The 72,089-nt window shown below is 44.0% G+C and overlaps 2 protein-coding genes across 4 annotated transcripts; both read left to right on the top strand.

The window, feature by feature from the left end:
- Positions 1-19,129: 19,129 nt before the first annotated feature.
- Positions 19,130-24,331, top strand: LOC123124087 (uncharacterized). Of its 3 annotated transcripts, XR_006460957.1 has the most exons (6): positions 19,130-19,323; positions 22,840-23,094; positions 23,264-23,459; positions 23,559-23,685; positions 23,783-23,862; positions 24,056-24,331. XR_006460957.1 is itself a non-coding variant. In XM_044544789.1 (2 exons), the coding sequence occupies exon 2, from the start codon at positions 20,455-20,457 to the stop codon at positions 21,523-21,525; it is 1,071 nt and encodes a 356-aa protein (XP_044400724.1). In that variant the 5' UTR covers positions 19,130-19,323; positions 20,437-20,454; the 3' UTR covers positions 21,526-22,791. The 3 variants fall into 3 exon arrangements, 1 of the variants encoding a protein (XP_044400724.1); XR_006460956.1 differs by having other exon boundaries at positions 23,559-23,862; XM_044544789.1 differs by lacking the exons at positions 22,840-23,094; positions 23,264-23,459; positions 23,559-23,685; positions 23,783-23,862; positions 24,056-24,331 and adding an exon at positions 20,437-22,791.
- A 27,281-nt stretch (positions 24,332-51,612) lies between these two features.
- On the top strand, positions 51,613-64,165 carry LOC123119082 (uncharacterized). Its single transcript, XM_044538753.1, has 12 exons — positions 51,613-51,996; positions 52,069-52,227; positions 52,306-52,458; positions 52,547-52,710; positions 53,109-53,387; positions 53,480-53,610; positions 53,836-53,953; positions 54,059-54,151; positions 63,094-63,171; positions 63,275-63,362; positions 63,447-63,515; positions 63,779-64,165. The coding sequence occupies exons 1-11, from the start codon at positions 51,744-51,746 to the stop codon at positions 63,488-63,490; spliced, it is 1,560 nt and encodes a 519-aa protein (XP_044394688.1). The 5' UTR covers positions 51,613-51,743; the 3' UTR covers positions 63,491-63,515; positions 63,779-64,165.
- Positions 64,166-72,089: the final 7,924 nt, after the last annotated feature.

Here is a 72,089-nt window from a genome sequence, read left to right as displayed (position 1 = left end):
TTATTGCTAGCTTTCAGTTCATAACACTTAGACATTTTTCTCCAAAAGTCCGCATTAAAATAGGAATGACCATCTTTATCAACTTTTACGCTAATCGTCATTGTAAATCCATGCTGCGTTGTCAATATGACATCCTGGGAGTCATCAACAAAGTAAAGCCCAAGATTTCCTTCTACTCCTATTCTTGCAAAGCAAGGGATGTACTGCTTGAAATGAAAATTAAGATCGTAAATTAGATATATTGAAATAACAGAGCAAGATGCAAATATGGTAGTAACTGATAGAACAGATCAATATATAGATGAAAGCAAAGTACAAAAATATAAAATTAAAAATAGATAATATAACAAATATTTAATGCAAATATATAAATAATGTAGCAACAGACGGTATATGTTCACAAAATTAAGCCATGCCGGCCGTGCTAGGTTGAGATTGAACATACCGAGCGCTCCCTGAAGTCATCTGAAATGGTGAGATAGAACTTCGTTTCCGGCTGGCCGCGACCACACTTGCCCGATTTGTGCTCGCACTGTGGACACATGAATGAACACCCACGAATCAGCAAGAACAAAAATGATTCCACGGCGATTTCCGCCAGTTGATTAACAAAGACGGACGGACTGCGATAAGAGATGAGTGAATATTTCACTAAGTTGATTACCTTCTCCATGAGAAAAATCCCCGGCCCAATCCCGCAGAAAACCCCAGTCGACCAGAGTCCAGAATGTCGGTGCGAAAGCAGTGGAAAGCGATAGGGGCGAAATCCCGTGCCGTTTGGAGCGCGACCTCCGCCCGCCGACAATAGTCATCGAGCTTAGGGTGTCCGCCGCGATAGAAGTTGATGAGTTGCGTAGGAGTCCGCGGCGAGTGGGTGGGGACGAAGTGGGCGAGGACTTTCTTTTTCCTTTTGCATGTGTGAGTGAACACACACAGTTCGCAGAGGCGACAGAGATGAATCATGCGCGATAGTAAATCACCGAGATTGAATGGGAATCCAAATTTCCTTTGTCCTTTGTCCATGAGTTTTTTCTACAATGAACATAAACCCTGCTAATCACCGTGTTCAAATTTGGCACTTTTCCGAGTTCATTTACAATATTTAGGGGATTACGTGCATTTTCTAGGCATTAATGCACATAATTCAAATTCAAACAATCAGTGCTTGAAAAGGTGCACGAGAACGGTATGGAAAACCATGATCGTGCTATTTAGTAAATTCTCATGCCTTTTACAAGGAATGGGCAGATATTTCAAGGAAATGTGTTTACTGTGTACTATACAAAAATGAAATACATGCTTGGAAAACATGACGCCTGGCGTGGTGCCATGGTATGGCCTCACCATGCCCTGATAAAAATTTGAGAATGTTTGTCTTATGTCGTCATGCACGCAATTCATAAATCGAACCATCACCGAGGAAATTTCATGGTTTCGAGGGGGAAATCAGCAAGATTTAAGGGGCCATGAATCCAAATTTCCTTCCTAGCTTGTCATTCAATTTTTTATACAATCAACATACCCCCTCAAATGCAACGTGTTTAAATTTGGCATTTTTCCGGGCTCATTTACCATATTAGGGGATTATGTGCATTTTCTAGGCATTAATCCACATAATTCAAATTCGAACAATCGGTGCATGATAAGGTGCACAAGAACGGTCTGGAAAAATCATACTCGTGGTATTTAGTAAATTCTCAAGCCTTTTACAAGGAATGGGCAGAGATTTTAAGGGAGTGCGTGGCAATAGTCAACCACAAACGCGTCATTTACTGGGTTATCAACTATAGAAAAATGAAATATGTGCTTGAAAAACATGACGCCTGGCATGGTGCCATGGTATGGCCTCACCGTGCCCTAGTTAAAAGGTGAGAAAGTTTGATTTATGTTGTCATGCAAGCCCTTCATAAATCAAACCATCACCGAGGAAGTTCCATGCTTTCGAGAGGGAAATCACCAAGATTGAAGGGGAATCCAAATTTCCGTCCTAGTTTGTCATTCAGTTTTTTCCAACGATCAACATACCGCCTCAAATGCAACGTGTTGAAAATTGACATTTTTCCGGGCTCATTTACCATATTTAGGGGATTATTTGCATTTTCTAGGCATTAATGCACATAATTCAAATTCGAACAATCGATGCATGAAAAGGTGCACAAGAACGGTCTGGAAAACCATGCTCGTGCTATTTAGTACATTCTCATGCCTTTTACAAGGAACGGGCAGCTATTTCAAGGAAATGTGTGGCAATAGTCAACCATAAACGCGTCGTTTACTGTTAACAACTATACAAAAATGAAATACATGCTTGGAAAACATGACGCCTGGCTTGGTGCCATGGTATGGCCTCACCGTGCCTTGGTAGAAATTTGGGAATGCTTTCTTTATGTCGTCATGCACGCCCTTCATAAATCGAACCATCACCAAGGAAGTTTCATGGTTTCGAGGGGAAATCACCAAGATTGAAGGTGGGTCCAAATTTCCTTTGTCCTTTGTCCATGAGTTTTTTCTACGATGAATATACACCCTACAAATCACCGTGTTCAACGGCACTTTTCCGGGTTCATTTACCATATTTAGGAGATTATGTGCATTTTCTAGGCATTAATGCACATAATTCAAGTTCAAACAATCGGTGCATGAAAGGGTGCACAGGAACGGCCTGGAAACCATGCTCATGCAATTAGTAAATTCTCATGCCTTTTACAAGGAATGGACAGATATTTCGATGAAATGTGTGGAAATAGGCAACCACAAACGTTTGTTCATTGGGTTTTCAACTATAGAAAAATGAAATAAATGCTTGTAAAACATGACGCCTGGCATTGTGCCATGGTATGACCTCACCATGCCCTGGTAAAAATTTGAGAAGGTTTGGCTTATATCGTCATGCACGTCCTTCATAAATCGAACCATCACTGAGGAAGTTTCATGGTTTCGAGGGGGAAATCACCAAGATTGAAGGGGGTCCAAATTTCCTTTGTCCTTTGTCCATGAGTTTTTTTTACGATGAACATACACCCCGCAAATCACCGTGTTCAAATTTGGCACTTTTCTGGGTTCATTTACCATATTTAGGGGATGATGTCTACTACACAACCTTCTTCTTGTAGACATTGTTGGGCCTCCAACTGCAGAGGTTTGTAGGACAATAGCAAATTTCCCTCAAGTGGATGACCTAAGGTTTATCAATCCGTGGGAGGCGTAGGATGAAGATGGTCTCTCTCAAACAACCCTGCAACCAAATAACAAAGAGTGTCTTGTGTCCCCAACACACCCAAGACAATGGTAAATTGTATAGGTGCACTAGTTCGGCGAAGAGATGGTGATACAAGTGCAATATGGATGGTAGATATAGGTTTTTGTAATCTTAAAATATAAAAACAGCAAGGTAACTAATGATAAAAGTGAGCACAAACGGTATTGCAATGCTTCGAAACAAGGCCTAGGGTTCATACTTTCACTAGTGCAAGTTCTCTCAACAATAATAACATAATTGGATCATATAATAGTCCCTCAACACGCAATAAGAGTCAATCCAAAGTCACTAATAGCGGAGAACAAACGAAGAGATTATTGTAGGGTACGAAACCACCTCAAAGTTATCCTTTCTGATTGATCTATTCAAGAGTCCGTAGTAAAATAACACGAAGCTATTCTTTCCGTTCGATCTATCCTAGAGTTCGTACTAGAATAACACCTTAAGACACAAATCAACCAAAACCCTAATGTCACCTAGATACTCCAATGTCACCTCAAGTATCAGTGGGTATGATTATACGATATGCATCACACAATCTCAGATTCATCTATTCAACCAACACAAGGAACTTCAAAGAGTGCCCCAAAGTTTCTACCGGAGAGTCAAGACGAAAACGTGTGCCAACCCCTATGCATAAGTTCACAAGGTCACTAAACCCGCAAGTTGATCACCAAAACATACATCAAGTAGATCACGTGAATATCCCATTGTCACCACAGATAAGCACATGCAAGACATACATCAAGTGTTCTCAAATCCTTAAAGCCTCAATCCGATAAGATAACTTCAAAGGGAAAACTCAATCCATTACAAGAGAGTAGAGGGGGAGAAACATCATAAGATCCAACTATAATAGCAAAGCTCGCGGTACATCAAGATCGTGCCATGTCAAGAACAAGAGAGAGAGAGAGAGAGAGAGAGAGAGAGGGATCAAACACATAGCTACTGGTACATACCCTCAGCCCTGAGGCTGAACTACTCCCTCCTCGTCATGGAGAGCGCCGGGATGATGAAGATGGCCACCGGTGATGGATCCCCCCTCCGGCAGGGTGCCGAAACAGGGTCTCGGTTGGTTTTTGGTGGCTACAGAGGCTTGCGGTGGCAGAACTCCCGATCTAGGTTATTTTCTGGAGGTTTGCGGATTTATAGGAGAGGTTGGCGTCGAGAACAAGTCAGGGGCCCCACGGAGAGTCCACGAGGCACAGGGGCGCGCCCTAGGGGGGTGGGCACGCCCTCCACCCTCGTGGGGCCCACTGGCCTCCCTTCCGGTAACTCTTCGTTCCAGTATTTTTTATATTTTCCAGAAAAATTCTCCGTTGATTTTCATCGCATTCCGAGAACTTTTATTTATGCACAAAAACAACACCACGGTAGTTCTGCTGAAAACATCGTCAGTCCGGGTTAGTTCTAATCAAATCATATAAAACTATTGTAAACATGGCATGAATACTTCATAAATAATAGATACGTTGGAGACGTATCTGGGGATTATGTGCATTTCTAGGCATTAATGCACATAATTCAAGTTCAAACAATTGGTACATGAAAGAGTGCACAAAAATGGCCTGGAAAACCATGCTCGTACCATTTAGTAAATTATCATGCCTTTTACAAGGAATGGACAGATATTTCGATGAAATGTGTGGCAATAGTCAACCACAAACGTTTGTTTATTGGGTTTTCAACTATAGAAAAAATGAAATAAATGCTTGAAAAACATGACGCCTGGCATGGTGCCATGGTATGACCTCACCATGCATTGGTAAAAATTTGAGAAGGTTTGGCTTATGTCGTCATGCACGCCCTTCATAAATCGAACCATCACCGAGGAAGTTCCATGCTTTCGAGAGAGAAATCACCAAGATTGGAGGGGAATCCAAATTTTCTTCGTTCTTTGCCCTGGAGTTTTTTTCTACGATGAACATACACCCTGCAAATCACCGTGTTCAAATTTGGCATTTTTCCAGGCTCATTTGCCATATTTAGGGGATTATGTGCATTTTCTAGGCATTTAGCGCATATAAATCCAATCCAGCTACAGCTGCACGGATGCGATGTGAGGGACGTGGATTGCCATTCGATCGCGGCCCATCCTATGGTGCACACGCGCGATCTGCGTGACTGGGGTTCCGGCCAATCATAACGCAACACACAATAGGCTCAGCGCACACTGTTTCCGGAAGCGACGGAGATGAACCGTGTGCGATAATGAACGAGCAAAATTGTAAGGGAAGCCAAATTTCCTTTGTCGTTTGTCGTTGAGCTCTTAAAAACCACCGCACTGTACGGCTACCCAACCCCTCCGTCCCAGAGCTCTCTCCAAGTGTCGTTCATGGCACCTCGGTGCACCATAACTGGTAAGGAAGCGATGGCATCCCGCCGCGCCGCGTTCCTCGCTGCCCGCGACCGCACACATGGTAAGGAAGCGATGGCATCTTGCTGCGCCGAGTTCATCGCCGCCGCCGGCCACACAGTTACATGGGCGGACTTTGAGGCTACCATGGCCGAATGGGCGGTGGATCTAGAGGCGGCCAAAGCTGCACAGAAGGAGTGGAAAAGGCAGAAAGCAGTCAAGAAAAGAGAGTCCCGCCGCCGCAAGAAAGAAGAGGCCGCACGCCATGGTGAGGAGAGCTTGGCGGAGATTGAAGCACAGTGGGCTGCCGCCTACAAGGCTGGGAAGGAGAACGCCGGCGTCTGGCCATCATGCCCTGATGGTAGCATGTGAGAAGTAGTTTAAGTCTGTAGTATTAGAGCAAATTACTAGTAGTACTTTAAGTTTGTAGTATTAACGTACAATGTCGGTAAGAGCATCCTTTGAGGGCTTTGAGCGTTGATTAGCATGTGTGCCCGTGTCCATTTTTTTGCGTTAATCATTAGATCACAAAACACACGGTTTCTATGTCGTACCCGTGTGCGTTTTTTTGCATTAATGATCCAAAAGTCAGTTACCTGTGCGATGTTTCCTAATAAAGCAGGTGTACCATTGGCCAAAAAAATCAACTACACATGTACATTTTTTTGGAGACGGGATCTGCCAATTTTCTGTTTTCTTGCACACGAGTATTTTACGCGCTTCGTCTGCGTTGTGTGTTTCCCCCGGCCAAGTTTCAAGTTTCGCATCGAAATTTTCATTAGGCGCGCGATTTCAGAATTTATTCCTCCAACCATATCCCCACCCATCAAATTTCCTCAGTATCACCCCCCGCGCCTCCCCCTACCGGCAGCTCAAACCGCCGCCGCAACCACAGCTTCAACCACATCTACGTTCTGCTCTGATCCAGCCAGGTAACCCACCAATCTCTATCACGGCCCCGGCCTGATTGCTTAAATGGCGCCTGCGAAACATCCTCATGCCTCCAAATCCCCACCGCCCTACCTCCAGAGCATCGCCACGCAAGCCCAACCACATATCACGTGGAGGTCGAGGAGCTGATGGCGGTCCATGGTGCGATGGCCGCTATGCGTGTTGACCCAGAGGAACACCTCGCCTCCGCCGCCGCCAACATGGTGCATGCTCTGGCCCAGATGAAGTGCCCTAACGACTACCCCCCCAGGACTTAACATGTATGATCTGACCAGCTAAATCTTACCAATACCACTTGCAATGGCTATGTTTTGTACGGTTGATGTATTAAAAATGTTCGTGCCTTGTTTATTTCAGTACTGCACACTGTGTGATGTTCAAGTATTAACTGTCCAGCTCAATTTCACCAATACCAGCAACAAACTTACAATACATAACTCAGGATATCACTAAAGATGTTGCTCATTTGCTATTTTTGGTGGATGCTAACCCTGTCCATGTACTTACGCAGGGTCATAATGGCCGATGATGTTGTTTGCCGTCGAGGTTAGCTGCATCCCATGTCTTATAGTATTTCACATCATTTGTGCAATTGCAGTTTAACTTCTACCATTTACTGGTTGCCTGTAGGTACACATGTCAGTGGTACTGATCCACACTTCAACCCGGAGGAACAGCTCGCCTCCGCCGCTGCTGACTTTGGGCGAGCTCTGGCCAAGATAAAGTTCCCCAGCAACTACCTCTCAGGACTTACCAAGTATGTACTCACCAGTTCAATCTTATCAATACCAGTTGCAATTAATGGCTATGTTTTGTATGGTCGATGTATTAAGCATGTTGTAGTAAACATGCGTAACACGTTTTAGCTATTTTCCCTACCTTTTTTTAAACAACTGGGCCATTATCTGCTTTGGCAGCACCTGCCTTATGATGTTTAACTCTTCCAATTGCATTTTTATCAGTACCGGTTTCAATGGCCATTAAGCCTGTTGCAATTCACAGTTGTATCCATTTTTAAACAGTTGTATTTCAATGGCTACAAACTTACAAAACATGAAATAGGATGTTGTTAAGCCTGTTGCAATTAACAGTTGTATCCATTTTTTAATCCGTCCCTTAGCTACCGTGCTACTCTTTCGCAATGAAGATATCACTATAGATGCTGCCGTTTTATTACCATTTGCTATTTTTGGTGGATGTTAACCCTGTTATAGTTAACATTGGCTTTCCATGTACTTACACAGAGCTACAATGGGCGGTACTGTTGTTTGCCGTCGAGGTTAGCTGCATCCCATGTCTTATACACCATCTATTCCTAAATATAAGTATTTTTAGAGATTCCAATATAGACTACATAATGAGCAAAATGAGTGAATCTAGATTCTAGTCTAAAATATATCTATAATTCTATATACATCCGTATGTAGTTCATATTGAAATCTCTAAAAATACTTGTACTTAGGAACGTAGGTAGTTATATTTTACATCATTTGTGCAATCTCGGTTTAGCTTCTAACATTTACTGGTTGCTTGTAGGTACATATATGAGCGGTACTGATCCAAGCTTCGATCCCTTTTGCGTATGGGGCAATGAGATATTCATGAACAAGCGTCAAGTGATGAAACTAAGAAAAATTGTTAGGCGAAAGAAACGGGTGATGGGAATTAAGCTCTTTATTTACACTTTGTCCAAGACAACAGTGAACTTCAGGATGGTAAGTAATGTGTTGCCTTTTCCCCTGCCCATAACAAGTTACTCTATTAGACCTCAGTATATGATATTTTCTCTTTTCAGTGGTTTCCGAAGCTATTTACTAATGATTACCTTGCAAACTACATGACCGGAGTGGAGGCAACTAAGGTTAAAGTGTTGGAAATATGCCCTAGAGGCAATAATAAAGTGGTTATTATTATATTTCCTTGTTCATGATAATTGTCTATTGTTCATGCTATAATTGTGTTATCCGGAAATCGTAATACGTGTGTGAATACATAGACCACAACATGTCCCTAGTGAGCCTCTAGTTGACTAGCTCGTTGATCAATAGATGGTTACGGTTTCCTGACCATGGACATTGGATGTCGTTGATAACGGGATCACATCATTAGGAGAATGATGTGATGGACAAGACCCAATCCTATGCACAACACAAGATCGTGTAGTTCGTCTGCTAAAGCTTTTCTAATGTCAAGTATCATTTCCTTAGACCATGAGATTGTGCAACTCCTGGATACCGTAGGAATACTTTGGGTGTGCCAAACGTCACAACGTAACTGGGTGGCTATAAAGGCACACTACGGGTATCTCCGAAAGTGTCTGTTGGGTTGGCACGAATCGAGACTGGGATTTGTCACTCTGTGTGACGGAGAGGTATCTCTGGGCCCACTCGGTAGGACATCATCATAATGAGCTCAATGTGACCAAGGAGTTGATCACGGGATGATGTGTTACGAACGAGTAAAGAGACTTGCCGGTAACGAGATTGAACAAGCTATAGGGATACCGACGATCGAATCTCGGGCAAGTATCATACCAGTAGACAAAGGGAATTATATACGGGATATATTGAATCCCCGACATCGTGGTTCATCCGATGAGATCATCGTGGAACATGTGGGAGCCAACATGGGTATCCATATCCCGTTGTTGGTTATTGACCAGAGAGATGTCCCGGTCATGTCTACATGCCTCCCGAACCCGTAGGGTCTACACACTTAAGGTTCGATGACGCTAGGGTTATAGGGAAGTTTGTACGTGGTTACCAAATGTTGTTCGGAGTTCCGGATGAGATCCCGGAGATCACGAGGAGTTCCGGAATGGTCCGGAGGTAAAGAATGATATATAGGAAGTGAGGATTTGGACACCAGAAGTGTTCCGGGCATCACCGGTAATGTACCGGGACCACCGAAAGGGTTCCGGGGGTCCACCGGGAGGGGCCACCTGCCCCGGAGGCATGCATGGGCCAAGAGTGGGAAGGGACCAGCCCCTGAGTGGGCTGGTGCGCCTCCCACCAAGGCCCAAGGCGCAGCAAAGGGGAGAGGGGGAAAACCCTAGGCGCAGATGGGCCTAAGGCCCACCCTAGGGCGCGCCCCCTTCTCTCCCTCTCTTGGCCGCCCCCTCCATCCCATCTAGGGCTGCTGCCCCCCTAGGGTTTTTCCATAGTATTATTTATGAGTTTAGATAGAATAGAAGGGTTGTCCAAAGCACTAAAACTCGGGAGAGACCCCCAACTCTTTTTGATTCTGACATGGCGAAGGAAGGGCGAGCGGAAAAGAGAGGGTGAATAAAACGGCAAGGGTGAAGTGGGGGAGAGGAAAACGAGAGGAAAATGGCAAATAATGTAATGCGGGAGATAAGGGTTTGTGATGGGTACTTGGTATGTTGACTTTTGCGTAGACTCCCCGGCAACGGCGCCAGAAATCCTTCTTGCTACCTCTTGAGCACTGCGTTGGTTTTCCCTTGAAGAGGAAAGGGTGATGCAGTAAAGTAGCATAAGTATTTCCCTCAGTTTTTGAGAACCAAGGTATCAATCCAGTAGGAGGCCACGCACGAGTCCCTCGCACCTACACAAACAAATAAATCCTTGCATCCAACGCAATAAAGGGGTTGTCAATCCCTTCACGATCACTTACGAGAGTGAGATCTGATAGATATGATAAGATAATATTTTTGGTATTTTTATGATAAAGATGCAAAGTAAAATAAAAGGCAATAAAAATAGCTAAGTGTTGGAAGATTAATATGATGGAAAATAGACCCGGGGGCCATAGGTTTCACTAGTGGCTTCTCTCGAGAGCATAAGTATTACGGTGGGTGAACAAATTACTGTTGAGCAATTGACAGAATTGAGCATAGTCATGAGAATATCTAGGTATGATCATGTATATAGGCATCACGTCCGAGACAAGTAGACCGACTCCTGCCTGCATCTACTACTATTACTCCACACATCGACCGCTATCCAGCATGCACCTAGAGTATTAAGTTCATAAGAACAGAGTAACGCTTTAAGTAAGATGACATGATGTAGAGGGATAAACTCATGCAATATGATATAAACCCCATCTTGTTATCCTCGATGGCAACAATACAATACGTGCCTTGCTGCCCCTACTGTCACTGGGAAAGGACACCGCAAGATTGAACCCAAAGCTAACCACTTCTCCTATTGCACGAAAGATCAATCTAGTAGGCCAAACCAAACTGATAATTCGAAGAGACTTGCAAAGATAACCAATCATACATAAAAGAATTCAGAGAAGATTCAAATATTGTTCATAGATAAACTTGATCATAAACCCACAATTCATCGGTCTCAACAAACACACCGCAAAAGAAGATTACATCGAATAGATCTCCACAAGAGAGGGGGAGAACATTGTATTGAGATCCAAAAGGAGAGAAGAAGCCATCTAGCTAATAACTATGGACCCGAAGGTCTGAGGTAAACTACTCACACATCATCGGAGAGGCTATGGTGTTGATGTAGAAGCCCTCCGTGATCGATGCCCCCGCCGGCGGAGCTCCGGAAAAGGCCCCAAGATGGGATCTCACGGGTACAGAAGGTTGCGGCGGTGGAATTAGGTTTTTGGCTCCGTATCTGGTAGTTTGGGGGTACGTAGGTATATATAGGAGGAAGAAGTACGTCGGTGGAGCAACGTGGGGCCCACGAGGGTGGAGGGCGCGCCTGGGGGGGTAGGCGCGCCCCCTACCTCGTGCCTTCCTGGTTGATGTCTTGACGTAGGGTCCAAGTCCTCTGGATCACGTTCGTTCCGAAAATCATGTTCCGAAGGTTTCATTCCGTTTGGACTCCGTTTGATATTCTTTTTCCGCGAAACTCTGAAATAGGCAAAAAACAGCAATTCTGGGCGGGGCCTCCGGTTAATAGGTTAGTCCCAAAAATAATATAAAAATGTATAATAAAGCCCGATAATGTCCAAAACAGAATATAATATAGCATGGAACAATAAAAAATTATAGATACGTTGGAGACGTATCATCGACCGTGATCTGAATTGCCGCGTGTACGACTCCACCAACCGTGTTCTTGTAACGCTTCCGTATCGCGATCTTCAAGGGTATGAAGATACACTCTCCTCTCTCTCTTTGCTAGTCTCTCCATAGATTGATCTTGGTGATGCGTAGAAATTTTTTGATTTCTGCAACGATCCCGAACATAAAGTATATAATTCATGCTACCATGATAATGCTCTAGAAGTCTTCCTAAAGGCGGTGAAGGATGGGCGGGCGATCGTCACAAGGGGTTGGACAAAAGTTGTTCGTGCCTATGGCATGCAGGAAGGCACATTATGGGCATTCCGCTTCCTCAACACCATCGGCAGTCAAAATGATTTACACTTGTCCAGGGCCATCTCCAGAAATTCGGGGCCCTGGGACGAGAATCAAAATTGGGCCTAAAAATTTAAAAACAGTCATATAACATGAGAACTAATATAACTGAGGCGTACTCTCAGTTTATTACACAATTTCACTCTGTTATATCTTACTCCTAACCTAGCACCGTTGACAAATAAATTCATTATCATTTATCAATGCCCAGCCCATGGACACAAGATGATAATATCATCCTACTCGGCTGCTCCTAACCTAGGTCAGGGAGATCAAAATTAGAAATCTACCAAGTACAGGGATGATAAAATTAAGTTGTATACCTAGTAGATGGAGATCTGGGTTATAGCCAATGGCAGAACCGCAGACGAGAAAGTCAGCAGCGGTCAGCTGACGACGTTCCAGGCGAGAAATTGGCGGAGGGAGCAGCGGACGGCACCTTGGGTGATTGGCGGAACCGCGAAAGCAGCAGGCGGGCGATTGGCCGAAGGCAGGAGACGTCATCTGCTCGTTTGGCGGAAGCAGGCGAACCGGCGGCGTGTTAGCGATCGATGGGAACACTTAAGAAGGTCTCGCGGGCTGGCTTTTTGTTGCTGCGTACTTTGGTTAGGCCTTGCCGCTGGATTAAATGGCAAAAGTGTGATTATATTGGTACACACCCTACTAATAACCAGTAAATTGGGGGCCCCAAATTTTGGGGGGCCCTGGGCGGTCGCCCACCTTGGCCCCCTCCATCGACGGGCCTGCACTTGTCTCTTCACCTTTACCGCCTGTAAATATTGTGGTTCATCATAGTTAATTGCTGTCTAATCCTATAATTACTGAACATATTATACTGACAATTTTATTTATGGATTCGTTGTTGAACCATTGTGCTGAGAATTTGAATTGCACGTTTCATATTTCAAAATTTCCAATTTGCATAATAAATTACAGGCAAAAATAAAAATTAGGAGCGGATAAAATAATGTGCACACAGTTAGAAAGAAAACAGCGTGTGCGGTGAAAAAAAGAGAACAGACGGTTCTATGACATGAAACGTTTGCGATGCCCCACGGACGCACACACGGTTTTGTCTCATATGCGTGTGCGATTCATGGTAATACGACAAACGTTTCAAACCTGTGTGCGTGTGTGATAGGAATACCAATCGCACACAATTATCAAAATGGACAAATTGGTGTTAGTAGGGGCACCGCACACATTTTACATTCTTGAACCGTGTGCGATAACGTACCTATCACAAACATATCGGCAGATTAAATGTTGATGTCCACCTTTTTCACACGACTATAGCGGCGTAATCGTTTGGGATGTCTCTCTGATCAGAAACGTAACGTCGAGATGTAACGTATGGGACTGGGGCGGCTTCTCATACGTTTATTCTATGGCGATCGTCAGTAGCCGCTCGCCCATCCCTGACGGTTTCTGGGTCGTGTGGAAAGGACCCCCCTATCGCCCACACTCACTTGGCAACGGTTCCAAAAACCGTTTGTATAGCACCTTACGGTACCAGTGTGTAGGAACAAACACTTTATGGCTGAGGTGGAAAAGAATACTGAGTTAATTCGTCAAGTGCTCCAGGAAATTCAGAATTTGAGGGAAATACTCATGAGCATTATGAAGTACAAGCCCACTACATCACCATCATCACCGAAGAAAGAGACTTGAGCACACGGGTATGGGCACTCCCCTTGGCTTGTGCCAAGCTTGGGGGAGGTGCCCCGATATCGTGTCACCATCACTTATATTATCTTTCCCTATTTTAGTTTGATCCTTAGCTATTTCGTGATTTAGTAGAATAAAAGTTTGGTATGATATATTTTTGAGTGTTAGTTTCGTGATCTATCTATCTATCTACGTAATCGAGTTGAGAGTTATATAATAAAGAGTAGTTTGAGTTTTGCTTCTTTACTTTTATGTTTCAAGCTTAGCAATGAAAGATAATGAAAATATCATATGCTAATCCCATGGAAAGTAATGACTTCACATAAATTAAAGTGTAAGTGGTAAAATTTGTTGGAAGTTAAAAAACATAGCATTGGTCGATGATGCAATTCATAAATGATTAATAAGGGAAGAGAAGATTCACATATAAATATACTATCTTGAACATCTTTTGTGATTGTGAGCCCCCATTAAATATTTTATGTCAAATTGTTGACGTTGGACAAGGAAGACAACATAATGAGTTATGTTTGCTTATATTCACATAGAAGTTATATTGTTATGGATCCTCCAACATGTGGTGCTTGCTCAATATCTTTGCTAGCCAAAAATCCGCACCAAGTAGAGATACTACTTGTGCATCCAAAACCCCTAAACCTAGTTTCATGCCATGAGAGTCCACTATATCTACCTATGGGTTGAATAAGATCCTTCAAGTAAAGTTGTCATCGGTGCATAAAGCAATAAAAATTGCTCCTAAATATGTATGATCTTTTATGGTAAGGGAAAGTAAGCTTTGTACAATCTTGTGATGGTGAAGAAATAAAAGCGACTTGCTACATAATAAGGGTTGCTACCACAAGGGGGAATATAAAGTGATGTTCCTTTGCATTAAGAGCTTGCACATCCAAAAATAAAAAGCGCATGACAACCTCTACTTCCCTCTACGAAGGGCCTATCTTTTACCTTTATGTATTTACTTTTCATGCAAGAGTCAATAGTGTTCTCCTTCATTCCTTTTTTATATATTTTCTTTTGCAAGCATCATGTGGTGTGGAAAGATTTAGGCACATATATCCAGTTGGATATGAGTGATCATGAGTTATTATTGTTGACATTAACCTTGAGGTAAATGAGTTGGGAGGCGAAATTATAAGCCCCTATCTTTCTATGTGTCTGACTGAAACTTTTGCTCCATATATATGTTGTGAGTGTCAGCAGTCATAGAAGACTAAATGATAGTTGATTATTTGGACGTCCTAAATAAAAGATCTTACATGAGACCCTTCCTGAAAATATGATGAATTGCAATTGCTTTGTTGACTGAGAACATAGTTTGTTAGTTTTCAAGAATGTTTATGCTGTATACTTTGTTGTTGTGATGAATTGTTGCTTACTCATGTGAAGTTTTATGATATTATATATTGATGTTATAATAATGATCATGATACTACTATGTCCGTATTTCGTTTTTATCGACACCTCTCTCTCTAAACATGTGGACATGATTATCGATATCGGCTTTCGCTTGAGGACAAGCGAGGTATAAGCTTGGGGGAGTTGATACGTCCATTTTGCATCATGCTTTTCTACGGTGCTTTTTTGGCTCGACCGTTGGCAGTTGGGAAATCGTGTTGTTCTTTACATGACTGTTTCCCGAGGCTACATTCATTTGTAGTTGATGATGCAATCACTGTCAAGGAGTTTAAGGAGGGGCCTGATGTCTTGGATCATTTCCGTTTGCCTCTGTCACAGGAGGCCTACTCAGAATTAACTCAGCTCCAGGCCCTGCTGCCTTTGATCAATCTGGATGGTGAGAGCAATGACATTTGGAAGTGGCCTTCGAAGTCTGGTGTTTTTATGTCAAAGATATACTATGACTCTTGCTTCTCACACCTAGTGGTCGACCCTATCTTTAAATGGAGTTGGAAGTGTGCATGCACACTCAAGTTCAAAGTGTTTGGCTGGCTTCTATTAATGGATCGTTTGAACACTAGGGATATGATGCAACGTCGTCATTGGATCATCCAGGATGACACATGTGTGCTATGCAACCTTGAACAACATGAAGATCGGGCTCATCTTTTCTTTGCTTGCAATTTTAGCCAAAGGGTTTGGAATTATCTTGGAATTTCTTGGTCCGTTCAACCGGATCAAGCCACATATGAGATGGCTCAATCAGTTAGGAGGGATTTCCGTCATCCTTTCTTCACTGAGGTTGTCTTCACTGCTACTTGGAATATCTGGACACAAAGGAATGGGAAGATCATCAGAAATGAGCAACCTTCTTTTAGAGCGTGGAGAAGGAACTTTATCAATGACATCTCTCTTCTGTCTCATAGGATTAGGTGTAAATATAAAGATAGTTTACTGTCTTGGATAGCTAACCTTTCTTAGCCTCTTTGCTTGTAAGTATCTTTTCTCTCTTTTTTCTGTAAATTTGTATAATTGTAACTATACTGCTTTCTTTTAGTTATTAATAAAGGACTGTGAGGTTGTTGCCTTGCAGTATATATTCAAAAAAATATAATACCGTGGAGCAATTCTAATGCCTTTTCTCTCTTAATTTGCAAGATTTACATGAAGAGGGATATTGCCGGCAGCTAGAATTCTGGACATGAAAAAGCTATGTGAGAGATACCTATTCTGCACAACTCCAAGTGGGCTGAATTAAATGTCACGAAGAATTATCTTGGAATCTATAAAAAATACTAGAGAAAAGAAATACCAGAGGAGGCCACCCAGGTGCCCACAAGACACCAGGGCGCGCCTACCCCCTGGTGGCTTGCGGGGCCCCCGCCCAGCCTCCGTGGCCCATGTTCTCCTATATGAAGTCATTTTTCTCTTAAAAACCAGGAGAGGACTTCAGGACGAAGCGCCGCCATCTCGAGGCGGAACCTGGGCAGGAGCACTTTTGCTCTCCGGTGAAGCGATTCCGCCAGGGATACTTCCCTCCGGGAGGGGGAAATCAAAGCCATCGACATCACCAACAACCCTTTCATCGTGGAAGGAATAATCTTCATCATCAACATCTTCACCAGCACCATCTCATCTCAAATCCTAGGCAATATCTTTTATTCAATCTTTGACTCAAAACCTCTGATTGGTACCTATGGGTTGCTAGTAGTGTTGATTACATCTCGTAGTTGATGCTAGTTGGTTTATTTGGTGGAAGATTATATGTTCAGATCCATGATGCTATTCAATACCCCTCTGATCCTGAACACGAATATGATTTGTGGGTAGTTGATTTTGTTCTTGGGGACATGAGAGAAGTCTTGTCATAAGTAATCATGTCAATTTGGTATTCGTTCGATATTTTGATGATATGTATGTTGTTGCTTCCTTTAGTGGTGTCATGTGAACGTCGACTACATGACACTTCACCATCTTTGGGCCTAAGGGAATGCATTCTGGAGTAGTAATTAGATGATGTGTTGCTAGAGTTACAGAAGCTTAAACCCTAGTTTATGTGTTATTTCGTAAGGGGCTGATTTGGATCCATATGTTTCATGCTATGGTTAGATTTATCTTAATTCTTGTTTCGTAGTTGCGGATACTTGCGAGAGGGGTTAATCATAAGTGGGAGGCATGTTCAAGTAAAAACAACACCCAAGCACGGTCACCCACATATCAAATTATCAAAGTAACGAACGCGAATCAAACAAACATGATGAAAGAGACTAGATGAAATTCCCGTGTGTCCTCAAGAGCGCTTTACTTGCTATAAGAGAAAGTTCCGACATGTCCTTTGCTACAAAAAGGAGGGCAACATTGCTGCACCTTTGTTACCGTTAGTACTTGTTGCTCGTTACAAATAACCTTGCTACCAAACTATCTGTTACCGATAATTTCAGTGCTTGCAGAAATTACCCTGCTGAAGACCGCTCATCATTTCCTTCCGCTCCTCGTTGGGTTCGACACTCTCACTTATCGAGAGGACTATGATTGATCCCTTATACTTGCGGGTCATCACCCCACATAATACTCTCACGTAGACCATGGGTTAGTACACAAAACGTAATGGGCAATGTTTACCTTACCATGGGATCACTTGATCCCTCTCGGTACATCTTGTATGCTTTGTGTGTTGATCAACTTGATTCACTCTTTGACTTAGTCTTGCCTTGTATCATGTCTTCTCTATGACCAATCTTTGGATAAGTCACTGAATAACACCTTGGTCATCACATAAACTCCTTGAAAGCAACAAATGTATTTCAAAAAATGTTGATGGACAAATCCTTCGAATATAAGTCAGGACAATCATTACTCCATAGAGAATGCCATCAATTACCAAAAACCACACGTGGGGGTGCCATGCTCTTTCAAGCGGATGTAGCAAGTTCGGGCAATGTTCAATCATTTTCACACCAGACTCGATCCAACGGTCCGGATCGTTTCATCTAAAGATCCAACGGCTGGGATTCGTTTGGACACCCAATCCGATGGTTGAAAATGCAAAAGCCCTAAGAAGCCTCCAATTCTTACCTGGTTCTAAGAATGGGATTGTGAGCATGAATCCAACCCATATTATTACAGCAGGGTAAAGTAAGTAACAATCTGAGTCCTACTCATAGTGATCTGGTCGAATTGGGAGAAGCCGTAGGTATTATTGCAGGTCAATCAATTGGGGAGCCAGGGACTCAACTAACATTAAGAACTTTTCATACTGGCGGAGTATTCACAGGGGGTACTGCCGACCTTGTACGATCCCCTTCGAATGGAAAAATAAAATTCAATGAGAATTTGGTTCACCCCACACGTACCCGTCATGGGCAGCCTGCTTTTCTATGTTATATAGACTTGCATGTAACTATTCAGAGTCAAGATATTCTATATAGTGTGAATATTCCCTCAAAAAGCTTGATTCTAGTGCAAAATGATCAATATGTAAAATCCGAACAAGTAATTGCGGAGATTCGTGCCGGAACGTCCACTTTACATTTTAAGTGAAGTACCCTTTCATACCATGAATTGCAGCCATGTAAAAAAGAGCGATGCGCGAGCGTTGTTGATGCAGATATTTTGGTGGTTTTTTCAATTGTATGATTCTATATTATCTGCTAATTAAGTCATACTTGAGGATTGTTTTTACGCTGAGCGCCGCATGTATTACATTGGTGCTACTAAGTCTCATGTTGGCAATTTTTTTCTAAGTGATGAAAGGATGCGAGGTTGATGTGTTTTTATAGGCCGTTTGCTGTGGATCGATGAAAAATGGTTGATCCACCCAAAATCACAAATTAACACTAAAAACACCTCAATTGAACGAGAGTGTGTTGGAGAGAATGTTGACCCGGTCAAAATCACAAGTCAAATCTTCAGCTGAACATCTTATATAACCCAAAATAAATGTAGTATTTGATTTAGTAAATTTTGGATAGATGCACACAGTAAATCTTTTCCGGCCGCACGGGTCCAGACCAGAGGCGGAAACCCTACCCGTTAAGAGGCGGAAAAAGCAAAGCACGGCACGTGAACGGCCGAACAGGTTAAGATGAGAGCCCCCTTGCGATCCGACCCGTTAGGGACCGGTAAGCACAGCAGTCACACGCCCCGGCCGGCCCCCAATCACCCTCTCTCTCTCTCTCTCTCTCTCTCTCTCTCTCTCGTTGCCGCATCCGGAAGAGAAATTCGAGCAACAATCGGAGCGGAGGGGAGGCGAGGCGAGGCGGCCGGCCGAGGGCGACGGCGACGGCGAGGGGAGGCGCGAGGCGCGAGGAGGAGCGCTCGAAGGTGCGTGATATCACCGCTCCACCTTCCTCTTTCTCTCGGAGGACGATGGTTTTCCTGGCGTTTTTCCCGATGAACTCGACGAATGCAGCGGCGCGGTTCGCCGTGCTGGCCTCCATGGCCCGACGAGGAGCGCACGCCGCCGGAGCGAGAGGGAGGCGCGCGAGGTGGATCGCAACTTCCTTTTTCATCTGGGCGCGGGGGTTTCGATTTGGGAGGCGATTCGGAGTTGTTGCCGATCTTTGCTTGTTTCCTCGGCGATTCTGTTAGGGCTCGAGCTTTTTGGAGGGAATGTTGGGTTTCGGGGGTCCGATTCTGGGCTTGCGCTCGCGAGATTTTTTCCTTGGAAATGGCCAGGTGTACTACTTGTTGCTGCGAATTCCTTTCTCGGCGCCGCTTCCCGTAGTGACCCGATCGACGCCGACGCGAGAGAGAAGACTCCGACGCCGATAGACGCCGACGCATATGTTTAATTCCCGTCGCGTTCGCTGCACTCAGGTGTTGGATTCCACGCGCACGCGTACGTGTTGGATCGACGGTTTGATTTGATTTGGGATGCTTGCAACATGGTCATATCAGATCAAGCATCTTTGTTTGTGCCTGCAGTTTGTGGCAATTTGATTTTCAGGCGAGTTTATGGGTGCCCTCTAAGATGTCAAGCCGTGTGCTTGTTCGCGTCTTGATTGGCTTTGTACTATGTTGGTATTTGGAGAGGGATAGCCTTTTTAGTTTCCAAACAAGATCGATCGTCGGTCGTGCTGTCCCTTGCTTATTGTAGCAGCAGTGCTGTCCCTTGCTTATCGTAGGAGTATATTTATTGCTTTTCTGCCGAGATTGTCTTCAGTCCAGTCCCCATCAATGGGATATCTGATTGAGACCGGACGAATCAAGCAGTGCTGGTAGTAGTAGTAGTAGTATATACAGTATCTGTTTTTGGGTTCCAGTCCTTGAATTAATGGAGTCGGCGTTTTTTTGGCAGCTCTATATATGCTACTGCTACTAGTAACTACTATTGTCGCTTGTTTAGTTGTTTCGTTCGTTCCTTTATTGATGCACTTTGGTCGCCATCAGGCTTGCATTGATTGGCTGACTTTTGTTTGTTCTTGTTCATTGCAGTAGTAGCTACATATAGCTATGGCTGATCCGCTTGCTCCGGATGCTCTGCCTTCCGTGCAAATGGTTGATTGGAGACCCTTGTGCCTAGCAGCGAGGCCATCCCTGTTCCTCGTCCTCCTCACACCCTTGCCTGGTAACCGGAAAGAGACCAAGAGGCTCATGGACCAAGCCGGCACCAAGTCTGAGCAAGAGAAGAGGGCAATTCGTAGATTGAAGTGGTTAACAGAGACCGGACTTGCCTCGCACATCGACGCCCGGTACCTCTACGTGCTCACATGCGCCCACATCGTCGACCACCTTTTTCACGCGGTGGACAGCCCAATCCAAGCAGAGAAGGTGCAGGAGCTGTTCAGGGTCGAGGTCACCTGCCACCACGCCGAGAGAGCCTTCATCGAGGGGGGGAGGGTCGGCGACCGAGCCTACGCGCCGGCGACAGTGTGCGGGATCAACTGCGCCAGCGACCTCATGCTGCTGCGCGTCGACCTCGGCGACCTGCCCCTGAGGTTCAACGACGACGGGCAGATGGAGGCGTGCCCGCATCCGCACCCGATCCCGCACTTCTCCCCAGAGCAGGTGCCGGCCGCCGCCCAGCTGATGCTGCTTTCTTGGCCCGAGTTCCGGCCCTGCACGTTGGCCACGGGCCTTTACTGCATGCAGCGGTTTCTGCCTGACATGAGCACCAACCCTGTTGGATACGATCTCTTTCTTCTGGAGGCGTACATGGGAAGCCAGGGGGGCTCCTCAGGAGGGCCGCTGTTCGATTCTTTCCGGCGGGTCAAGGGCATCCTTCACGGCGGCTCTGGCGGACCGCACTCCCACTTTATCCCGTCCAGAATCATTCTCCCTTTCATCCAGGCGTACGCGGTCCCTCCAAAGCCTCCAGCCCCAGCTCCCTCTGCAGATGACAAGCCAGGTCCTCCTCCGGGGCCGGGAGATCGCAAGCGCGGCCCCCCAAAAGATGACAAGTCTGGTGGCTCCAAGCGACGCCTGTCTTCTGGTTCCCAAGGCAAGAGCAGCAAGTCCGCTGCTGCTGCAGGTGGGTACGGCCGCCGGCAATACGTGCTCAATCCCGGCGATGACTGTTATTGATGATGCATTCTATTCTAGACCCAGTCCCACACCCAGACTGAGACGATCGACGCCAGACAAAAACTCCGACTTGTCTGTTTATTTGGTTCCCAAGACGGAGAGCAGGTCCGCTGCAGCAGCAGGTGGATCCCGGCGATGCTAGCTGAGAGAGAGACTACCTACCCTACCCTACGCTACCCAGCGAGATGATCGACGCCACTTATCGGTTTATTTGGTTATTATCCATTCTTAGTATCCATCCGAGATGGACGATAAAAATAGATCGACGATATAGTGCGTGGTAATACTACCTCCTTCCGAGTTTATTGGACCCCTTCGTATTTTGGTCCAAATTTTGACCATTTATATACTATTAAAATATAAAGTATATGCTATAAAAAATTATACTGTTGAATTTGCATTTGAAAGAGCTTTCCGACAATATAATTTTTCTGACATATATTTTACATTTTGTTAGTTAAATGTTTAACTCAAAATTTAGCCCAAAATAAGAGAGAGGTATATATTTATAATTGTTTAATTCCAAAACTTGTTTTGCGCCCGTGGGTGGAGCCAATACTAGTCAGGTACAAAGTTTTAAATAGCGCGCTAAGCCTCTTAGCGGCGGACCTCTTCTAAATGCTATAGCGTGCTATAGCGAGCTATTTAAAATGTTTGCTCATGTGTTTGGACAAAAGACCTTTAGCGTAGGACCTCTTTTAAACGGTATAGCGTGCTATAGAGGAGCTATAGCGGGCTATTTAAAACCATGGTCAGGTATCGTCCGGCAGTCCACTTTTTCCCCTTGGCTTCTCAGCTCCGCGACCTAGATAGATAGATATAGATGGCGCTCATCTTCATCAGCTTCTCCAACCGATCGGAGGGAGGGGGAGGCCTTGCCGATGTCGTCCGCCGGCCGAACCGGCCTCCTCTTCCACCCGTTGTCCTCGCCGGCGGGGTGCCTGCTGGATCGTAGCAACTACTTTGGCTCTCCACGACCTATACTTGACTTGCCTTAACCATAGTCAACATGTAGCACTCATGTCGATTGTAATGTTAGGTTCAAATTAATCAACGTGGAAGAATGGATAATTAAAACTTGCTTATCCCACTTTCCTTTTTTTTGCGGGAGTGTTTGTCCATGGTTAAGAGTTAGGATTCCCTTGTTTACACTAGAATTTTTCAGTTTCCTCCATTAAGAAAAAAAAAACAATGGTATTGTCCATGACTAGCAAAACAGAGCGGTTAATTGCCTTATTGTGTGTCCATGACTAGCAAAATAGATGTTTTCTGCCTGCTAGGTTAATCCTAACTGTTACTTTCTTCCATGTTCAGAACCAGAGGTATTGTCATCTCATTGGAAGATGGCATGTTCAAGTTCCTCTGCTTAACTAGATTTGCCAACGATGATGTTCCTCGGACCGCAAGGCTATTCTCTGGGACTAGAACTCGGGGCGTTTTTCTACTTACAAATTGTCAGAATATTTGATATGGAATGTCCATTGTCTCAGAATTACTGCTACATTTCCGGAACCATGCCTAATCATCAAACTGAAGCACATATTGGTGGAATCTAATAATCGCTTCTAGGTAAACTCGCTAGCCAGTACTGCTTATCGTTTATCACTTCCAGGTAAACTCGCTAGCTAGTACTGCTTCTCGCTTATAAACTCGCTAGCCAGTACTCAATATCCATGGTAATGATCTACTTGTGCTTGTCATCCAGAATGTGTGCTAAACAAACCTTGCACATGTGTAGCTTACTTGGAGATTCTGGGAGAAGTTTTCCTTTGAGGTTCGCTAGCAAGCAGAGGAGGTGACAGTCATTAAGATTGGTGGCACGTTGCAAAGCTCACCTTTATCAAATGTTCTTCCGGTTGCAAAAAAGCTTCCGAAATTATGCTGTCAAGTGCACGATATGCAGAAAGACTCTGTACTAACTCTCACTAACTTAGGTAAAACTCTCCCCATTTTCTTCATGGCAATTTTCACTGTTTTGTCTACTGCAGGCACTGTAAGATGGATAACTTTGATGCTAAGTTGTTGTCAAACAGGAGCCTTTGCTGGCTTCATATGGGTGATGGACAAAGGGCTTTTGATGATGCAGCTAAATGCAAAAGGCTGCTTCCAAAGTGGGAAGAGGTGAACTATCGGCAAGGAACAGCTCTAGTGTTCATGAAGGTGCAATAGAAGATGGAGTTCAAAGTTCAAACTGACGATGTCATCGCTCCTTTCATATCTGCTATAATTGATTCTGATGTGCGCTTGCCTTCCTTAGGAGTATGCTGCTGCGCATTCCGCACTCCCGCGCGCTTTAGAGTTGGACCCGGAAAGTGAAGAGACCGAGAAATTATTCTAGTATGAAATCCATGTTTCATCTCGTTTTTCCCTCGAGTATTAGATTAACATTGTCAGCAGCTGCAGATTCTAGGTGTTTCCATAATTAGTTAGTTGATTTGGTTGCTTCTTTTGACAATGTTGTGATGAACTTATCAGTTGGTAGAATTTGATCCTTCTTTTTAACAATGTTGTGATGAACTGATTCATGCAGGGAGGCGATGGAACTGAAGTGAACTTGCCCTGCATGCTGACTGCCGAGAGAAGCTCACGCAGAATCTCAAGCTCTCTGTTTTTTGCGTCCTTAGAAGAAAACCCGCTAAGGCATTGTTTGGTTCCAAGGGGAGGACAACCCAGGGCAATAAACCCCTAGGGGAGATTTTCCTATGCTCGTGGGATCCCTCCCACCACGGGGGAGATGTTCCCAGTAGACTAGGTGCCCAAATGGCAACAAGGGAGGGAAGGAATTCCCTCACGTACAACTGACAAATTTGACACAACTAACCATTGATAAATTCCACAAATAATTCTGAGAAACAACCACAAAAACCACAGGCACATAACAAAGGTTCATAATTCATGTCAAATAGAATTTTAAAAATATTACTACAACCTATCCATCACTTCATCAAGCTTAAGATATCGGTCCGCATTTCACAACGATCGAGCATTGGCCTAAGCCGTTTTCATGTGCCAAAATAAAAGCAATCAGTACAAGGGTTGTTGATACATCATTGTGAAGTTTGTGCACTAGAAAAAGTTCTGGATTATAAGTTGCCATGTCCAAGGCAGGGATACTTTCAAACAAGATGGGCAGGTGTGGCAGATGTCATGGGTAGGCTTATCGAACGTGGTTGGGGCCTAAGAGCGTCGGAGGGTACCAGAAGCGAGATCGGGGACAAGCAGAAGGGGGCTCGCGATTTACCCAGGTTCGGGGCCCTCCGGGGAGGTAAAACCCCTAGTCATGTTGGATCTACAAAGTGCTCCTGGAGCTGTTTGAGGGGAGGAGGAAGAAGAGCTAGCTCTCTCCTTCTCCTGGCCGAAAGTGTGTGTGAGTGTCTATGCGTGGGGAAGAAGCCTCCTTTGCATGGAGGACTCCCGGGCGGTCATATAGGCCGGTACTCCCAGGGTTACAATGGTAATGTTACATGGGCGCGGGGACCAGCCGTCATCATCTGGAGCCGGCTGTGGGGCCCGCCGGCTGCCGGGTTAGCCGGGCACGGGTCCCAAGGGAGGCACGGCACTGTGGCACGCCGCGACTTGCATCATGGTGCGACGGGCGCCGTCTTGCTACGAGATCGCTCCGGGTTGCTGCCGCCAACCCCGGGACATGGCCTCGGGTGCACTGTAGCCACGCCTGCCTTGGTCAGGACAATAGGTGCATTGTAGCCACGTCATCCTGTCGTACGAAGGGGGCGGCTCAGTCGTCTGGTCGGCCTGAGCGGGAGCCGGCCCTGCCGGGTTGAGCCTTGATGCTACTCCCAGCCGGACGGCCGTCTAGCAGGGCGAGCCGGACGGCGGGGCGCTTGCCACCCCGTTGTTTTAGAAGATTATTGGATCCACATTGTCCTACCCTGGTGTCATCCCCCCGACATCTGTACAACAAGTGCAGAGCAGCTACACAAGAAAAATACAAGCTCCTATGGAATTGGTGGTTCAAGATCAGGGACGGTGAAGTCATGAACTGAAGAAAAATGTATTGGGGCGGGGGGAGGGGACTAACCCTTGATCAGATGAGATGAATATGTCCGCGAAACCATCGCCGGAGGGGATTTGAGCTTGGGGAGGAGGGGAGATATGGGGAAGGAGAACAGTGACGGCTGCTGTCCGTCGCCATCCGTGGAGGAGCGGAGCTTGGATCCTCAACACTGGAGGGAGGGGGTCGGGGCGTTGCTTCTATCGCCGCCGGAGGAGCTCAAAGGCAGTTGGGGGCGCTGGATCTTGGTCGACGGCTCTGCCGTTCGCTCGTCTCGCTCGAGCCGTGGGTTTCCTCACCGAGCTTTGGGGGCGTGGGTTTCCTTCCCGTGGAAAGGACGTGGGTCGGGCAGGGTTACCCCGAGAACGATGCGGTCCAAATGACCAACTCGATTCCCCTGGGTCAACTCGGCCCGGGGAAACAACGGGTATCCCCCCCCCCCCCCGGGGAAACCCTGCGACCAAATGAGGCCTTAATGTAATAATTCACTCATGGGCCGTAGCAGGAACTTAGAGCAACCAGGTTACTCGCTACTTATTTTAAGTTGGTTTTGCATAACTTAAACCTTGTTTTGTTTGTATGGTAGCAGTGGATGGTAAATTGAATTGCTTATCTCTAGAGTGAAATGTTTGGTAGAAGATCATGATACTTTGCATCAATGTTAAAGAAATCTTCCGATTCACCGATTAATCTTCCGATTTGTCACTAATCGGGGGGTGACCGATTAGATTATGCCTTATCTTTGCCGTTTATCTTTTGGACCAATTTCTCGTTTACACAAGCGATTTATCGGGAATCTACCAATAAATCAGACCTATTCATATCACTATGTTTGCAAAAACTATGTTTATTTATGTTTTGTGGACCTTGTTATGGAATATGTACTATTGTCCTATTTTTCTGGTCATTATACGAGGATTTGAAGGCTAGAAATCAAGGTAACACTTCTGTCAAATATTGTTTTGGTGTTGAATATAGCGTATTTTAGTGTTGGGAACCTGAGATTTGCAAAAAAAAATATCCGATTAATAGTCGACCGAAAAAATTGATTAATTGGCCGATTTCCGATTAATCTCTAATCCCTAGCTGACCGGTGATAATGATAAGCAATATCCTCAACATTGCTTTGCATTGCCAATTCCCATATGTAGCTGCTACCATGATTGCAAACCTTTGATGAGATTGCTATTTTACTTTGCAAATCATCGGCACTGTTTATGCTCTTTCCTTTTTTAGCGGGACATTGTTCATGTTCCTTCTTGTTGTTAGCTCTGCTTTTCTTAACTGGCCATCAAGTGTAATACAATCATTAAAGTTAGTTTAGTGTGATATGTGGTTGCATCAAATAGTTTCATGCTCTAGGAGAATCTTGATAACCTGGAAATGATGTTGTTTTGCTTCATTTCTGGTAACAACATTCATCTTCCACCCATACATGGTGGCTCTTTTATGCTGATTTGCTTCATTCTCTTGAGGTTTTCTAGGGGTATAACTTTGTTTCTGTAATATTTGACGAAGATTATTAGCTTTATTTTCATCATGATCCACTGTTCATTGCTAATGCTTGTGAAAATCATGCCTTTTATGTCCCAAGGTAGAATATGTTACCTTTGTTTGTGTGTAGGCCCAAATTTGTAAATTACCTTCATGTTTCTTGCAATGTAAACATTTTTGTAAATTTCATTAATGCATGACATCAGGTTTTTCTAGGCTATGCTCGTTATATTGAAAAAATATTATGTTGAGCTGTTTGCGCTTTGTTTAAACACTTGGTAAGAAGCCCAAAAAATTTGTGTATATGCTCATTATCATGAAATCCCTCCATTCCTAAATATAAGTCTTTGTAGAGATGGTGGTCCATAGTGGAATCTCTACAAAGACTTATATTTAGGAAAGGCGGGAGTAGATGTTTCTTCTACCTTATAAAAGCTCAAAGTGCGGAGATCCTAAACCATCGTCAAATTCGTCAATTGCTACAACTATATGTTTCACCATTGGCCAATAATTCAATTGCATGTTTTATTGTTTGCATAAAATTAAATCTTTCTTCCTGGCTACGTTCAAAGCTAATTACTCATGGCTCGAGACTATTTTTTGCTATTTCCCTAAAAAGCATGTGAGTTCATGTCACCGCATATTTATGGGTGAAGTTGATGCACTTTTGGCTCACCTTTGCAATGTTGATTAAGAAGTAAACTTTGGAAGAACAAGCATTCAACACTCAAAGGACTAATATCCCGGGGCGTGTTACGCGTTCGCCGACTAATCTTTTTAAAAGATCGGCTGGGTCACGAACCGTCAGATCGTGTGCCATAGAGTGGCCGAGCGGTGTTCTTCAATTTTGCAACAGAGGCAATGTTTCTAAAATCTTTGCACCAGAGGCTATGCTGCAGTAATCTTTGCAATAGAGGTCATGCTGTAGAAAACTTTTGCAACAAAGGTCATGTTGCAGAATATTTTTGTCTTCACCTTTTTACAACATAAGTGATGTTGCGGACGAAACTTTTGCAATATAGGTGATGTTGCAGAAATTTTTGCAATGGAGATGATGATGCAAAAATTGAAGAAATATGCCCTAGAGGGAATAATAAAGTTGTTATTTATATTTCCTTATATCATGATAAATGTTTATTATTCATGCTAGAATTGTATTAACCGGAAACTTGATACATGTGTGAATACATAGACAAAACACAATGTCCCTAGTATGCCTCTAGTAGACTAGCTTGTTAATCAAAGATGGTTAAGTTTCCTAACCATAGACATGTGTTTTCATTTGATGAACGGGATCACATCATTATGAGAATGATGTGATGGACAAGACCCATCCGTTAGCTTAGCATAATGATCGTTAAGTTTTATTGCTATTGCTTTCTTCATGACTTATACATATTCCTTTGACTATGAGATCATGCAACTCCCGAATACCAGAGGAATACCTTGTGTGCTATCAAACATCACAACGTAACTGGGTGATTATAAAGATGCTCTACAGGTATCTCCGAAGGTGTTTGTTGGGTTGGCATAGATCAAGATTAGGATTTGTCACTCCGAAGTATCGGAGAGGTATCTCTAGGCCCTCTCCGTAATGCACATCATGATAAGCCTTGCAAGCAATGTGACTAATGAGTTAGTTATGGGATGATGCATTACGGAACGAGTAAAGAGACTTGCCGGTAACGAGATTGAACTAGGTATGAAGATACCGACGATCCAATCTCAGGAAAGTAGCATACCGATGACTAAGGGAATGCGTATGTTGTCATTATGGTTTGACCGATAAAGATCTTCGTAGAATATGTAGGAACCAATATGAGCATCCAGGTTCCGCTGTTGGTTATTGACCGGAGAGGTGTCTCGGTCATGTCTACATACTTCTCGAACCCGTAGGGTCTGCACGCTTAACATTTGATGACGATTTGTATTATGAGTTATGTGATTTGGTGACAGAAGATTGTTTGGAGTCCCGGATGAGATCACGGACATGACGAGGAGTCTCGAAATGGTCGAGAGGTAAAGATTGATATATGGGACGACAGTATTCGGCCACCGGAAGTGGTTTGGAATGTATCGGGTACGTATCGGAGTACCGGGGGCGGAGCCCCCGAGGGAAGATATGGCCCATATGGGCCATAGGAGGGAGGCAAGCCATCCCACAAGGGGTGCCCCCCCCCCAAGGGAAGGAGTCCAAATTGGAGAGGGGAAGGGGGCGGCGCCCCCTTCCTCCTCCTCCCTCTCCTTCCCCCTTCCCCTTCCGGTAAAAGGAAAAGGGGGCCGAATTGGACTAGGAGCCCAAGTGGAACTCCTCCCACTTGGGGCGCCCCTAGGCCGGCCTCCTCCCCTCTCCCTCCTTTATATACAGGGGCAGGGGGCACCTCTAACACACATCAATTGTTCCAAGCCGTGTGCGGCGCCCCCTCCACAGTTTGCTCCTCCGGTCATATTGTCGTAGTGCTTAGGCGAAGCCCTACGCAGATCACTTCACCATCACCGTCACACACCGTCGTGCTGATGAAACTCTCCCTCGACACTTTGCTGGATCAAGAGTTTGAGGGATGTCATCGAGCTGAATGTGTGCTGAACTTGGAGGTGTCGTACGTTCGGTGCTTGATCGGTTGAATCGCGAAGACGTTCGACTACATCAACTACATTATACTAACGCTTCCGCTTTCGGTCTACGAGGGTACGTTGAGACACACTCTCCCCCTCTCGTTGCTATGCATCTCCTAGATAGATCTTGCGTGAGCATAGGAATTTTTTTGAAATTGCATGCTACGTTACCCAACAGTGGCATCCGAGCCAGGTCTATGCGTAGATGATATGCACGAGTAGAACACAAAGAGTTGTGGGCGATCATAGTCATACTGCTTACCACCAACGTCTTATTTTGATTCGGCGGTATTGTTGGATGAAGCGGCCCGAACCAACCTTACATGACCATTTTCATGAGACCGGTTCCACCGACAGACATGCAACTTGTTTTGCATAAAGGTGGCTGGGGGGTGTCTATTCTCCAACTTTAGTTGAATCGAATTTGACTACGGCCAGTCCTTGTTGAAGGTTAAAACAACAAACTTGACGAAACATCGTTGTGGTTTTTGATGCGAACTTGCAACAACAAAGTAGAGGACGTCTAACTTGTTTTTGCAGGGCATGTTGTGATGTGATATACGTTATTGTATGAGATGATCATGTTTTGTAAAATTTATCGGCAACTGGCAGGAGCCTTATGGTTGTCGCTTTATTGTATGAAATGCAATCGCCATGTAATTGCTTTACTTTATCACTATGCGTTAGCGATAGTTGTAGAAGCAATAGTTGGCGAGACGACAATGACACTACGATGGAGATCAAGGTGTCAAGCCGGTGACGATGGAAATCATGACGGTGCTTTGGAGATGGAGATCAAAGGCACAAGATGATGATGGCCATATCATGTCACATATTTTGATTGCATATGATGTTTATCTTTTATGCATCTTATTTTTCTTAGTACGGCGGTAGCATTATAAGATGATCCCTCACTAAAATTTCAAGGTATAAGTGTTCTCCTTGAGTATGCAGCGTTGCGACAGTTCATCGTGCCGAGACACCACGTGATGATCGGGTGTGATAAGCTCTACGTTCACATACAACGGGTGCAAGAAAATTTTGCACGTGCGGAATACTCGGGTTAAACTTGACGAGCCTAGCATGTACAGACATGGCCTCGGAACACTGGAGACCGAAAGGTCGAACGTGAATCATATAGTAGATATGTTCAACATATAGATGTTCACCATTGAAAACTACTCCATCTCACGTGATGATCGGACATGGTTTAGTTGATATGGATCACGTGATCATTTAGATGACTCGAGAGATGTCTATCTAAGTGGGAGTTCTTAAGTAATATGATTAATTGAACTTAATTTATCATGAACTTAGTCCTGATAGCTTTTGCATATCTATGTTGTAGATCAATGGCCCGTGCTACCGTTCCCTTGAATTTTAATGCGTTCCTAGAGAAAGCTAAGTTGAAAGATGATGGTAGCAACTACACGGACTGGGTCCGTAACTTGAGGATTATCCTCATTGCTGCACAGAAGAATTATGTCCTTGATGCACCGCTAGGTGAAAAGCCCCTCCCTCTAATGTAGATGCTTTGAATGTCTGGCAGACGCGGTCTGATGACTACTCTATAGTTTAGTGTGCCATGCCCTACGGCTTAGAATCGGGACTTCAAAGACGTTTTGAACGCCATGGACCATATGAGATGTTCCAGGAGTTGAAGTTAATATTTCAAGCAAATGACCGAGTTGAGAGATATGAAGTCTCCAACAAGTTCTATAGCTGCAAGATGGAGGAGAACAGTTCTGTCAGTGAACACATACTCGGAATGTCTGGGTACCATAACCACTTGACTCAGCTGGGAGTTAATCTTTCGGATGATAGTGTTATTGACAGAGTTCTTCAATCACTGCCACCAAGCTACAAAGGCTTTGTGATGAACTATAATATGCAAGGGATGGATAAGACAATTCCCGAGCTCTTCGCTATGCTCAAAGCTGCGGAGGTAGAAATCAAGAAAGAGCATCAAGTGTTGATGGTTAACAAGACCACTAGTTATAAGAAAAAGGTCAAGGGAAAGAAGGGGAACTTCAAGAAGAATGGCAAGCAAGTTTTCACTCCCGGGAGAAGCCCAAGTCTGGACCCAAGTCTGAAACTGAGTTCTTCTACTGCAAAGGGACTGGTCACTGGAAGCGGAACTGCCCCGAGTATTTGGCGGATAAGAAGGATGTCAAAGTGAACAAAGGTATATTTGATATACATGTTATTGATGTGTACCTTACTAATGCTCGTAGTAGCACCTGGGTATTTGATATTGGTTCTGTTGCTCATATTTGCAACTCGAAACAGGGGCTATGGATTAAGCGAAGATTGGCTAAGGACGAGGTGACGATGCGCGTCGGGAATGGTTCCAAGGTCGATGTGATCGCCCTCGGCACGCTATCTCTACATCTACCTTCGGGGTTAGTTTTAGACCTGAATAATTGTTATTTGGTGCCAGTGTTGAGCATGAACATTATATCTGGATCTTGTTTGATGCAAGACGGTTATTCATTTAAATCAGAGAATAATGGTTGTTCTATTTATATGAGTAATATCTTTTATGGTCATGCACCCTTGAAGAGTGGTCTATTTTTGTTGAATCTCGATCGTGGTGATACAAATATTCATAATATTGATGCCAAAAGATCCAAAGTTGATAATGATAGTGCAACATATTTGTGGCACTGCCGTTTAGGTCATATTGGTGTAAAGCGCATGAAGAAACTCCATGCAGATGGACTTTTGGAATCACTTGATTATGAATCATTTTATGCTTGTGAACCATGCCTCATGGGCAAGATGACTAAGACTTTGTTCTTCAGAACAATGGAGCGAGCTACTGACTTATTGAAAATAATACATACCGATGTATGCGGTCCGATGAGTGTTGAGGCTCGCGGCGGGTATCATTATTTTCTGACCTTCACAGAGGATTTGAGCAGATGTGGGTATATCTACTTAACGAAACACAAGTCTGAAACATTTGAAAAGTTCAAAGAATTTCAGAGTGAAGTGGAGAATCATCGTAAAAAGAAAATAAAGTTTCTATGATCTGATCGCGGAGGCGAATATTTGAGTTACGAGTTTGGCCTTCATTTTAAACAATGTGGAATAGTTTCACAACTCACGCCACCTGGAACACCACAACATAATGGTGTGTCCGAACGTCGTAACCGTACTTTATTAGATATGGTGCGATCTATGATGTCTCTTATCGATTTACCACTATTGTTTTGGGGTTATGCATTAGAGACAGCTACATTCACGTTAAATAGGGCACCATCTAAATCCGTTGAGACGACACCGTATGAACTATGGTTTGGCAAGAAACCTAAGCTGTCGTTTCTTAAAGTTTGGGGTTGCGATGCTTATGTGAAAAAGCTTCAGCCTGATAAGCTCGAATCCAAATCAGAGAAGTGCGTCTTCATAGGATACCCAAAAGAAACTATTGCGTACACCTTCTATCACAGATCCAAAGGCAAGATATTTGTTGCTAAGAATGGATCCTTTCTAGAGAAGGAGTTTCTCTCGAAAGAAGTGAGTAGGAGGAAAGTAGAACTTGATGAGGTAATTGTACCTTCTCTCGAATTGGAAAGTAGTTCATCACAGAAATCAGTTCCAGTGATGCATACACCAATTAGTGAGGAAGCTAATGATGATGATCATGAAACTTTAGATCAAGTTACTACGAACCTCGTAGGTCAACCAGAGTACATTCCGCACCAAAGTGTACGGTAATCCTGTTCTGGAAGTCATATTACTAGACCATGACGAACCTACGAACTATGGGGAAGCGATGATGAGCCCAGATTCCACGAAATGGCTTGAGGCCATGAAATCTGAGATGGGATCCATGTATGAGAACAAAGTATGGACTTTGGTTGACTTGCCCGATGATCGGCAAGCCATAGAGAATAAATGGATCTTCAAGAAGAAGACTGACGCTGATGGTAATGTTACTGTCTACAAAGCTCGAATTGTTGCCAAAGGTTTTCGACAAGTTCAAGCAGTTGACTACGATGAGACCTTCTCACCCGTAGCGATGCTTAAGTCTGTCTGAATTATGTTAGCAATTGCCGCATTTTATGATTATGAAATCTGGCAAATGGATGTCAAAACTGCATTCCTTAATGGATTTCTTAAAGAAGAGTTGTATATGATGCAACCAGAAGGTTTTGTCAATCCTAAATTTGCTAACAAAGTGTGCAAGCTCCAGCGATCCATTTATGGACTGGTGCAAGCATCCCGGAGTTGGAATATATGCTTTGATGAGGTGATCAAAGCATATGGTTTTATAAAGACTTTTGGAGAAGCCTGTATTTACAAGAAAGTGAGTGGGAGCTCTGTAGCATTTCTAATATTATATCTGGATGACATATTGTTGATTGGAAATGATATAGAATTTTTGGATAGCATAAAAGGATACTTGAATAAGAGTTTTTCAATGAAAAACCTCGGTGAAGCTGCTTATATATTAGGCATCAAGATCTATAGAGATAGATAAAGACACTTAATTGGACTTTCACAAAGCACATACTTTGATAAAGTTTTGAAGAAGTTCAAAATGGATCAGTCAAAGAAAGGGTTCTTACCTGTGTTACAAGGTGTGAAGTTGAGTCAGACTCAATGCCCGACCACTTCAAAAGATAGAGAGAAAATGAAAGTCATTCCCTATGCCTCAGCCATAGGTTCTATCATGTATGCAATGATGTGTACCAGACCTCATGTGTGCCTTGCTATAAGTCTAGTAGGGAGGTACCAAAGTAATCTAGGAGTGGATCATTGGACAGCGGTCAAGAACATCCTGAAGTACCTGAAAAGGACTAAGGATATATTTCTCGTTTATGGAGGTGACAAAGAGCTCATCGTAAATGGTTACGTTGATGCTAGCTTTGACACTGATCCGGATGACTCTAAGTCACAAACCGGATACATATTTATATTGAATGGTGGAGCTGTCAGTTGGTGCAGTTCCAAGCAAAGCGTCGTGGCGGGATCTACGTGTGAAGCGGAGTATATAGCTGTTTCGAAAGCAGCAAATGAAGGAGTCTGGATGAAGGAGTTCATATCCGATCTAGGTGTAATACCTAGTGCATCGGGTCCAATGAAAATCTTTTGTGACAATACCGGAGCAATTTCCTTAGCGAAGGAATCCAGATTTCACAAGAGAACCAAACACATCAAGAGACGGTTCAACTCCATCCGTGATCAAGTCAAGGAGGGAGACGTAGAGATTTGCAAAATACACACAGATCTGAATGTGGCAGACCCGTTGACTAAGCCTCTTCCACGAGCAAAACATGATCAGCACCAAGACTCCATGGGTGTTAGAATCATTACAATGTAATCTAGATTATTGACTCTAGTGCAAGTGGGAGACTGAAGGAAATATGCCCTAGAGGCAATAATAAAGTTGTTATTTATATTTCCTTATATCATGATAAATGTTTATTATTCATGCTAGAATTGTATTAACCGGAAACTTGATACATGTGTGAATACATAGACAAAACACAGTGTCCCTAGTATGCCTCTACTAGACTAGCTCGTTAATCAAAGATGGTTAAGTTTCCTAACCATAGACATGTGTCGTCATTTGATGAACGAGATCACATCATTAGGAGAATGATGTGATGGACAAGACCCATCCGTTAGCTTAGCATAATGATCGTTAAGTTTTATTGCTATTGCTTTCTTCATGACTTATACATATTCCTTTGACTATGAGATTATGCAACTCCCGAATACCAGAGGAATACCTTGTGTGCTATCAAACGTCACAACGTAACTGGCTGATTATAAAGATGCTCTACAGGTATCTCCGAAGGTGTTTGTTGGGTTGGCATAGATCAAGATTAGGATTTGTCACTCCGAGTATCGGAGAGGTATCTCTGGGCCCTCTCGGTAATGCACATCATGATAAGCCTTGCAAGCAATGTGACTAATGAGTTAGTTATGGGATGATGCATTACAGAACGAGTAAAGAGACTTGGCAGTAACGAGATTGAACTAGGTATGAAGATACCGACGATCGAATCTCGGGCAAGTAACATACCGATGACAAAGGCAATGACGTATGTTGTCATTATGGTTTGACCGATAAAGATCTTCGTAGAATATGTAGGAACCAATATGAGCATCCAGGTTTCGATGTTGGTTATTGACCAGAGGGGTGTCTCGGTCATGTCTACATATATAGTTCTCGAACCCGTAGGGTCCGCACGCTTAACGTTCGATGACGATTTGTATTATGAGTTATGTGATTTGGTGACCGAAGATTGTTCGGAGTCCCAAATGAGATCACGGACATGACGAGGAGTCTCGAAATGGTCGAGAGGTAAAGATTGATATATTGGACGGTAGTATACGGACACCGGAAGTGTTTCGGAATGTATCGTGTACATATCGGAGTACCGGGGGGTTACCGGAGCCCCGGGGGGAAGATATGGGCCATAGGAGGGAGGCAAGCCAGCCCACAAGGGGTGCCCCCCCCCCCAAGGGAAGGAGTCCGAATTGGATAGGGGAAAGGGGCGGCGCCCCCTTTCCTTCTCATCCTCCCTCTCCTTCCCCCTTTCCCTTTCCGGTAAAAGGAAAGGGGGGCCGAATTGGACTAGGAGCCCAAGTGGGACTCCTCCCACTTGGGGCGCCCCTAGGCCGGCGTCCTCCCCTCTCCCTCATTTATATACGAGGGCAGGGGGCGCCTCTAACACACATCAATTGTTCCAAGCCGTGTGCGGCGCCCCCTGTACAGTTTGCTCCTTCGGTCATATTGTCGTAGTGCTTAAGCGAAGCCCTGCACGGATCAATTCACCATCACCGTCACCACACGGTCGTGCTAACGAAACTCTCCCTCGACACTTTGTTGGATCAAGAGTTCGAGGGACGTCATCGAGCTGAATGTATGCTAAATTTGGAGGTGTCGTATATTCGGTGCTTGATCGGTTGAATCGCGAAGATGTTCGACTACATCAACCGCGTTAAACTAACACTTTCGCTTTCGGTCTACGAGGGTATGTGGACACACTCCCTCCCTCTCGTTGCTATGCATCTCCTAGATAGATCTTGTGTGAGCGTAGAATTTTTTTTAAAATTGCATGCTACGTTACCCAGCATAAATGCCGCCCATGATGATTGGGAACTGCATGGAGGAGGTCACCGGGGCTGTGCCAAACTCGGGCGCTTCACCGCAGCCAACGGTCCTGCAGCAGACGACGGTCGTGGTGAAGGCAGTCAACGGGCTGGCGAACTGCGGCACCTCACTAGTGCAGGTGACCTCTCCATGTGCGTGAGTTGCTAGCCACCCATGACCATGAGAGATGATAAAGAGAGCTCAGAGAGAAAGAGGATTTGGAAGGAGAAGGCCAATTTGGCTCCCGGGCTCAGCTGCATCCGCTCCGACAAAAAAAATAAAAAAAATACTAAAAAAATTCAAAAATTCCAACTTTTTTTGTGTGGTAGATAATTTGATGCGTGAGGTTCGCTGCAAATTTCAACTCGTTTGGACATTTGAGCAGCTCTCTGCAAAAAAGACAAAATCGGGGTCTGTAAAAAAGTTTATTGTTTACGAACTGTTTTGACTTGACTTGTCTTTTTTGCCAAGAGCTGCTCAGAGATCCAAATGAGTTGAAATTTGGAGCGGACCTCACGCATCAAATTATCTACCACACAAAAAAATTGGATTTTTTTGAATTTTTCTAGTATTTGTTTTGAATTTTTTTCTGAGCGGGAGCATCTGAGCCCGGGCTCAGATGCGGATTTTCGATTTGGAAGGGGTAAAGAACGAGCAACTGAACTAAGATAAGGGAGAAAGGATTAGTGCGGTGCACGGACCCATAGGGGACACGTGTCATGCGCTAGTGTCGGCGGACAACCCACGCTGAATCGGCTGGCTGACCATAATCATTTTCCTAATATCCCTCACAAATGAAAATTAAATGTTTATTTTTTCAAGAATTATTATTTTGAAAAAAAAACTTCTAAAATATTTATTTTTCAAAAAAGCAAATGAAAAAATAGTACTCTCTCCTTCCATCTATATAGGGCCTAATGCGTTTTTTAGGCTAACTTTGACCAGGTGTTAGAGCAATAATATATGACATGCAAGTTACACAAATCATATCGTCAAATTCGTACGTGAAAGGAGCTTATAATGATATAATTTTCACATTATACATCTCATGTATTATTAATCTTATCAATAGTCAAAGGCGGTCTTGAAAAACGCATTATGCCCTATATAGATGGAAGGAGGGAGTAGTAATAAACCGCTGGCATAGTGACCCATGTGGCTATAGTGCCCAATAAGCTGCAGTTCAGAAAATACGCGCGCACGACTTCGAACTCAAGACCTCTAAGGCCTTGTACAATGCAAGGTGCTTAGAGGAGGTGCTTAAAGAAATAAATCAGGCTTCTCTTAAGCACCGGTGCTTATTTGTACAGGGTAGACGCTTAATTAGGCATCTCTCCTATAGAAATAGGCACCGGTGCTTCAGAAAAACCCGGTTTATTTTTCTAAGCACCACCCTAAGCATCTAGCATTGTACAAGGCCTAAGTATCGTACACATCACGATAACGCACGTGACTCCTATGCTTCTTTTCTCTTCTTTAAGTATAACGCTAAAATAACATAGTGGTTTCTCAAGTTTGGTTTATTTCAATTTTTGTTTTGGCCGGGTTTTCTACTGTTTTTTCTTTTTTATTATTTTTAAAAATTCGTGAACTTTTTAAAAATCATGAGTTTTCCTAAATTTGCGAAAAAATCAAATCCGTGAACCTTTTTCAAATCGACAAAAAAAATTTCAAAATCCATGAACTTTTTTCAAATTTGTGAACTTTTTTCAAAACACGTGAACTTTTCTTCAAATTCATGAATTTTTTTCTCAAATCCGTGATGATTTGTTTTGAAAATCCATGAACTTTTTCCAAAACTTGTTCTCAAATTTGATGAACTTTTTCGAAATTTTAAGATTTTTTTTCATATTCGATGTTTTTTTTCCATATTTGATGACTTTCAAAATATATGAGCAAAACAAAGAAAAAACCACTGGCCCCTGCGAGCACACCACTCCAGCCCACCAAATAGCATCCCTGTTGTCGCAGCTCAAACACCATTTCCTTTCCCTTGATCGATCCGGCAACTTCTTCAACTACTCTGCAGCCTCAGCAGATTTGCTGCGATGCATTTGCGGAGGTTTGTGATGTATTCCTGATACCAAAAAGAACAAAGATAGTAAGTCAAAGTTTAAAACTTCTCTGTGTTGCCTTTTTTCCCCTAGGCTCTCGCGGCTAGGGTTTTTCTCCTCGGCAGCGATCCAATCGCCCCGAGTCTTCCACTACAGCCACCCACGTCTCCGCCGGGCTTTGTCGCGCGGTGCCCCGGTGACTGCGCTACGATGGCCTCCCCTGAGGACGCCATCTCGTCCACGAGTGGCGGCGCCTCGGCAACAGCTAACCCTAATCTGGAAGATTTCTTTGACCAGTTAGATCTCAACGAGGAAGAGTTCAATGATTGTGGAAATCGACGAGGATGATCCAGTGATCAAGGAAAGTGTTCGGTGGCTTGCCCTCGCAAGGGTGCACACCGAGAAGAGCTTCTCCCCCTTTGCCTTCTACAAGGACATGAGGGCTGCTTGGAACCCTGCGCAACTGGTGAGATTCCGGCCCATCGGTCCCAATAGATTTGTGGTTCAAGCATCCTGTTTGGGAGATTGGGAACGCATCATGTCGCAAGGGCCATGGATTTTCCGTAACATGGCGGTGCTACTATGCCCGTACGATGGATTCAGCAGGGCTGAGGATGTCGTGTTTGATCATATGCCAATCTGGCTATAGATACACAAGTTGCCTGACCCCTTTTGCAAAGAGAATATTGTAGAGAAATTGCTGAAGGGTGCAGGGGAAATTATGGAGATGCGTTTGTACGGGAATACCCGTGGTGATTACGTAAGGGTGAGGATTAATCATGGCATCCAAAAGCCCCTTACGAAGTTTGTGAGCATAGTCCAAGCCAAGGAAAGGCAGATGTACTTGGTGCGCTACGAGAAATTGGCTCGTTTTTGCAAGGCTTGCGGCCTGATCGGCCATGATCATAAAGAGTGCGGTCTGGGAATTCATGATGTTAAGAAGCTCAAGTACGGGGATTGGCTGTATGCCGATGGACCGAACAGATCTAGGACTGATTTGAACAATGGCAATGCGTCTAATCCACGGCAACAGGGGAGGCCGAGTAGCCCGGCAGGTACCCCAAGACCCTCGAAGAAAGACCAAGACCCAGATACTAGGGATACAGCTACAAGTCCTTTGAAGGATCACGTGGCTAGGATGGAGGTGGACCGGGATGCCAGGAAGAGGCTGAACATGGAGGAGGACACAGTTGAGGCAAACAGGGCCTCCGGTGCTCTGAAACCGGTCCTTGCTATCACTGATGGTAGTGGGACGGATCTAGGCACACCTGCTTCGCCTACTAGTAGCACGTCAAGCAGCAAACGTGCAAGACTCGCCAAAGAGAATGATACCAATGAGATATCGGCGGCCTCCCTCGAGGAGGACCGCCGGACGCAATGAATATCCTATCGTGGAATTGCCGGGGGGGACCGCCGGACAGTTCGTGAGGTGTTGGCCCTCTCAAAAGCCAATAACCCCAAGCTAGTTTTCCTTTGCGAGACTAGACAGGAGTCCTCGAGGATTGAGAAGTTACGTTGGAGGCTAGGCCTCAAGGGTTTTCATGGTGTCAGTAGTGATGGAAGGAGTGGTGGCTTAGCTCTCTTTTGGGATGAGTCGCTGGCTGTAACAATTCTGGATTCATCCAGTAGATACATTGATGTTAGCATTACAGACGGGGGTGCCGGTTTGACTTGGAGAGGCACCTTTGTCTATGGCGAACCGAGAGTGGAGAACAGATATCGTATGTGGGAGCATCTCTGTAGGCTTCGGGCTACCTCTACGGATCCGTGGTTGGTTTGTGGTGACTACAATGAAGCCCTGTGGCAGCACGAGCATCTGTCCCGGTCCATGCGCTCTGAATCCCAAATGGCGTCGTTCAGGGATTGCCTACAGGTGTGTGAACTAGAAGATCTCGGCTTCTGTGGCATCCCCTTTACATACAATAATGGCCAGGCACTAGACCGAAACGTCCAAGTTCGCTTGGATCGGGCGTGTGCGGACGAAGCCTGGCGAGACTTGTTTCCGGCAGCGAGGGTGCTCCACCTCGCAACGTCGTGCTCTGATCACAGTCCCCTCTTGATCCAAGTGGAAGGGGTGCAGGATAAACACCGTAGGGCGACGGTGATGCGCTATGAAATAATGTGGGAACGGGATCCCACACTGCCAGACACGATTGCTGGGAGTTGGAATAAGCATCGTCCACTTGGCAATCTTGGCTCGGTAGCAAACTCGTTGAAGGAGATGATGAAGGATCTGAAACAGTGGAGTCAATCACACTTTGGCAATGTCCCGAAAGATATCGAGTCTCTCTGTTCCCAGCTGGCTGAACTTCAGTTGTCCGGGGCTGACCGTGCTCTTATACGATCAAAAATGAACCAGCTGGACGAGTTACTCTATAGGGAGGAGATGCTGTGGCTCCAGCGGTCACGTATAACCTGGTTGAAGGAGGGCGAGCGCAACACAAAACACTTGCATCGCCGAGCAGTATGGCGAGCTCGACGAAACCTTATTCAGCGTTTACAGAAAAATGATGTTTCTTGGTGCAGCGTCCCGACGGAAATGGAGCGGATGGCGCGATCATATTTCAAGGAGGTTTTTACAAAAGACCCCACCCTATCACCAGGGGAGGTGCTTGAGTGTATTGCTCCCAAGGTTACGAACGAGATGAATGAGTCTCTTTGTAAGCCTTATTCTGATACGGAAATTTCAGATGCCCTCTTTCAAATCGGCCGTTTAAAAGCCCCGGGATGTGATGGCCTCCCAGCAAGATTTTACCAGCGGAATTGGGCGATGTTGAAGGAGGATATTGTGGCTGCAGTACAGGACTTTTTTATTACAAGCATTATGCCTGAGGGAGTTAATGACACGGCGATCGTTCTTATCCCGAAGATTCCCCATCCTAAGGAACTGAAAGACTTCAGGCCGATTAGCCTGTGTAACGTGGTGTATAAAGTTGTTTCTAAATGCATGGTGAACAGATTACGGCCTCTCCTAGCTGACCTCATATCGGAAAATCAAAGCGCTTTTATTCTAGGGAGGCTCATATCTGATAATTCCATCATTGCCTTCGAGTGTATCCATCATATCCAGGAAACAAAAATTAATTCGCCCGCCCTATGTGCCTATAAGCTCGATCTTTCCGAAGCCTATGATCGGGTGGATTGGGAGTTCTTGGAGAAGGCTCTAGCTAAATGGGGCTTTTCTCAGACCTGGATTTCTCGCGTGATGGCATGCGTATCTTCGGTGAAATATTCGGTAAAGTTTAATGGCAAGTTATTGGAGGCGTTCACCCCATCCAGGGGGCTCCGTCAAGGTGATCTGCTATCCCCCTTTCTCTTCCTTTTTGTAGCTGATGCCCTTTCTGCTATCATAAATAAGGCCACGAGGGAGGATGATCTTCAGGGGGTCAAAATCAGCAGAAATGCGCCGGAGATTTCTCATCTTCTGTTTGCGCACGACTCTCTCCTATTCTTCCATGCGTCAGAGCAGCAGGCAACTTTGGTAAAGGGTTTGTTGAACACGTATGCGTCGGCGACGGGACAACTCATTAATCCGTCGAAGTGTTCCATCCTCTTCTCAAATCACTGCCAGTCTAATGTGATACAGGAGGTGAAGACTGTTTTGGAGATTACTCAGGAGGTTTTTGAACCAAAATATTTGGGTTTGCCGGTCCCTGAAGGAAGAATGCATAAGGGTAGCTTTGAAACTACTCAAGATCGATTGCGGAAGAGGCTTGTTGATTGGAGTGAGCAATATGTGTCCTCGGGTAATAAAGAGATTCTCATCAAGGCCGTTGCCCAGGCCATTCCTACGTATGTGATGAGCGTTTCAAGCTCCCAGCATCGGTTTGTGATGAGCTCACACGTATGATTCGCCATTACTGGTGGGGCGTTGAGAAGGGGAAAAGGAAGATGGCATGGATGAGTTGGGACAAGCTGAGGCTGCCTAAATCCATGGGGGGTATGGGCTTCCGCGACATGAGATCTTTTAATCAAGCTCTATTAGCTAAACAAGCGTGGAGGCTTCTGGTCTCACCCGATAGTCTGTGCTCAAGATTGTTAAAAGCCAAGTACTGCCCACATGGCCAGTTATTGGGCACTGTTTTCCCAAACAGTGGTTCGGAGGTGTGGAAGGGAATTTTATACGGTCTTGAGCTGGTTAAGAAAGGGGTAATTTGGCGTGTGGGCAATGGCACTTCGATACGTACATGGAGGGATCCGTGGATCCCGAGACCTGACTCCTTCCGGACAATTACTCCTAAAAGGAGTTGCAGACTGAATCGAGTGTCGGATTTCTTAGACGACAATGGTGCTTGGAAAGCAGACAGGCTGAATGAGTTTTTCTGGCCAATGGATGTGGTCCATATTCAAAAAATCAGAACCTCTCCTCGCCAACGAGATGATTTTCTGTCCTGGGCCCCGGAAAAGAGCGGTCTGTTCCCGGTCAAAAGTGCTTACAGGCTTGCCTCTCAGGAACACAACGCTGCCTTCGCCATTGGCTCGTCTAGCATTAACCCGGACGGGGAGCGCTCTTTGTGGAACCTCGTCTGGAAATCTGCTGTCCCACAAAAAATGAAGATTACCGCTTGGAGGATTGTTACCGGTACCCTGGCTACACAAAAGTGCAAACAATATAGACACTTATCGACGAGATCGACGTGCGCTCTTTGTGGTGTGGAGGAGGAGAACACGTACCATGCGCTGGTAGCATGTACGCATGCAAGAATCCTATGGGTGAACATGCGGCGTCGATGGCCAATACCGGCAGATGACATGCTTCTTGACTCTGGAAAAGAATGGCTACTGTCCTTATTAAGCAAGTGCACCACATATGTGAGGGATATGCTAATTATGCTGGTCTGGAGGATTTGGTAGATGCGGAATGACTTGATGCATGGGAAGGAGTGTACGCCAGTTCATGCTAATGTTGAATACTTGGACAGCTACTACAAGTCGATCAAACTGGTTGGGAGGTACTCAACAGATGAGATTTTAAAAGGCAAGATGCCTATCCTAGAGGCCACACCCAACGCGAGCGTTGTCCGGCTGCCCACATCTCCATGGCCGGCGCCCCCCGCTAGGAAGGTAGCTCTATCGGTGGGATCATTCCAAAAGGATGACGGTACGGCGGCAGCTGGTATGGTGCTTAGAAACTCAGATGGTGCAGTCCTTTTCGCAGCATACCGTTTCATATTCCACTGCAATGACTCGCTGGAGGCGGAACTGCATGCGTTAATGCAAGCTATGGCACTTGCTATTCAACACTCGGACCTTCCGGTGGTGGTGCAGTCGGATTCTTCGGAAGCGTTATCCAGTCTGTTGAACAATGCACTCTGTAGATCAGCTTATGGCCACCTTGTATTGGAGATCAAGGACTTGTTAGGTACTAGGGAGTTTTTTCCTCTGAAGATTCACCGTTCTCAGAATAGAGTTGCCGATCAACTGGCCCACTATAGCCGCACGGAGCGAACTACTGCTGTGTGGTTGGGCTCAGTACCTCCTTGTATTGAGGATTTGTGGCCTCAAGACTGTAACTCTATAATTTTGCAATAAAACTCCCTTTACCCCCGCCAAAAAAAAGACAAAGTTTAAAGAAACAAGGAAAAAAGGCAACCGTTCTAAACAGGGCACATTCCTCTGGCCACCCAAAAACTCCCAACAAAAGTGCGTCTTGATTTCCAGAGCAACACACCTAGTCAAATGATGTCATAATAACACCATCAAAGTTCTTCAAGTATAGAATATCAGAATAGCTGCAATCATAGCTGAAAACACACAACCATTAATTGACAAATACGAGAAGGTGTGTGTGGAAAATAAACGAAACATAAGAAAAATGAACAAAATTGAACGTGTTTCCTTACTATGGTACTTACTATGTTGCTTGCTGCAGGTAGACCAGAGTGAACACCTGGAAGCAATCCAGATCATGTTTGAATGATGGCTCAATCCTTGCCACTCTCTTGATGTTTGTGATCTTACTTAATGGAACACACAAAAACGTGAAACGCGGTTGTGCAAGAGGTTTACAACATAGAGCATTACCAAAAAGGAAAAAAAATTGTATGTTGCGCCTCTCTCAAACATGAGCATTACCAAATTATTAGTGACCTCCCGAGCAATTGTACATCTTTGGCATTCTTGATGGAGTCGAAGATATTGAATTGCTCGTGAAAAAGGTTTACAACCATCACAACCCAATGCCTCTTGTGGACAACTCTGAAGAAAAGCTGCAACGGAACAAGCAACAAAAAAAGGCAAGACCTTTAGCTCGGAAAATGGGAAAAGGAAACACAACAAAATAAAAGTTGGAAAAGTTAGAAGAAAAAATGGAGTAAAAAGAGAAAGCTTACTAGATCACATTTTGAGATATTGTTCTTCTCACAAGCCTTCCTGGATTCTCTTTCGCACTTTTTGGGATCAAATACATCAGGCTCAACAACAAGTTGTACTTGGAAAAAACCGCAACAGAAACACAAGCATGAAAAATGATTGCCATGTTCATGTTGCGATGACAGGGGATAAGAAAGATGCATGGTAGAGAATGTGTGCACCAGCACTCATAAAAACTAGAATGCAAACTTCTTTGGCTTCTTCTTGTTGCCCATTTGCTCTATGTTGAATGTTTTAAGATAAACAGTCGTGACCTCATCGTGAATCTCAGCTTGTGGGTTCAAGGAGGCATGGAAGTTCTAGAGAGAGGTGTGGAAGCCCTCTATTTGAGTGAAATAAGGGTTGCAAATTCAAAAAAGGGATGCATCGTAAACAATCAAAAAAGGTTTTAACGGCTAGCACCCCCTCCGATCCCTGCGTTTGAATCAAAACAAAACAAGCAAAAAAATTCAAAAAAAATAAGAAGACCAAAAAGAAAACATGTGAGTAAACTCACAAAATTTCGCCTTCTTCGGTCTCCTTATCTGAGATCTATTCATGACATACTGCTGGTGCAAAGCATCCCCGATTGCATCAATCTTGATCTTCTTCATCTTCAGCACACAATCAGGCGACTGGGCAACCTTTTTCTTGTTGGTCTTCTTCACATGATTGCTTAGCCCACTAGTAGACTTAACATTCTTCTCCAATGGATGTTGTGACCCCGCTTTAGCTGTTGTATCTTGCATGGTCACCAAAAAGAAAAAGGGAAATGTTGCATGAGTATAGTTAGTCTCTTCCATATAAAAAAAGCTTGCAACATGAGGTATGCTTGCAAAAAAGGTTAAAAAAATGAAAATGCAAGGGTGAGACAAACCTAGAGATCCAACACAAAAAAGGGGTTGCAACAACAATTGGTGATACATCATAAATGGCCTTCTGGATGTTAGTTGGCCTAGGAAGCTTTGGATCAGTATCAAAAAGAGGCCCAGGGATGTCAGTTGGCATTGGAAGCTTTGAGGAATTGTCATATTTTGGGACCGAGATCTCAGTTTGCCTTGCTATCTTTGGAGTGTCATCAATGGTAGGCCCTGCTGAACCCGGTTGTTGCACAACAGAGAAGGTAGCAACTGAGTTTGGAGTGTGCAAAGATTTAGATAGACTCTCATGTATGCTTTTAAACCACTCATAGTCTGCACTTCCCTCTGGAAAAGGTTAGAAGATGAGCCATCTTCCCATTCCAAGGCAGCTGCCTACATTGCCTGCACTATGCCCTGTGATAGAATCATCTTGTCCGCCTTGGCGGTGTCCCCCGAAACCTCCTTGATGCAATCAACATTTAATATTGCCTCTGCATCCTCATGTGTCGCATCCTCCTATTCCACCTCATCCTGTTTCAACTCCACATGTTCCTTTCTTACTTGATCGCAACTCCACATGGGCCTTCAAGCCTAGACTTGGAGGTACCTTGAGCATTGTTGATATTGGAACCAGTTGCAACTTGGCTGTCGAGCCCAGCTTGTTTTGCTGAGGCATTTCCGCACTTGTAACAGGCGCAGCTGTTGCGTTGCCTGCGGAGACAACAAACGCAACATCTCCTTCCTCACCCTCATGCTCCTTGCTACTTGTCTTGGTGGAGTGAGCTTCCACCAAAAGCTCTCCCATCCGCTTACAGAAGATAGCATGTATAACCTGCCCAACCGAAGCCAAAGTGTCCTTCACCTCAACAGCATACAACTTCTTATGCTTCTCATAAATATGCGTTGCATGTGCTTTGGGATCTGCTTCGAACAAAAAACACAATGAGGACAAGAAAGGAAATCACAAAAAGCTGATATGTGAGGATAGGAAAATATATTTAAATATAAAACATGTCTACTGACATAAAGAACAAGGCAAAAAGGTATATATGTACCTCCAATTCTAGGCTTGAAGGCAGTGGGTGCAATCACTGGTCCAGATAGCCACAAACCTCGTCGCATATCTCATTATCATCCGGGACTTGCACACTTGGTGCATCAGGTATGTTTGCTTCGCCCCCGTGCTGTTGGTTCTGGCCCTCGACTTCATTGCGGGCCTCATGTGTTGTGTATGGCGCCTCTGACAAAGGACAAAGCTACAAACAACCAATAACATAAGCTGGACAACAACAAACAAACAAAAACAAGTAAGAATAAAATTAGATTGAGCTTTCATCTTATGGCCTGTTCGGTAGTCCTCTGGCTTCACTGGATCCATAAATCTAGCTTCTATTTTCCATGCTGGCTTCTTTCACGGGATCACGATCGATGGAAACTGTTCGGCTTGCTAACTCCAGCTTCTGGTGCTTGCCGGCAGGCCAACCTGCATGAGCGGACCGGAGCCCAGCCGGCTCAACACGTAAAGTGGCCTTAGGCCCAATCGGGCACATGAGGAGAGTGGCTGGGCCTGGCCCAGTACAGAGGGAAAGGTAGCGATCTGCCCACGTCGCCTCGGGAGGACGTAATAAGAGGGGAGAGAGAACATAGCGAACCGGTACGTGCCTCTCGAGTCACTTCGCGGTGGCACTCCTCCGTAATTTCGCCTAACTCCCGCTTCCCTTTTTCTTGGATCGCCAGAAGTGCTGCTCTCTTTTTTGTACGTAGATCTTCGTCAGATCCGGGAAGCTAGCTTCTCGAAGCCAGCCCGTTCGGCCCAGCTCCAGCGAAAATTTGATGAAGCTGGAAGCTGGGCAACTACCGAACTAGCGAAAATCAATCTTGTGAAGTGTGAGCTTGTTCCTATCAATTTATGCAACCAGTTTGAAATCATCATCACGAACGCAGCACAACCTGGGAAGTGTGTAGTTCAACATGTGCTTAGTAGCCAATGTCCTAGGAACATCCAGAAAGTCCATGTGTATTAGCTGTATTTTATTGATGAAAACAAAGGAAAGTCGAGAGTATTAACATGGCTTGTTGCAACCAGAGAAAAAAAATGAACTTGAAAAAAGAAAATGAAATGGGCATGCCGCAAATATCGGTAGACAACCACCGATCCAGAAGACAGCTAACCCAGCCTCCCTCTTTTGTTGGTACTTCTTCACCTCTCTCATAGCAACAACCAGAAATATGCTCGTCCCATGCAAACTGATTGAGTTCAGCCATGTCCTTCAGGCTAGCAAGATAGTCTAGAGGTATCGTGTTGCTAGTGCTAGGGGTTAGCACGAGGGCGAGGCATGGTAGGACCCAAGTTATCTCTATGGTCACAACATCGGTGTTGCTCGCCTCCTCAAGCACACTGGTACAATGCTTGATGGGGGCCCTTGCCCCTACTCGGTAGATGTCACGCAGCTCGTGTGGTTCATTCCTCTTCGGTAGCTCCAACGTCTTTGTCCTGGATGGGACATTGAATTTTTTTGCACCATGTCGCTCGTAAAAAGCATAGTCTTCTTTTTATGACTGAGAAAGAACAAGCAATAGCAAGACACATGTCATTGACTTGAAAAATAAAAAGATGAGGAGCTATCTGACAAGAAAAGCAATGCAACAAACATATTGGCCAAGCATGGGGTATACCTGAACATGCTTCGATCGGGGTCAATTTTCATAATCACCCAGTCCATAAGATCGCCTGGTACAAAGAATGAGGCGATATTCAATATCGATCCGAAGCTGCATTGGTTTATGACTGCCCACTTAACATCATCAACTTCCAGAAGTTTGTGCACAACCATATGCAACCGAGAGGCTAAAAATCGTGATGAGAAAGACCCATCAGTAGGTTCCTCATCATCCATTGTCGAGTCTCTGCAAAAACAAAAAGAAAAACACTCACAACATATTATACGGCTTTGTTATGAACGTGTGCAACAATAGCAGTGGAAATAATTTGAAAATGAAAGCACCACTAAACACCATTGCAACACCAGTGAAGAAAAGAGATCAAGCAAATCATCGCAATATAAAACCTCAAAAGCAAAAGATAGTATGTACTCTGTATGTATGTCAGTACGTGTTGCACTCGGTGTTTCATGTTAGTCAACTGAAAATGTGCATTGGCCAACATGTAATTCCTAGTCCATACCTATGACTGATTATTGAAAATGGCCATGTTAAAACAAGCCCTGTCAGTGTTCTACAAACTAGACAGATTCCACGTCAGAACGTAGCAGCCGTGCAGTGGCTGGTCCAGTGGAAGAACATGGCTTCTAGTGGCTTCATGGGAAGGTGCAAATTTTATTAAACATGTTTTCGCCGTCTTTTTCTCATTCTATTGTGCAAGCATCCCAATGGAGCGCCTCGAGAACAAGTTGAATTTCAAGAGAGGGGCATTGTCAAGGCTTAAGATGTTCTATACAGAAGACAGTGCAGCCTACCGTTTCAATTATTGTATCACTACCAATGCTCCAATCGACCGTTCAGTGTTTCGCGGAAGAATTAATTGTACTGAGTACTTTAGATCCAAATTTACCATTTTTACAGTGTTTACTAGCCTTATCTCTACTCCGGCTGCGCCTGGGCTTTCCTTCGTTACTCAATTTGCTATCTGTATCAAAGCATAAACCCTAGATATACTACTTTAAAACTATGTGTACTTGATATTCCTTCGTTAATGGACTAGTCAATGTGTACCTGCAATGCACATTAATTAGGATGTAAATTGATTGTATGAGGTTATTAAGTACAATATTATCTATAAGATTTGATTGAGATAACACGTTTAGCGCTCGTCATTGAAGCAGTCTAGGTCGTTGGATTGACTTGCTTTGACGGCCGAAATTAGTTGAATCTGCCTATTTTAATTTTTTTATATCGGTATGGCAAACATTCCTAAGGAGGAAATATGTGGGCTCCAAGGCGGTATCCCAAGTATACTGGAAGCCTGGGGATTCCCACTTTTGGGCGGGTCTAATGGCTACGAAGAAATATTTCTTCTGCTATGGATCCTTCTCGATTAAGGACGGCTCGGAAATTAGATTCTGGGAGGATAGGTGGGTAGGAAATGCCACACCCTGGGAACAATATCCGGCTCTATACAACATTGTGCGCCACAAGGGTGATACTATCGCCACGGTAATGGAATCATTTCCGCCAAATGTGACGTTCAGAAGAGATTTAATTGGACCCAGACTCCAATCGTGAAACATCCTGCTCCAGCGGCTGTCCACGGTGCACCTGTCACATGGGTCTGATGTATTTCGATGGAACCTTCATGGGAATGAAAAATTCTCAGTGGATTCTATGTATAGAGCCTTAATCCAGTCCGATGTGCCAGTTGATAATAAAAAGAAGATCTCTTAAGAATAAAATCTTTGCATGGTATCTTCGTCGCGGAGTCAGGGGGTGTTTGTTTCCAGGGACTTTTTTGTGTAGGGACTAGAAAAAGTCCCTCTTAGAGACTTTTTTACCAAACGGGAGGGACTTTTTAGGGACTAAACTAGGCATTTGGGACTAAATGAAGAAGACTCTCAAGGAGAGTCTTTTTGGGACTTTTTGGGACTTTTCCAATAATGCCCCTCCATGCACCCATTGGCCCGCCACCCCATGGTGTTGTTTGATTGTTATTTTTCTATATACTAGGGGCAACATGGTCATTTAATAACCTCTAGGAAAGACTAGGGACTTTTTAGTCTCTGAAAACAAACAGGGAGGGACTTTTTAGGGACTAGGGACTTTTTAGTTGGGACTAGAAAAAGTCTTAGGACTAGAGAACCAAACACCACCTCATTCTTACTAAAGATAACCTTATTAAGAGGAATTGACATGAAAGTCCGCAATGTGTCTTTTGTCACCATGATGAGACAATAAAACATTTATTCTTTCAATGCAAATTAGCTCGTTCTATATGGTCAGTCATCAAAATAGCTTCTGGCTTGTATCTTCCTTGTAGTGTTGCTAATGTATTTGGCAACTGGGTACATGGGATTAATCATAGTTTTAGAACTTTTCTCAGGGTGGGAGCGCTTGCCGTTATTTGGTTGCTTTGGCTACGTAGAAATGATAAGGTTTTTAGCGATAAAAGTACTTCTCTGATGCATGTTATCTACAGATGTACTAGGACTCTTCGTTTATGGTCCTATCTACAACGAGTGAAGAATTGAGACCTGTTTACGGAGGTGTGTACACGATTGGAGGCTACGGCGAGGGATACTTTTACCCAACATGGGTGGCAGCATGATCTTAGGATTGGCCCCCCTTCGCTTTAGGTGTTATATGGACTCTTCATGTCTTTGTATTTCGCCTTTTTTTTATTTGTGTGAGAAGACCTTATTTAACTGTGTGCATCTTAGTAATGCAGCGGCCGGGTGTAATGCTTAAAATCTTTTAAGTAATATAAAGCGCCCTTTTTCGAAAAAGATACAGATGATAGTGTTCAATTATTATTTGTCGGATTAGATCGAGATTCTTAAAAAAAATCGAGATTAGAGCAGCTCGCCACATATGCGCGTCCTTAAAAAAAGACTTTTTCCATCAAAAAGGGATACAGGGGAAAAAAAAGACGCGGACCCACACACAGACAAGTCCCCCTCGACGCGGACGCGAGTCCATCGATCCCCAAACCGTCTCCCGTCCTCCCCGGTGCGGCGGCGGCGGCGGCGCCGGCGCACGAGGTGAGAAAGATGCCGAGGGCTGTCAGGATCCGCGGCGACGAGCCGGAGACGGAGCGGAGAGCGAAGAGGCGAAACGTGGCAGGGGAGGAGGAGGAGGAGGAAGGGACAGCTCTCCGCTCCACGAGCCCTAGATCTCCCGGCGACCGCGTGGATCGGAGGAGGAGGAGGAGGAGGAGGAGGAAGGGAGCTGTTCGGACTTCCCACCCAGAGACGCTCTTCGCGGTCTTCGAGCCTGACAAAGATGAATCACAAGGAAAACAAGGTGATTTTCCCTCCACGTTCCAACCTCTTTTCCTCCTCGTCACGATGTTTACTTGTTCCTGCTCTTCTGTAGATCGTGTGTTCGACGATGTGGACGAGCCCGTGACGGAGGAATCCTCCGATCCGCCCAGCCCTCCGATCTACGAACCCTACATCCCCGACGATCTGGTTGATGATCCGGACATACTCGCTGCCTTCCACTACGCCAAGGCCAATTACGAAGCAGAAAAGTGTAAAATCCCCATTCTTTTCTCTTCTTCTCATCGCTAATTTCCAACCTGATGTTAACTTAATTGTCTTCTTTTGGTAGCTCGTCGAGCTAACCTCTTCACTATGGATCACTACGGTTATGAAGCACCTTCTTGCTTGTTCGATGACCATCGCTTTCTACCTATTCGTGAACGGGCAACGGGTGCAGTACTTCTTGCTGCTAAATCAGTCGTTTTACTATCATCATTTATAGGTGTGTATGTAACATCATTCATACTTGCTTCTAAATTAGTACTATATGCTAGCCGGCCAAATGTGTGTGACTTTTGGTTGCTTTGCAGGGAGTCGGCCACTCAACAAGTGTTGTGGTTTGTGGTTTCAAAGGAACGATCAGAGCAAAACCGCCCATGTTCTCACGTCTGCGCATCTCATTCGTGAAAAGGATCCCTCCGTGAAGAACCATTGGAAATTGCAGTGGACAGGAAAATATCATCGTGGCGCTGAGGTGACCTTCTTAACAACATTCACTAGTTGGCACGTAGGAGCCTTGCACTTCTATACAAGGAAAACTAATAATTCAGCGGTCTGTTTATTTACCCGCACGGCTCACTATTGATTATTTTCATTTGTTTGTTTGTTTGTTTGTTTGTTGTTCTCTCTCTGATAAATTATTTGTAATGCATCTGTTGCTAAACCGTAGGCTAGTTTCAAAGTAAGTGTGTCATCATCTTCAACTTTCCCAAAAGAGAAACTGGACTAGTATTTATTTATACACTCTGTGTACTAACAAAAGATTTTATTCTGCTGCTCGACTTTCATGATAGTTGACTTCTAAAAATATTTTCGGCAACATAAGATCTCTCAAAAATGTAGCTGTCATAACTTTTGCCGCCGTCGTTTTAGGTCAATGTTCACTTCCTCGACAAAAGAGTTGTACCAGGCCAACTCGTCTATCTTCAGGAGCATTATGAACTTGCTCTTTATGAGGTTGAAGTGAATAAACCAGTTCAGCTGCCCACTTTTAATGACTGTGTGCGTTCTGGTCAAGATGTTTTTCGACTTGGAAGAGATGAAAATCTAGATCTGAAGATAACACATGGTATGACAGCCTATGAGGTTCCATCTTGGTATGAAAGATGCCACTACATGTATTTTTGTCGTGATGCATCTAGTCGCAAACTGGTGCGTTATATCTCAAATTTATGTTTTTCTATTTCGATCTTGCTATCTTATTACTACAATCATAATATTTTGTTACTCTTACTATGCTATAGCTTGATGATGATGGAGGACCGATCATTGACTTAGAAGGGAAGGTTGTGGGTTTAGTTAATAATCATATCAATGAGACTTTCATACCTTCGTCCATATTGCATAAGTGCTTCGATTTTTGGAGAAGATTCGAGTATGTATTTTCCTCATTTTCTCATAATTCTTTGTTACTACTTTTTTGTGATATACTTCGTCTGTTCCAAAATAAGTCGTGATTTTAGTTCAAATTTGAACTAAAACCACGACACTTATTTTGGAATGGAGGAAGAAGTACTAGTGTCTTGTAAGAGTAATCGTGTTATGATCTTTTTCTTAAATTTGTGTGATACTTATTTGGTCTTCGTTTTATTTGTTACAGTTGTATGCCTCGCCTTCATCTTGGAATGACGTTCACTTCAATCAAGCATTTAGATCCTATCTCTATTGAGAGAATGACTCGCGATCATAACATCGAGTCCGGTCTTATTGTTGAACAGGTATATATTGTGGTGCTTATTTTATTTTTTTCTTTCACTTTTCTAATAGTTCCTTCTAAAACTATTTCTCATATGCATATTATGATGTAATAATGCTAAAAATAGGTGTCTAAAGGATCGCATGCTGAGAAAATTGGAATTCGTGAGGGTGATGTTATTGAAAGCTTTAATGGAAAGTACATTTCTACTACAATCGAGGTATGTGTATTGTGTATTTATTGAATTTCACTTTTTTCTACATCTGGGCTTAGTTACACTCTAATCCACCTTAGATTAATCTTCCGTGTCCTATAAACGGTAGCAAGTAATTTTGTACTCTTAATCAAATAATGACGTGCTCTTTAGAGTATCACCAAAGAACTAGAGGTCGGAGTAGACTGAATTTGACATGGGAGGAGTCCGTAAAGAGAGATCTGAAGGGTTGGAGTATCACCAAAGAACTAGCTATTGGACAGGGGTGCGTGGAAGCTTGCTATCCATGTGCTCGAACCATGAGTTGGTCGCGAGATCTTATGGGTTTCACCTCTCACCTGTCCCAACTTGTTTGGGACTAAAAGGCTTTGTAATGACATGCTCTTTAGAGCACCTTCTAGATTCTTGGCTGGACATGTTAACTTTTTTCACGGATGGTTATTCTCATTAGTTGGATCAGGCCACACTCATTGGTCAACCTCAAAGGTAACCTCATGGTGCTTGTCATCTTACTATTGAGCTTTCCCAGACTGAATTCCACTACAAAGTGCAAGTAGCTTGCTGACCCAATGATGTTGAGGGATGTAGACAAGCCTTGGTCCAACAAATACTTCTGACTGTCGTGGTTTGTTTGCACTCAAAACGCGTGCCCCAAAGATATGGGTGCCAATGGCGCACTAGATGGACGATGCCAATCAACTCTCGCCCTTACGCAGCGAGTTTGATGTGGCGCGGGGCTATAAGACGGCTGAAGAAGGCTACAACCCATTCGCCTTGGTGTAACACAAACCCCAAACTTAAGGTGGCGCAGTCAACGATGAATTGCTTTCAGAAATCCATCATTTGTTGTACTGGTGTCATCGTGAGTGTTGCTTGAATTTGTCAAAGTCAATTGTCGCTTCAACCGACGAACGATGCCCCTCTTTTTTTAAGAGCGCCGTTAGGGGTTCTAGCCCCGAAGTCGCAAATGGACTTGCGGTAGTAGCCCACCAGTCCAAGGAATCCATGCAAGACGATAATGGTTCATGGTGTCGGTCAATCCATCACACTCTGAACCTTGGCAGGATCCATAGCTGCCCCCTTTGCTGAGATGATGTGGTCTAAACATGCCATTGTTTCGTCCCAAAAAATGCACTTGGACCGTTTAAGCGCCATCTGATGCTACTACATCAACTGGAATACATCATGCACATGGCGTAGGTGGTCAACCCAAGATTTGCTACAAATCAAGATATCATAAGAAACACGGGGACAAATCTTTGTAGGAAGGGCCAAAAGATGACATTCATCAAGGCTTGAAATGTCGATGTAGCGTTTGTCAAGCCGAAAGGCATGGCTAGAAACTCAGCCTCCCATGGGTGCAGGATGCTGTCTTGCGGGTGTCATTGACGTGCATTTTGATTTGGTGGTATCCCGAGCGCAAGTCGAACTTAGTGAAATAGCAAGCAACCTAGAGCCCGTTGAGAAGCTCGTCCACCAATGGGATGGGGAACTTGTCCTTCACGGTGTGCTTATTGAGGGCGTAGTAGTCAATGCAGAAACTCCATGAGTCATCTTACTTCTTGACCAAAAGGATTTGGGACTAAAATTCGTAATGGCTCCTTCGAATCAATTCCTGATCTAGCATATTGGGGCATTGCTCCTCAATCTCGTCCTTTTGAGGTGTGATAGCGATATGGATGGACCATCGACGGTACTGAAAACCGTTAGTAGTCCCAATAGGGTGGAGCGCGTGATTGGAAGTACTAGAAGGGATCGCACACGGGGGTACCTAGGTTCGGACCCTCGTCTTGGAGATAATACCCTACTCTCACTTTTTCTTTGATTGATGTGGGGAAAATGCCTCGTGTGAGGGGGTTACAATATGCGTGGAGATGTTGCTATTGAGACTATGACTAGATGCTAGATGGCTCAAACTACCCCTAGGAGTCGCCTTAGAAAGGGAGACGAGTCCTATGGTTACACGGTTTGCTTACTGACCTAGAGCCCCAATCGGATGGATAGTCTCTGACTTGCATCAAGGTTCGGATCTTTTGGAAACAAGGCAGCCGCTTGGTGAGGGGTGGGCGCCACCATGTCGTGCACCGTCGAGTACGGGCCATCGGTGTGTACACCGTCAACCAGCATTGGAGCCACCCCTGGAAGGAGGTGAATGCGGCTATCACATCACCATGCTAGAGGTAATGTGCGCGGCTTGATGAACATGCCCTCAAAATTCTGTAGCAAGGTTGTTAAGAGGTCCTGCCCCTCACAAACAAGGGAACAAACGCCCAGGGTCGCCTCCCTATGCAATGTGACTGCATGGTCATGATGCCAAAAGGACATGGTGAGCTTGATGAGTCCCAACGAACCCTAGCCATTGCGTCACGAGCACCGTGTCGTAACTCTACAAAGGAAGGGTGTAGCAGTCGATGGTGAGTGGTTGTGTGCCCACCAAGACTTCAACGCCACAATAGATCCTATGACCGATGAGCTTGTTGCCATTGGACACATGCTTGCATGTTGGGAAAGCTCCACGTTGGTGCGCATGGTGGCCTGGTCTGATAGGAAATTGTGGGTGGAGCTAGAGTCAACAAGAGCGACGAGGATGATTTCACGGATGACAACTGCCAACTACATCGTCGAGCTTTTGCGGATACCGGTGAGTGCGTGAAGGGCCCTCGTCCCTCTTAGGCACGCAGATAAAAAAAATCTTACAGTTGTGACCAGGTGTGAACTTGTTGGCCGCAGTTGAAGCAAAGTTTGGCACGACGGTCGTTCATCTCTGTAGTCGTGAGGCGCTTGAAGGGCCCTCTACCTAGTGTGGCCCGCGTGATTCCTGAGGTATCTATTTGTGCAGCCTTTGTAGGAGCAGTAAGGGCCGGGGTAGACGAGTGGGTTGAGAGGGTGGGTGTTCGGTAGTTGCCGATGGACCCTAGTCCTCATCCTCTGTCTTGTCACAGTCTCACACGCCTGGGCTTGGTCCATTGCGTCTCTTGTGTCGCCTTATAAAGGTAGACGAGTCCTAGGGTCACAAACTCAATGGACCTAGCGCCCAATCTTATCACGAGTCCTAGTTTTTATCTCATGTACTCCCAAGTATCCCTGGCCATGGGCAGCCCGACCCGACCCGGCCCGAAAAAGCCTGACCCGACCTTGCTCACGGCCTGGGCCTAGATTTTGAGCCCAATGGCCGGGCCGTCCCGGGCCCGGGCCCGTTGTATTTGCAGTTAGCTGAAGAGGCCCGGCCCGAGGCCAGAGGCCTGACGGTTTTTTTTGCGTGATGGGCCGGGCTTGAGCCTGATTTTTAGGCCCAACGGCCGGGCCAGGCTCAGGCATAGGTTTTTCACGTCGGGCTTTGGTAGGCCCGGCCCGAGGGATGGCCAGGTATACTCCCAAGTAGCATGCTTTTTTCTTGTAGACTTACGGGTGCACTAAACTGTGAAGCCTTTACTGGTTCATGGTGAACACACCTACTGTTAGATTTGCCTGCCATCACTTGTGTACGACCATGGTTCAATCATGAAGTACAAAAACTGGACTATAAGTAAATTCAACCATGGTTCAAATTACTTATCACATCAAGATATCACAAAATCTGGGACACCCATATGACCGGAATTGCAATTAGATGGCTTAGATTAGTGTTTCTGTAGGATCAATGAGAGGACTTGAAAGGCGCCTCATAACATTATCATCCAACATATTAATTTCCCAACTTGTAGTATTTCCTAAGTTCATTTTATTGGGACTATATACTGCTTTGGTGTTAATCACTAAGATGTACTAAAAATCGAGTTGACTGGATCTGAATGTTTCAGTAATCTTATTAACCTTGTAAGTAAATTGCACTGTATACAAATGAAAGAAAATATGAGCTGCACTGAACTATTTAAAATGAACTACAACTTGAAAAATTATCAGTTTTACGTAGATAGATATGAATAAAAAGTTTGGATCTTACAATACAATACGTAAGGTGAAATATCAGACCATAATGTCTCTGGCTAAAACAAATATTCGAGCTATATGTATCCTAAACTGAACCTTTACATTCACGAATTTGCAAGGCCCATCAACTTTTAATTCGTAACTTTCATAAAAACACAGATTTTCCTAATTGAAGTCAGCTGAAGCTAATAACCTTCTCAACCATCTGAAAGAATTGTTTCATTTGTCCCATCCCGTCGAAAAGTAGAGGGGTGATATAATCGATCACTAACAGGTGAACAAATAAGGAGAATAGTTTGAGGTGATAAAAACTACAATGCAAAAAAAAATATAGCATATCAAATCTATCAGTAACAAAATGGAGCGGCAATATAAGAAGAGTCAATCACATAAAAATGTCGGTCAGTTAAATAAAAATGTTGCGAAGTGAGAAACATTACTGCCAAAAAGATTGGAAGACCCATGCAAAGATCAGCTTGAGTGGTACTTCAAGGAAAACAACAAATAGTTACACTCATGAATTCGTGATGCGGGACTCCAAATCAGAATGAAAGCAACCAACAAAATAAGTTCACGCTCTGAAATCATAGGTGAAGGTTGGCACTGTAGTAGATAAAAGTTTCTAGATTAATAAGTGAAATAAATCATTTCATCAACCATTGAACAAAGGGGTCGTTATGTGCATAACTTTCATGTAGCTAATGGCGAATAAGATGGCAGGCGAACAACCATCTGAAAAAAAAATATCCACACATTATTCTTACCATATTTTTAATAACAATTTATTGATGTTAGAAGCCACAGGTATCTATACATTTCTCTGGCAGTTGGAAGAGAAACTGAGATCCACCAAGAGAGAAATCATTCATACCTGTGAAAATCAGCAAATGGAGACTCAAGTCAGACCTGAAAGATTGTACTCCCTCCGTAAACAAACATAAGATGTTTTATATATTTTAATATGGACTACATAACGGACTGAAATGAGTGAACAACTACATTGAATTAGTCTATATACATCCTAATCAGAAAAAGTTAGAACATCTTATATTGTTTACGAAGGAATACTTTTTTTACTGTGATAGTAGTTTTACCTTATTTGTGAAATTTAATTTCTCATAAATTTATACAACAATTTTTTTTACCGTTGTCCAGTTCACTGAATTATTTTACTGTCATAGAAGCCCACGATTATTGTACATGGCCTCTGGAGGAACATGGGAGAAAAAAGTACTCTGTTGTCCCCTTATAGTGAACAATCAAATAAACCTGAGCTTCTAAAATGCTAAATGAGGATTGCTCCTTCAGATCATTACATTTGTCAGCAGAAAAAGTTGGAAGAACAAATACCAAATGGATAATCCATGAGATTCTCCAAGTAAATATGCGACAACATTACACCTTATGACAATACACTTGTATTAAATAATCAATAACAAGAACTCAAGTTCACCGAAATAAGTAAAAATATACTGTTGCTGCAGTGACCGCAGATGGAATACCTGATTAATTATCTTGGCTGGTGTAGAGCCTATGCATAGAAGTATACTCTTGTAGTTCAATTGCCGAAAGAGGCAAAATTGCAACACTGTTTTATTAAAGGAGTGTATGTTAAAATTATTATCACAACCAGAAAATATAATAGGACAGTGGAAAGATAGAAAATGCATGTACTGTGAGAAGACACTCACAGAAGCTAAGATAGGAGTGACACTGAGCAGTCAAATATTGACATTCTTTTTATTCAGCATTTCATGCTATGCTTTCTAGGTTCGTGGTACAGTTGTATGAAGAAAGTTCTTTGCTTAATCAAGGGGCCATACATTCTCATGTTGTGCATGTTCTCACCAACCTGAAAGCAATCAAGCATCATGTACGCAGAGCTCGCTGCTCCCCTTGTCACCTTCACTGTCACCTTGCCAACATGGTTGTTCTCCTTGTTCTGTGGATTGTATGGAAAAGCAGGAACCTATCTATATTTGAGGCGCGTGTTCTTTCCAACCATCAGCTAACCTCTGATGCTCAGACCTCACCTTGAGCATCAGACTGTTATAATTCTCCGTAGGCTGCGTGCTGCTCCCTTGAGTTCTTGGTGTGCTTCAGTTTATTAGAGATTGAAAAGTAGATCTGCTCCCTTGTGTTTTCTGTTGCGTGCTGTCTGTTGTAGTGTTGTGCAGCTGTGCTTCCTATAACCCCAAACTCTGTTATCTTTGCATAATAAAGTTTCAGCTGGGGCAGAGCCGCACCCTTGATCTGCTAAAAAAAGAGGCATAGTTAAGTTTATTTTCAGCTACTGAAACGTATTCCTGGGAACCATAGAACGCACATGAAGCATGAGATTCTCACGATCCAAACTGGCATCCAACAATTCGATCCAATCATCAATAAATCCTCAAATATGGTCTATTGTATTGGAAGCAAGGCATCAAAGGTACGTACCGGGGAAAATCAAATCAGCAAACCTGATGGTCCATCCTGATCGGATCAAAGTACTTGCCGCCTTGCCGGATCCGGCCATCTCCGGCCAGAAGTGCGGCGCTGGGAGATGTCGCCCATTGGTGCTGCAGAGGAGCACGGGAGGAGGAGGGTGGGTGTAGCATATAGGTCAACATGGGGAAAAAGGCGTCTATGGCAGCCATCTGACGATGGCATCACATTGGTCATGCCTCAGGAAGAAGAGACATTGGTGATTCTCTAGGGCAATGTAAACCTAGCGATTGGGTTTTTTTTTCTTGAATTGCGATTGGGCTGCTGTGATGGCGTCTGGGCTAATCGTCTCAAGGGCATAATGAAAAGTTGCCTGCTAGTGGGCGAGGTAGATTATTTCCACGTTTCATCCTGCGGCCTCGGATGGCTTCTAAGGAAAATCGGACGATCAAAAATTACTGCTCGCGAGGATTAATGTGGAGGCTAATATGGTGCATCCAATTAGTGTGTGTATATATATATATATATATATATTGTGAGCGAGCGCGCAGAGTAGCTTAGCCTACGCTCCGGTCCTAATTAGGCGGGCGCGCGGCTCCGCGGGAGTAGGCCTATCCACCCCTAATTAGTTGAGGGTAAAACTATTTGAAGAAACCGAGCCTGACAAGCTGATTTGGAAGTGAACTGAGGCTGGCACCTACACTGCTAAATCCGCCTACCTCGCATCCTTCCACGGATCAATCGCCTGCAACCACTGGAAGCTCACTTGGAAGAGTTGGGCGCCGCCGAAAGTGAAATTCTTTCTCTGGCTTGTCAGCCTTGACCGCTGCTGGACGGCTGACCGCCTCGATCGACATGGGCTTCAGCACCACACGGCTTGCCCCTTGTGCGACCAGGCCCCGGAGACGATGCAGCACCTCCTGCTAGCCTGCCCCTTCTCGCGGCAGGTCTGGCACGAGATCTTCTGACATCCTGGATGATTTGGAAACACCGAAACGACTGCATCTTCGACCGCATGCAACCGTCCGTTCACGCCTTAGTGAGTAGGATCAAGGCCGAAGCCAGGCTCTGGGCCACTGCTGGCGCTGCTGGCCTTAGAGTCGTGCTGCCCACCTCATGGGATGTGCACTAGCATCTACTTTCTGTCTGAAACCGCCTCCTAGGAGGATTGTAATTACATACTCTCTCTTTTCAATGGAATGAAACGCATGGGTGCCCTGTGTTTTCTCGAAAAAAAATAGTAACTTGTTTAATTTGGTTACCATTGGACTCCCGGTTCTCGTACGCCTCGCTCAAGTCACATTTTTTTGGTAGTAAAAGGTATAGTATAGATGGTAATGCACGAAAATATTTTACCAAGCAATGAATTTGCTCCGTCGGCCCTTAAACCTAGTAAAACCATACTATTGTCTAGTAACGAATTACTACATATGCCCTACTCACTACTTGTTGGCAGTAAAATGGATGGAAGAGATGGTAATGAGATAGTGTGCTTTACCATTGGTAAGCCTAGTAAAACCATGCTAATATCTAGTAATGAATTACTACAAGTGCCCTGCTGACTAATTGTTGGCAGTAAAATTGATGGAGAAGATGGCAATGAGAGAGAATGCCTTACCACTAGTAAAGATAGTAAAACCATGCTAATGTCTAGTAACGAATTAATGCATGTTTTTGGTTTTTATTAAATGGAAAATGTATGATGGTAACTATGTTACTATCGACTCCCTAAGCGCCTGGAGGTTATGCATTTTTTGTTACTATACGTTACTATGGATCATAAGGGCCGTTACTATATCTTTCCATAGTTACTATGTATCCTATACACTATTACTAAGTACCTTCTTTTGTAGTCAAAGTTGTTACTATGTATCCTTCTTTATTTACGATGGATTTGGTGCGTGCAAATCGGGTCACAGATTTGTTTTTTTAGTACGTTACGATTAGTTATTACGATGATTAAGCGATCCCGCGCGGAAAGGGCTGGCTGGCTGGCGCTAATTCGGCGCGCCGTTCGGTGGCTGGAGCGTACGCTAAGCTTATTCTACGCTCTGGCTCAGTTTAGCAAACCTATATATATATATATATATATATATATATATATATATATATATATATATATATATATATATCCTATCCTATCTTATATATATACTCCGTTGAGGCTTGTAAGGAAAATCGGACGATCAAAAAATACTGCTCGCGAGGATTAACGTGGAGGCTCATATGGTGCATCCAATTATAGTAAATATATAAGATAGGATACTCCGTTGATAATGACAAGTGTATACACATAACTGTTGTTCATTTGATAGTATATGGAGTATGTTCTTTCAAAGGAAGTATATAATATTTGTTCATTTGATATTACAGAGTTTGTAGTATGGATCATGGAGTATGCTAGTTTAGTGGAGGTGCTTTTGATATGAAATATCTTTAGAGTTGTAGTCATCTTGTATTTCAAAAAATCACAGAACAAGAAAGAATCTCGTGTGAGGGAGAGCGAGAGGTGCGAGGGTTAGTACACTTGGCTGTAGGATATATGCTCCATATTTTTTATTTGACACTCTTGACTTTTGCAATTTCGCCAGTTGGAGCAGATGTTGATAGACATATGCTGGGAATATTTTGATCAAGGAAAAGATTTATATGCTGAAAAGGATGTTTCGGTAAGTTAATTATATATTGTAACTATGAATAACTTAGTTCATGCCGACCATAGCACTACGAAAAAGATGTTTCGGTATGTTAATTCTATGGATTACTTTATAGGTGAAAATATTTGATGCCATCAAACATCGCCGGAGAACTAGAAACTTGACTGTGATTGTATCGGATCTTGGAGAAGACATTGTGAAAGGTAAACATGTCTCTATTATAAGTCATATTTTTGCAGGAGCCAAAGATATATCTACTCTAATTTTGATGTTTTTATTTGTTGTAGGCACTTACCCTATCATGGGAAAAGAAGCCATGCCAGTCTCGTAAGTTTCTTGAGCTGGGCCTGAGAGAGGTAAACATCTTCCTTTTTAACATAGTTTAGATTCAACATGTTTTAACTCAAATTCGAAGGTTGTACAGGAGATTGTCCTGTGCCGTAAACAACTTCATGAAGAAATCATTTGTTATCTTATCTCATTCTGTTTGCATTGGGAGAAAAAAACGCACTATTTTGATCAATCTTTTAGCTGGCAAAATTTAGCCACTGATCGCTGGCGAAGCATGCTCTTCAAAGTTGTATCTAACCGAACCTTGATGTTTTTTTTATTTGTGTAGGAACTTGCCCGCTGCTGGCCTTCATGGACAAGTCATTGGAAAAAACCCTTGCATGCCAATTGCAAATTCAAGTTCGGCATAATCTTTTTGTGTGTGTGTGTGTGTGTGTGTGTGTGTGTGTGTGTGTGTGTTCCCAGACAAAAACTTTAAATTATGGGGCCTTTGGACCATAGAAGCAGCTTAGCCTAGAGCATAACCTGTATGTTACTGCCTACTAGAGTACTTATTTTGAGTCTTGTGAAACTCACATCCTGTCCGGTGCAAGTCTAGCAGCCGTGGATGATGAATTGAGCCCGGTAATTATGCTAGTGTAATGTTGAGACTGCATAAGCAGAATAGCTTGGGATTATTGGCTAGTAGCAATTAATTTTAGTTCAGTGAGACTCACATCTGATCTGACAGAGAAGTGTGCATGTGGTGGCATTGAAACCTTAGGCCGCGCTTGGGAGACCGGTTTATATTTTCCACCTGTATTAATCTACAGGGGTATTTTCCTGTGCACACCTGAGATACAAGTGTAACGAAAACACGATTGTAAAATTCTGGATTTCTGCTTGGATAGCATCGTGTTTAGCCCGTCAGCAACATACAGCACAACAAGCCATTCTGAGATTCAGAAACTAAAGCAGGGGTAGCGCCAGATGCCACAACGATGCGGACGACGACACCTTCAAAAAGGAGACGACGCCAGATGTGCCGCCGCTGCCGGCTTGACCACATTAAGATCGGGTTTTCACCCTGGCAAGAGTTCCTTGTCACCGATATGAAGTAGACGAGTCACGAGGACCACTGTCGTACAACCGCCACCACACGCCATACCCCGACCAACACGCCCCCGCTCGACCATGGCCACCGGTGGGCACCCAAGCCGCGAGCTCCGCCCACGAGCCCCGCGGCGTCCACCTCCAGGGCTGCCGCCCCGGCATTTGAGATCGCCCATCCACCGCCGCTAAAGCCCACAGCTGCCGAAGACTGGTTAGAGGTAGCAAGGTCCCACCTTCTGCCCCAAAACGAGCCCCGAAGCAGTGGCAGGGCCCAGCCGGCCAGATTTGGACAGGAGAAATTCGCCGGCAGCCGCGAGCTCCGCCCACGAGCCCCGCGACGTCCACCTCCAGGGGCGCCGCGCTGACATCCGAGATTGCCCCTCCACTGCCGCTAAAGCCAACAGATGCCAAGATTGGTTAGAGGCAGCAAGGTTCGGGAGCTCCTATACGCCGCACTTTGTGGCAAAAGGACGTCGCTTCGCACAGTATACGCAGCGAGTGGGCCGGCCCATGGCAGACGGGTGCGGGTGCTGGCTGTATCAAGCACGATGGGAAGCCACGCTGGTACTGTAGCAAAAATAAGAAAAATAACGAGCCATAGAGGAATTCGAACTCTAGACCTGGCAAGTGCTCCCAATAGCCTTCTGAGCTAATAATCCTAAGTGACTAATTTGCAGCACTAATATATATGAACTAGCCATTTTGCCAGAATTCAACACCTTTGGTTTTATTCGAACATATCTTGGAATTTCTAAACGTGTTGAATTCTGGCAAAATGTTTCAAAGATATGTTCGAATAAAATCGTGAACAAATGTTTCAAAGTTCCAACATTTTTTGAACATCGTGAACAAATTTTGAAATTCAATATTGTTTAGAAAAAGAACATTTTCGAAATTGTTCACATTATTCAAATCCCGAACATATTTTCCAATTGTGAACACTTTTTTGAACATGCGAACATTCATTTAACAATGTGAACGAAATTTCAATTTTCCTTTTTGTAAAAGCGAACAAATTTTGAAAACAGTGATAATTTCTTGAAAATTTGGAAACCCCTTGAGCAATTTTTAAACGTGAACATTTTTTGAAATTCTAGAATGTTCTTTCACCCGTGAACAAAATTTGAAAAACCGGAACATTTTTTGGGACTAAAAAACTTGAAAACCACAAATATTTTTGGAAAACTCTTGAACATATTTTGAATTTGTGGACAAATTTCAGAAAAGAGTGAACATTGCGAAAAAATTTAGAACATTGCAAACAAATTTTGAAATTCTATATTCTTTAGAAAACGAACACTTATTTATTTTTTGACATTTTCGAATTCAGAACATATTTTCCAATTGTGAACACGTTTTTGAACATGCGAACATTTATTTAACAATGTGAACATATTTTCAATTTTTTAAAAGCAAACAAATTTTGAAAAAAAGTGATCATTTCTTGAAAATTTGAAAACCCATTGAACAATTTTGAAACCTGAACATTTTTTGTTTTGCTCGAACAATTTTTAATACGTGAACAAAATTTGAAAAACACAACCATTTTATGGGATTCAAATTCTGCACATTTTTCGGATTTATGAACAAACAGTAAAACACAACGATTTTTTTTAAATAATAAATTGAAGAAAACAATAGAATTGAAAATGATAAAATAAAAAAGGAAAGTGAAAAAACGAAATAGAAACAAAAGAAAAATAAACAGAAAAGGGAAAAAGGAGAGAAAAGAAGAAAAAAAGGAAAAACGAAAAAAACAGAACAATAAAAAAACCGGATTAGGAATCTTCTAGAAGTTTCCCAAAACCAGAAAAAACCGGCTGGGCACCTCTAGAAGGTTCCCAAAACCGGGCGCGTTGAGACGGTTAAATGGGCTGGCCCAGCTGGAACGTTCCCTCGCTCTCCCTGTGCGAAACGTCGACAATTTGCTGCAATGTGCAGTGAATAGGAAATTCCGCAAGGTACCACCATCTGGACCAAAACAAGCCCCGAAGCAGTAGCAGGGCCCAGCCCGCCAGATTTGGACAGGAGAAATTTGCCGGTGGCGGCGAGCTCCGCCCACGAGCCCCGCGGCGTCCACCTCCAGGGCCGCCGCCCCGGCATCCAAGATCGCCCCTCCACCGCCGCTAAAGCCCACAGCTGCCGAAGACTGGTTAGAGGCAGCAAGGTCCCACCTTCTGCCCCAAAACGAGCCCCGACGCAGTGGCAGGGCCCAGCCGGCCAGATTTGGACAGGAGAAATTCGTCGGCAGCCGCGAGCTCCGCACACGAGCCCCGCGACGTCCACCTCCAGGGGCGCCGCGCCGGCATCCGAGATTGCCCCTCCACTGCCGCTAAAGCCCACAGATGCCAAGATTGGTTAGAGGCAGCAAGGTCCGGGAGCTCCTATACGCCGCACTTTGCGGCAAAAGGACGTCGCTTCGCACAGGATACGCAGCGAGTGGGCCGGCCCATGGCAGACGGGTGCGGGTGCTGGCTGTATCAAGCACGATGGGAAGCCACGCTGGTACTGTAGCAAAAATAAGAAAAATAACGAGCCATAGAGGGAATCGAACTCTAGACCTGGCAAGTGCTCCCAATAGCCTTCTGAGCTAATAATCCTAAGTGACTAATTTGCAGTGCTAATATATATGAACTAGCCATTTTGCCAGAATTCAACACCTTTGATTTTATTCGAACATATCTTGGAATTTCTAAACGTGTTGAATTCTGGCAAAATGTTTCAAAGATATGTTTGAATAAAATCGTGAACAAATGTTACAAAGTTTCAACATTTTTTGAACATCGTGAACAAATTTGAAATTCAATATTGTTTAGAAAAAGAACATTTTCGAAATTGTTCACATTATTCAAATCCCGAACATATTTTCCAATTGTGAACACTTTTTTGAACATGCGAACATTCATTTAACAATGTGAGCAAAATTTCAATTTTCCTTTTTGTAAAAGCGAACAAATTTTGAAAACAGTGATAATTTCTTGATATTTGGAAACCCCTTGAGCAATTTTTAAACGTGAACATTTTTTGAAATTCTCAAACGTTTTTTCACCCGTGAAGAAAATTTGAAAAACCGGAACATTTTTTGGGACTAAAAAACTTTAAAACCACAAATATTTTTGGAAAACTCTTGAACATATTTTGAATTTGTGGACAAATTTCAGAAAAAAGTGAACATTGCGAACATTTTTAGAACATTGCAAACAAATTTTGAAATTCTATATTCTTTAGAAAACGAACACTTTTTTATTTTTTTACATTTTCGAATTCAGAACATATTTTCCAATTGTGAACACTTTTTTGAACATGCGAACATTTATTTAACAATGTGAACATATTTTCAATTTTTTAAAAGCAAACAAATTTTGAAAAAAAGTGATCATTTCTTGAAAATTTGAAAACCCATTGAACAATTTTGAAACCTGAACATTTTTTTATTTGCTCGAACAATTTTTAATACGTGAACAAAATTTGAAAAACACAACCATTTTATGGGATTCAAATTCTGCACATTTTTCGGATTTATGAACAAACAGTAAAACACAACGATTTTTTTAAATAATAAATTGAAGAAAACAATAGAATTGAAAATGATAAAATAAAAAAAGGAAAGTGAAAAAACGAAATAGAAACAAAAGAAAAATAAACAGAAAAGGGAAAAAGGAGAGAAAAGAAGAAAAAAACAGGAAAAACAAAAAAAACAGAACAATAAAAAACCGGATTAGGAATCTTCTAGAAGTTCCCCAAAACCAGAAAAAACCGGCTGGGCACCTCTAGAAGGTTCCCAAAACCGGGCGCGTTGAGACGGTTAAATGGGCTGGCCCAGCTGGAACGTTCCCTCGCTCTCCCTGTGCGAAACGTCGACAATTTGCCGCAATGTGCGGTGAATAGGAAATTCCGCAAGGTCCCACCATCTGGACCAAAACGAGCCCCGAAGCAGTAGCAGTGCCCAGCCCGCCAGATTTGGACAGGAGAAATTCGCCGATGGCGGCGAGCTCCGCCCACGAGCCCCGCGGCGTCCGCCTCCAAGGCCGTCGCCCCGGCATCCAAGATCGCCCCTCCACCGCCGCTAAAGCCCACAACTGCTGAAGACTGGTTAGAGGCAGCAAGATCCCACCTTCTGCCCCAAAACGAGCCCCGAAGCAGTGGCAGGGCCCAGCCGGCCAGATTTGGACAGGAGAAATTCGCCGGCAGCCGCGAGCTCCGCCCACGAGCCCCGCGACGTCCACCTCCAGGGGCGCCGCGCCGGCATCCGAGATTGCCCCTCCACTGCCACTAAAGCCCACAGAGGCTGAAGAGTGGTTAGAGGCAGCAAGGTCCCACCTTCTGCCCCAAAACGAGCCCCGAAGCAGTAGCAGGGCCCAGCCGACCAGATTTGGATAGGAGAAATTCGTCGGCATCCGCGAGCTCCGCCCACGAGCCCCGCGGCGTCCACCTCGAGGGCCACCGCCCTGGCATCCGAGATCGCCCCTCCACCGCCGCTAAAGCTCACAGATGCCGAAGATTGGTTAGAGACAACAAGGTCTCTTCTGCCCCAAAACGAGCCCCCAAAGTAGTAGCAGGGCCCAGCCGGCCAGATTTGGACAAGAGAAATACGCCGGCGGCCGTGAGCTCCGCCCATGAGCCCCGCGACGTCCACCTCCAGGGCCGCCGCCTAGGCATCCGAGATCGCCCCTCCACCGGTGCTAAAGTCCACAGATGCCGAAGACTAGTTAGAGGCAGCAAGGTCCCACCTTCTGCCCCATAATGAGACCCGAAGTAGTAGCAGGGCCCGACTGACCAGATTTGGATAGGAAAAATTCATCGACGGCCGCGCGCTCCGCCCATGAGTCCTGTGGCGTCCACCTCCAGGGCCACCACCCCAGCATTCGAGATCGCCCCTCCACCGTCGCTAAAGCCCACAGAAGCTGAAGACTGGTTAGAGGCAGGACGGTCCCACCTTCTGTGCCAAAACAAGCCCCTAAGCAGTAACAGGGCCCAGCAGGCCAGATTTGGATAGGAGAAATTCGCGGGCGGCCACGAGCTCCGCCCATGAGGCCCGTGGCGTCCACCTCAAGTGGATAAAAAGATGCACAATTTTGCTACTAAAATTGGGTCAAAAGCGGGAGAAGTCTTTAAGTTGTTAAAGGAAAAGGGGACTGTAATTCATGAAAGAATTGAAGAAAGCCCGTCTAGGATTGATAAACTGGAAGAAATCTTTACTAATTTAAGTACGACTTTTGCTTCCACCAAAACCCCCATAAAAATTGGCAAGACTACTCAAGTTACTAAAAACAAGGGAGCAACTTCTAGTAATGATAAAGGAGATCTCAAGATGATTAGTATACATCTCAATTTTATTGAAGTGATAAGAGACCCTATTTGCAAGAATGAATTTTTCAATATCGTGCCTAGAAGTATTGTCGTTGAGAATTTATATGCTAAATCCTTGAAAAAATCCAAGTGTTTGATTGAAGAATTGGAGAACAAATATGACAACACTTAGATCCTTCGCATTACGCCTAGCTAGGGGCGTAAAACGATAGCGCTTGTTGGAAGGCAACCCAACTTGTATCTTTTTGCTTTTTGGTTTTCTTGCTGTTTTCAATAAAATACCCAATTATGCCTCTGATTAGATGTGTTTTTGTGGTTTAAATTAGTGTTTGTGCCAAGCAAGGCCTTTGGGATGATTTGGGTGAGAGTTGATTTGATCTTGCTAAAAAACAGAAACTTTTGCGCTCACGAAAATAATTCCCATTTTTAACAGAAGAGTGCTTTGGAGTTGATTCTTTTGCAGAGGATTTATAAACAAATTTCTCACGTTGTCCTAATTTTTCAGAATTTTTGGAGTTACAGAAGTATTCAAAATATCCAGATTGCTACAGACTGTTCTGTTTTTGACAGATTCTGTTTTCTTTGCGTTGTGTGCTTGTTTTGATGATTCTATGGTTTTCTTTAAAGAGTTTTTGCCATAGAAAAGTTGGAATACAATAGATATAATGCAAAAATAAAATATGAATGGGTTTGCAATAGTACTTATAGTAGTGGTTTGCTTTCTTATACTAACGGATCTCACGAAGGTTTTGTTGAGTTTTGTGTGATTGAAGTTTTCAAGTTTTGGGTGATATTACGATGGATGAAGGAATAAGGATTAGCAAAAGGCTAAGCTTGGGGATGCCCGAGGCACCCTAATATGATATTTAAGAAGTATCAAGCAACTAAGCTTGGGGTTGCCCCCGAGTGGCATCCCCTCTTTCTTCTAACAACAATCGATATTTTACTTGGAGCTATATTTTTATTCGTCGCACATTATGAGTTTTGCTTGGAGCGCCTTGTATGATATGAGTCGTTGCTTGTTTTGCTTTTTATTTTAAGTCTTGAATCTTTCTGGACACACCTATTTTAGAGAGCCAAAAATTATGTTATGCTTGCTCCTATGCTTCACTTAAATTTTTAGAGCCATGGAATTGCTCTAGTGCTTCACTTATATCTTTTTTAGCACGGTGTGCTTTGTTATTTTTGAAGAAATGCTCACATGCTTCACCTAGATTTATTTGGGAGTTAGTAAATTTTTTAAGAAATTCTCTCTTGCTTCACTTAAATTATTATGTGAGAAAGAAATATTATGCTCATGTTCTTCACTTATATTTGTTTGAGCATATTAAAAGCGACATATGAAATTAGTCCCAAAGTGATAGATATCCAAGGAGGATATAATAGAAACTTTCATGAAGATCATTGGAGAAAATAAACTTGGTTCTTTGTAATGGTTTTGAGATATGAAGATATGATATGTGAGTCATGTTGATGACTAATTATGCTTTAGTAAGAATATTGGTGTTACGGTTTGTGATTCCCTATGCAAGCACGAAAGTCAATAGTTATGCAATGAAATTACATCCTACTTGTGGTGCATTATTCGGTATTAGTTATGCTTAATGCTCGCTTATGAGATTTTTCGTTTCTTGGTTGGACGCTTCTCCATCTTTTTGCTAGCCTTCATTTGCACTAAGTATGATCACTACTTGTGCATCCAAAACCCTTTAAACCAGTTTTGCCTATACCTGCCTATATGAGGTATTTTCATGCCGTTCTAAGCAAATTTGTATGTGCCATCTCTAATTTTCAAAATAAATTTCTCTTTTGTGTGCTCGTACCGCTCGCGAGGCGGTGAGGGGTGGCTGATATTTTCCATGCTAGATGTGGTATTCTCACGATGAGTGTTTATTCACTTGTCATTGCACGAGAGTACGGAAAAGGTATTAGGGATGCCTAGTCCCGAAATGAAAATTGAATTTACTTTATGTTATCAAATAATAAATTCCTTGGAAAGTGTTGGTATGGAGGGCACCCGTGGATACGGTTAGCCATGGAAAGTGAAAGTATGGTGGAAAAAGGAATAAACTTTGTTTTCTATTTGGGAACTACCTATGATATATCTAGCATGGAAAGTGTTGGGAACTCTTAAGTCGTTTTCATTGGTGGGAAAAGTATGCCTTCCAAAATGTTTTTATCTCTCAATTTTCGCTTTGAGCTATCGCACCTCTACAAATCCCTACTTCCCTCCGCGA

This window comes from Triticum aestivum, chromosome 5D (assembly GCF_018294505.1).
Source record: "Triticum aestivum cultivar Chinese Spring chromosome 5D, IWGSC CS RefSeq v2.1, whole genome shotgun sequence".
In the NCBI taxonomy this organism is placed as follows: Eukaryota; Viridiplantae; Streptophyta; class Magnoliopsida; order Poales; family Poaceae; genus Triticum; species Triticum aestivum.
Note: the sequence above shows the minus strand (reverse complement) of the source record. Positions and strands in the feature narration are given on the sequence as shown.

Bases quoted from the DNA above. Each gene is read 5' to 3' on its own strand.
- LOC123124087 (XM_044544789.1), top strand. From the start codon at position 20,455: ATGGCTGATCCGCTTGCTCCGGATGCTCTGCCTTCCGTGCAAATGGTT.
- LOC123119082 (XM_044538753.1), top strand. From the start codon at position 51,744: ATGCCGAGGGCTGTCAGGATCCGCGGCGACGAGCCGGAGACGGAGCGG. The intron at 51,997-52,068 runs GTGATTTTCCCT...GCTCTTCTGTAG, and splicing joins TGAATCACAAGGAAAACAAG to ATCGTGTGTTCGACGATGTG. The intron at 53,954-54,058 runs GTATATATTGTG...TGCTAAAAATAG, and splicing joins CCGGTCTTATTGTTGAACAG to GTGTCTAAAGGATCGCATGC.